Source organism: Phlebotomus papatasi, chromosome 2 (genome assembly GCF_024763615.1).
Source record: "Phlebotomus papatasi isolate M1 chromosome 2, Ppap_2.1, whole genome shotgun sequence".
Classification (NCBI taxonomy): Eukaryota; Metazoa; Arthropoda; class Insecta; order Diptera; family Psychodidae; genus Phlebotomus; species Phlebotomus papatasi.
In genome coordinates, this window is record NC_077223.1 from 26698254 (window position 1) to 26770342 (window position 72089).

Here is a 72089-nt window from a genome sequence, read left to right on the forward strand (position 1 = left end):
CTCACACAAATTACACCAAAAATTTCTCTTAAAAAATCATTATTTTCCCCGCAGAGGAAATTAAATAATAAAAAAACACAAAATAAATTGCGAATTTTCAATGCCAAACGCAGTTTCTCCCTGAACTCGTGAGCAGTGAGACAAATTAAAGCAAAGAAAAAAAAGAAGCTTTCCGAGATCAATCAACAGAGCGCATCAAAGAGCATAAAAGTATTAACTTATTTTTTTTTCATTTCACATGAAATATCATCTTACCAATTGTGGGAATCGTTGTAACAATTTCACCTAATTTAAGTTTGTACAGAATTGTGGTTTTACCAGCTGCATCCAATCCTACCATCAATATCCGCATCTCCTTTTTCCCAAATAACCCCTTGAATAGATTCGCAAAGACATTGCCCATTTTGGAAGCCGATCAAATTGAACTTCACTGAACCGTCAACAATCTGCAAAATAGAAAACACAACCACATATCTAAATCCTCTTTTAGAATAACTCTCAATTTCAATTGAATATTTGATATAGGTTAGAAATTTCAGTCCCGTCTTGAAACAATTTGTTCACCATCAGCTTTTGTATCTGGGAACAGTTTGGTATCATCATGATTGGATTAAATTATTTTATGGGAAATATGGTGAGATTTGTGGGCTGCAGAGCTGAAAGAGGAGGCTGAAGGAGCTGAAATTTCAGCTAGTCTGTTGAATTTCACCTCACATTCACGATTTCAGCAAAGATTAGTCAAATATTCTCTGATATTTTACGTATCAATAATGAAAAGAGTTTTCCCAGAAAAACACTTTCTATTCGACTCAATATTCTCCAAAACCGTTCGCAAAAACTTAAAAGCTTTTGATTAAATATAAGGTGATCAAAAAAGGATTTAACAACGCGTTGACAAATGTTTCCTTTAAGGAGTGAAAGTGCTCTTGGGAATACACTTAAATCTCCGTTCATATCCTAGATCAATTTTGAATAGTCACGAAAAAAAAATGTAGAGGAAAACATGACTTGCACATCCTTTAGGTGTCACAGTAAAATCCCACCCGTGTCGTGAAAACTCTTCTGACAATTTCCTTCACTGAGAGAAATCCGAAAAAGTTAAAATAACATTCCGGAAATGTTAAATTTACCCTTAAAAAGGTGTAAAATTAACATTAAAATATATTTTTACACCTAAAAAGTGTTAAAGTTCTGAGGAAAAAAAGTTAATCGCACCCTCTTTTTTTTCTCAGTTTTAAAAAATTTTGTGTTTGGACTTGATTTGGAATCAGTTAGGAAAACGTCCTTGGTATCCGTGGAGAAATCCATGTCGATTTACTGACAAGGACGCATATTTTAATGGGATGTAACGAGGGATTTTTGACGTATTTGAAGTTTGCAACTATGATCCGGGATCAGCAGATCAGAGGCCCAATTTTTGAAACTCTCACTCGCACCCGCGAGCTCTTTAGTGGCCGAGAGAAATCCACTCGTACACCCCGTAGATTTAAATCCTTCTGTAACGACTTCTTCATAACATAAAGTACTCGTTGCACGTACTCAAGAATTTCCGGGGTGTGCGAGTCAAATTCTCTCGGCCACTAAAGAGCTCGCGGGTGCGAGTGAGAGTTTCAAAAATTAGCCCTCAGGATCGAATATCGGAGCTATGTGTAACAGATCATTAATAGCTCATGAATCAGAACTTATCACCATATATTAAATTATGGATAAAAGAACCCCCGAACGCTGTTACACAGATTGATATTTATTAAACAAATTCCTTGTACACTACGGTGGTGAAAAGTAAGTGATTACAGATAATTTCCGGTAGTTCACTCACCAGAAACCAAGTGAAAATTGTAAGCAATTTCACTACGATATCTTCCGTTATGCCTTGTAGTAAAAAATTATTGAATCCTCTAAAATTAAGCTTCTTATCTAGGAAAACGTGACAGATACGTGATTATGACTACAGTAGACTCTCGCTTATCCGTGGACTCTTTTTCCGGGTGACATAAAAAAATCCGTGAGACAGTTGAATTTTAAAAATTTTGTTGACATATTTTCCCCGTTTTGGGTTTTTTTGTTAAAGCAAATGTGCTTTATCTACTGTTAATTCTTTCTCATTTTAACTTTTTTGAACAGTACGCATGTTTAGAGAGAATGTCGATTCAGTCAGATCAGAATTCACTCCATAAATTTGCAATGTAAACAAAAAAATCGTTAGATTTCAAACAATTTGATGTGTATCACTCTCAAAATCCGTGTGACATTTCGGTCCCGTTCCACGGATAAGCGAGAGTCTACTGTATAATGTAATACCTTTGATACCGTGAGTACTTTCCGGTAAGATCATCGATATCCCCGAAAGATTTAGTTTTTTGGTAATGCTATGACTTTAATTTTTTGTTTAAATCTGAAATCAAGTAATTTTATCGATAATTATAAATGACACGAATGAAAACTCTGGGTTATTTGGCGTCTTTAAAACACAACCTCCGAATCCGAAGGCACTTATAAGTTCATAAGGTAAAGTTCCTTGACAGACTTATGACTTAAGCCGAGAGACGACTTAGTGGAAAATGATGGGAATGTAGTTTAACCATTATTTTGAATATAATTACACTAAGACCGTCTTCAGACTAGAGGTTTACCCCAGTTCCTTATGGTCTCAAAACCTTAAAAAGCAAACGATTTTATTAATTTTTCAAAATGTAATAGATCATTTGCCCTTAATAATTCAATCCTAATGGCGCTGGCACATCTTTTCAATTGAGTAAAATTCAATCGATTGAAATTTTACCTCTTACTCTTTCAAACTGAAATCAGTCTGGAATACAACCATACATATCGTAACAGATAATTTGTTGAAAGCAATGAATAATTTTCAAAATATCATTTTATTTTGAGGTGACGATCCGACCTTCATGGTCGATACATCATTCTCTTACTTTATCTATGTTTCTGAGGTATCTAAAGATGAAGAAGCTTTCCTTCTTACACTTTTTTTCTTCTATTTAGTGGTCTTCTTTGTTGTCTTCATCTATCGTAAACAGTGAGTAAATTTGAAATGTCCCAAATTACCCCAATTTACTTTATCTTTATATAAGTACATTGTAGAATGTTAATACCAAAAAATGATTCGTATAGGACCGAAGGAATATTTTCCTAGAGTAAATTTTGCATTAATACCTTCCGTTTTTTGGATTTTCTGGCATGCTAGAAAATGTCTATTCATAAAAATTTCCGCTGGAGTTAGCAAGAGTCAAGAACTTTTTCTAGATTTAAACTACCAGATTTCCTTAAAATGACCTAAATAAATCAATATAGTTTATGTTAAAAACAGTGAAATGCTGATCATATCAATTTGCTAACAATTAGCCGTATTTTTAGGAGGAATCTATGTATAAATGTGAATAATTTTATTCAATCATCATCTAGGGTAAGTGTGCCAAATTTCGGCATAGTTGCATGCAAGCGCCAAAGTCTCAAGTTTGAAATGTAATATCTTTAACCCATTCAGCCAATGTACCATAGAAATACTTGAAATAGAATGTTCATATTTTCGGATTAGTTTTCCACAGATTAATAGATGAATTTTTTGAATAGAAAAAAATTTTACCTCATATGGGGGCACGGGGAGCCCCTATCAAACACACGTCTTCACTGAGAGAAATCCGAAAAAGTTAAAATAACATTCCGGAAATGTTAATTTTACCCTGAATTATTGATCCAAAATCGGTGTAAATATTACCCTTTTTAGGTGTATTAGGGGTTAAAGTTACCCTTTTTCATGTTAATTTTACCCTTAGAAAGGTTAACATTGAAAAATGTTGATATATTTTTACACCCAAAAAATGTTAAAGTTATGAGGAAAAAATGTTAATCGCATCCTCTTTTTTTCTCAGTGTTAACGGTCACTGAATTTAAAGTCTGTGCATTAATTGATTACAAACTCTATTGATTTATTTAGAGTAACTGTTCAAGAAAACAATTAGGCAACTAGAATTCAAATCAGGAAAGAGGCCAAATTTAACAAATTCGACGGGATGTCGTTTGAGCAAAAATTTTGCACGAACTTCCGCGGAGCGAGAAAAGAACAACAAAATGTATTTCCATCTCTGTCGGACTATTTTTTCCAAGTAACTAAAGAACTAAAGTTACTAAAAATACATTCCCGACTTCAATTTGGATAAAAATTGCCCAGGAATACATCATCTAAAATCACTCAATTTGCGTATGATGTATAATACCATGGTAAGGAATGGGTTAATAGAAATTGATTTTTTCATTCCTTCTACTTAAGGAGTGTTGCTTAGAACCTTGTAGACAGTTTATCGTCTTTATTTACTTTAAAATTATTCTTAATACATTTTAAAATGAATAAAAATATAGACATGGATTTTGGTGCCCTATTTCGGCCACCTTTATTCTCATAGTTCCTTGTGCTTCGTGAATTCTTCCAATGTTTCACGTTATCTCATTTGTCGAAGCTACATTTTTTGTTATTCTTTTGCTTTGTATAATCTCTACAGCTTGTAAGAACTAAAAATTCATGGAAATTCGAGGAACAAAAAAGGTGGCCGAAATTGCAAGCTGGCCGGAATTTGGCACACTTACCCTATGGGTTATCTTTATACTTAGTTTCAACATTCAGCTGTAAAACGCTAAAAAAAAGTTGATTAGGATAATCTTATAACTTCGCATGGATTGCGTCCCTTTACATATTAGGGTAAATGTCCTAATTCAAAACCATTTCCAAATGCTTTAACTTTGACAGTAGATTCAACATAAGCTCATATTTTTTCTGAAGAGAATTACATAAATTTGCTCCTTGACTCTTCTAGAATGTTACAGTTTAGTGAAAATTCTTTAAATATAATTTGTAAACTTCTTAAATACAAGAAAAATACGCGAGCGTAAAATGCTTCTATTGGAAACATATTAATCCAAATGGAGACAAGGGAAAGTTTCTAATTGGAGACAAACAGTGTAAGTGAAACCGCGACGAAAGGCTTCCAAAACCCTGTTGAGTTGTTCTTGAGTGCAGGATTTGTTCTTATTCCTGGTCTTTTCTCCTTTCCCATCTAAAACAATGAGAAAATCTCTCCAAAAAAATCATATTTCCGGGGTTTCCTATTGAAGCATTTGCAGACACTGCAGAAAACCCCTTTTTGTTCACGAAATAGGTAATTATTTCATTTGAAAACTTCACGTACCGTTAACAATAAAGATTAGCACTTAATTTGACTAAAATTAGCCAAAAATATGACATAAATCTTAAACAAAACGAATAAACAATAATCAATTTATTGTGTTTTTCATTGGAAAACATGGTCGATCGATGAAAAATTCGATGGTAAAAAGCTACACTAGCAAAAAAGGAGTAGCAAAAAATTTCCATTTGGAGCAGGTTCTGAATTAGCTTAATTTACCCTATTGAGATGTTCGCCGTAATTTCTAATGAACGATACTATTGTACTATGAATTTATTATCGTCTCAATTAACAATTGCGAGTATTCAACATGTAAAAAACGAGAGACCTATCAAGGTCCTAAATGAGACCTTAGCAAGGTTGTTTGGCTTTTCTTTTATATAAATGAAAAATATGTAGGTCCTGCTTTCCTCTCTGAATTATTATTATATTTGATCATAAAGCATTAGGAAAAACTCAATTTTACATGAATTCATCTGCTGAATAAAAGTGTGACGCGAAAGAGTTAAGAAATCGCAGTGTTTTCAACTACCCAATGTTTACTACTGCCTCATGTTCCCCTATATTTTAAGATCATAATAATAAACCTTATTTTGGTGGCTAATTAGCCCCGGTCTGCCCTATAACTCACTCACATAGATCGAAACAATGAAAACAAGGTTCTATGCAAGGTATTTTCTTGGCGAATTCTGCTTGCATAAGCATTCTTAGAAGAAATTATTCATTACATTTGCTTTCACTTTGTGCCATAGTGAAAGAAAATTCCTCGGTAGTATAGTGATTGGTATCCCTATTGCCTGACCAAATGTTTTTTTTTGTATTTCTCCGAAAAATTTCTAATGCAAATTTTAAACTTCACGCTTAATTGATGTTTTCTGCTTGAAGCTTTTAAGTTATTAGAGGTGGATTTCATCGAAATTCGCAACTTCTAATTGATTTTGAATTCTGTAGCATCAAAAATTTACTTTTTAGCACATGATTTACTGAAGAGTTGAAAAGAAATTGAACTTCGTCAGAAGCAGCGTAGTTTTGGGGTAATTGTTGGGGAAAAGATTAAAAAACGAATGTTTCATCGTCAAAATTTCTATGCCTGCTATGAAAGTCGGTCAGTGAGTGATCACTTTTGTTTAGTCTTGGCCTTCTTCGATCACCCATGCAAAAATTCACCAAGTGATTCACAAATCCACGTCGTCAGATTCCGGGTATATTCCTCCATTGAATAGATTACTTTTTTTCCTACGCCCTCCCCCAGGTCGCAATGGTAACTCAAACCTTTTAAATCCTGACATTTGACATTTCCAGCGTGTGCTGATGAAATTTCCACGGAAATGGGGGTGGGAATGGAGGGTGTAAAGTTGCAAAATAATCCCTTAGAAGCTGAGAAAATCTACCAAAAGGTCATATGAAAAGATCCCTCCATTCATAAAAGCAAAAAATATGATACAATTATGAAACACGGTGAGTCACAATATGGAATTGTCCATGATGTGTCCGGAAGACACTTTCCGGGGACATGTGGCTCACTGAGATTTGCTAAATTGCTGACGGATGGACTATTTGTTGGGATGAAAAATAGCAAATGTCCCATGGAACCCCTCACGGACCCTCAGAATAGTATTTTTGCAGAGATCTCGTTGAAAAAGCGGAATTTTTTTCAACAGGGGAGACATCAAAAAGCCTCCAACACGCACTGTATGACTCGTCGAAAGAGGCGCTGCTCCCTCGCCCATTTTTCCTCGTCATTTTCCACAATATCTACACCATTTTCCGCTTAAAAAACATCACCAAGCCTCTCATAGGCGTATGGGGTACACTTTTCCGTGAAACTTACGTTGGTGGACAAATGAAAAACTGCCTCAAATTGTCTCCGAATGAAACTCACTTCTTGGATCGCTTTTGACTGTATGAAAACTGAGGAAATGGCGGACGTACGTGTGAATACCGTAATTGTATGCGTGAATTATAAATTTGACCTCTCCCTCACACTCTCCCATACCACCCCATATGCAAAAACGAGATAGCTATAGAGAAAATTTGGAGAATTCTTACACACACATTCACATGCGGCGGCCATTGAGCCGCCACGTAATACAGCGCCAGACTCGTCGAAAAAAACGTTCCATGGTGGCGCTCCTATCGCCATTCTTTCAGAATTTCCAATTTTTCCGTGATTTTTCACATTTTCCCCATTTTTTGGAAACAAAATACACAATCACTTTTCTCTAGCAGCCCACGAAATCGTCATGAAAGCAGGGGAATTGATGAAACTCCTAGTTGAACATACCTGATGCTCTGTGCTGGATGAGAAAAGCCGGATTGGTGGAAAAATGCACAATAAAGGGAATACAACCAGCTTGGAAATGCACTCGTGAGCAAATGTGTTGATGGCCAGGTGTCACGCACCACTTTTATCACACAAAATTGACCCTACAGCAACTTTTTGAGTGATCTTTTTCGTGAAAAATCAACTTCTGCGACGTGATTTCTGACAGCTTGGAAGATAATTTTTCTACGAGTGGCAGCACTGCTTCATCGACACTTTCGACCAGATGACCCAGTAAAATTGCTTTCTTATTTTACGCGAGTAATAAATATGTAAAATAATTTTGTAAAATATATTTAAAATGTAGAGAAACCGATTTTAATTACTTTAATTGTATTCTCGGTCTTTTCTGGATAATTTTGAGTCAAGAAACACGGTATAGACCTTTTTAAAAACTTCTCCATTTCCTCCTGCTACGACGTTTCGGAGATTGGTTGTCTACTTCCTCAGGTATGGGTAGGTATGGGAAAGCTCTTATCAGGGGTGGAACGATAACTCTGTCTAATTGTCCCATCGCTAATGTCGAGTGTCGATTATGTGCGATCGAGATGATAACTTGCATTATTTGTCGCTAGTGTCGATAATTATCGCCACTAATTTATCGACAGCTCTGAAGCTGTCGATTTGTACCCTCAAAGTGAAATTTATTGAAAGTTTAAGGTTTTTTTTTCAGCAGTAAAAATCTTTTTTTACACTCTTTTAATTTATCTTTATTAAATTTTGTTAATAATAATATAAAATATAAATAGTATTTATTCTGTGCCCATCGTAAAACACGGTGTAACATGGAAATAATACTGGCCAAATCGGATGCGAAATATTTTATTCTATTAATTATATTCAATTACAAAGATATCTTTACACTACACTGACCGGGAAATGCTTATGAGTGGAAGCAGTTACTAAGTGATTGAAGTTGCATCGTTTGACACTGTCCAGAAAGTAGATTAGGAGTTTTTTCATGGATTCCTTGTGGTGAATTTGAACGCCACAAACAGGAGCTCAAAAGCTGAAAAGTTGTCGAAGGTGACCACAGTTTTGTCTGCTTCCTTCGATTCTTCTGCTCCTCTTTGTGAACTGTAAAACACCAGAGGCTAACAGGAATTTAGTAGTCCTCGTCCAAAATGAAAGTTGTAGTCCTTCAGTCATCTTTTTTAATTAAAATCACTTAAATCATTGGAAAAACTTTGTTTGCAAATCAAAATAAGCAACTAGTGAGGTTATGTTGCACTGTCCCAAAGTATCACAATAACGAGTCGACAATGCGAGAAGAACCGACACTCATTTCATCTCATCATTTGGATTTAACGATACTAGAGATTCGATAGTATCGAGTCGATACTAGCGAGAGTCAAAGTTATCATTCCACCCCAGGTTTCTGGGGAATCACTTGAACAACCGTCCAAATGTTGACATCGTCTGCGTCAAACCGTCCAAATGGTGACATCGTCCCAGAAAGTGTTTTATGAAGTCCAAGTGTATGTAATTGTTCAAGTGATTCCCCAGAAACCTGATAAGAGCTTTCCCATACCTACCCATACCTGAGGAAGGAGACAACCAATCTCCGAAACGTCGTAGCAGAAGGAAATGGAGAAGTTTTTAAAAAGATCTATACCGTGTTTCTTGACTCAAGATTTTAATTACTTACTAATCGGTTCAGTGTGTGCATTTCCCTATTAACATTAAGAACTTTGAGGTAAAAATTGTTTCACAATGTTTTGTTTTACCAAATTACTTTAAATAAAAGGTTAATCTTAAAAAAAAAACAAATATATTTTTTTAAAAAGATTTTTATTTTTCGCTATAAGGAAAAGTGGGGTATCTTTAAAATTGGGCATTTTTTCCTGTCATAATTTAGTTACACAAATTGTGAAACTAAATGAAATGAAAATGGGCCACAATTCGTTTTTAAAATAGAAGAAAAAAGCCCAATTTAAAAGATACCCAAAGTCAAATTTATAATTAAGTAGGGGAATGTAGGCAGCCTTCGCACATTTTTTCGTGCTTCATATTTAAGAGTTTTTTCTGACTGAACTGTGAAATGGGCAGTGTGCACTACACCAAAAAGTTCTCTGATCTTTTAGGTTTCTATGCATGCCTAGTTCACTATCACAAAATTCTTGGTTTTTCCTGGGCAGGAAAATGAAAAAAAAAATATGACGATTTGTGCGATTCTTGCCCCCGGAGGCAGCGTTCACACGATGGGGGGTTCGGGTTCGTCATTGCTTTTTTTCTCGAAATAAATTTTATCCACAATTAAAAATTATTTTCCAATTGTTATACTGTATCCCCGTGAACCCGTGGAAACTATCACTGTACTAAAAGAAGATCTTTGAAACACATTTTTTTTTACATTTTCTGGAGCACTGTTTTTTCTTCCAAATAAATATCGAAAAATCGACTAAACTGTCAAAATTTCAAATGTGGCAACCCTAAAAAATTCTCCTGGAATCGTGGGAACATTGTACAGGTTATGATATAATATTGTTTTTTGTTTTGTTTTCCTAAAGGTTGCATAAATTATATCAAAAAAGGTGATAAGTTTCAGTGTTTTTCAGAGTGTTCGATTAACACACCCTTTGTGAGTAAGATGTTTGGTTTTCCTAATTGTAATTACAAATGTTTTTCAAGTGATTCATAATTTTTTCGATATCTTTTAGTGTAGTAGCACTGTGGGTGACATAGACTCCTGGGCTATTGATGAGCATGTTCAATAACCGTCGTCTCATGGAAATGGGAAGGAGACTACACGCCTGTCCAAGAGGAGATGACCACGAATGTCTCACTGTGGCTTATGAAAGCTATTCATTATCTGAGGTTCCCAATTTTTGAAGTTGTAAAGGTCGCTCGATGGAAAATAATATGATCTTGCCGTCTGGATAAAATCACTTACAGCGAGCTCAAGATGTACCTGGCATCTTCTCAAAAGGTTGCACAGTCTGCTTCTCAGGAGTACCGCAATTGCAGACAGCCCCTTAGAAGAAGCGGATAGACATTCCCTGACAAGAATCCTTATTTGAATCTGTCATCCCAAACAGCATTCTTGTAGTTGAAGATAGAGACTTTATCAGTGTGAAAATTATATTAATGTCTTTTCAGCTAAATCCACTTTTGTATCATCAATGTATGATGTCCACCTGAGTCGAATTTGCGGTAGCGATAAATTCATAAAATAAACATATCCAGCCAATATAAAAAAGAGAAGTAAAGACATTTAAAGAAAAAATTTTATTTACTGATTAATTAATTTTTTGGGTGACCCCTTCTTTTCTCAATCTTTTTCTTTTCTTTGAGCCTTTTTTCAACCCCTCTATCAATTGTATTTGCTTCCAAGAGCCTTTTCTTCATCTCCCTCTTCCTCCTTTTTTCGTCTTTGAGATGTTTTGCCTTCTTCAGCTCCTGCTTTCGCCTCAGTTTTGGAGACCTAGTGACTTGTTGAAACCATATCTTCCGATTTTTACTCGTCTGTTTAGTATTGTGACTTATGGGTGTGGGAAGTGGCTTAATTAATTCTAAACCACCAAAGCGAAGTTTAGAGGCAGGTATGCAGAACGACCGAGTCCGTTTTCCATTTTTCGAGCTTTAGTAAGGTTATGATTTCAAGCTGGAGTTGTCTGATGGACGGCCGAATACTGACACAATTCAGTGTTTGAAACCATACACAGTGTAGTACTTGCGAATTTTCCGCCACCGTGAAAATAATTTCCCTCCGATGCAAAAAGTTATTACGTAAATATCATATCAAGTATACTCATCATCCACTGTGTAAGTGATTTTTTTTTTTAGAAATGAGTTTAACTATGAGAAATCAAATGAAATATGCGCCATCAAAATTACCCATTTTGGGCCAATTTTCTATTTGTGATCCTAGCACCTAGGAAAGAAGGGCTTGGCTGCCTATTTTTACAATGAAGATAAGGTTCATAAATACTTAACTTATGGCTAAGAAATGCGGAACTAACTCTTTGCAAACAAAGAGAAAATTCGTATCATTCGAAAGCACACACGTGCGAATCCTGCCTACATTCCCCTATATCTCATATACACTGTAAACCGAATTAAAAATGTAAACTAAACAATATATCGACGGTTCCATTCCATACTATGCTATCTCAGAATGACAACTTTTCATGAGAGCCATTTGAAGTTGGCGATTTCCTATGTTTCCCGTGTAAATTTTTTTCGAAAGTCTCAAATACATCGTTACCCTAACATCGGATGACTACAAAATTTTCACCAGTTGTAGATCTCGGTCTCAGGAACAACATATCTCTCGGAGTAATGTAAAGCTAAGTCAACTTAGCGTAGTATGGAGGAATGGAGCCGTCGATATAAAATGGCAAAAAAGCCCGGTACATCGAAATAAATAAAAATAATTTTGTGTAATAAATTTGTAATAAAAATAACAGGATTTTAATGAAATCCACAGAATAAAGAGATTTTACGAGAAATATATTTTGTTACACACTGCACTGTAATAAAATTGACCTTTATTTTATGACGTGTAAAAAATAAAGGTAACTTTTACGACATCTTTATATTACTTTAAGTTACGCCCACCATAGCCACTTTACATTTTAGACGAGTTAAAAAGGGGGCAACTCTATGGAAAACTCCACGGATTCACCAGACACTTCCAAGATTTGTCGGTTTGAAAATTTAAATAAAACGCACTCACTGCAAAGAGAAAGTAATCTCTATTTATTTATTTTTCATGTCTCTATTCTATGAAGTATTCCATTTTTAATAAGATAGCTTGGGCGCTGAAATGTAGGGGCACTTATTGCCCCCAAGACTTGCTAAATCTAAGCTTATCTTTTCTGGGGAGAAGATTTTAGTGTCAGGGAGGATGATTTTTTTGTAGGCATTAAATAGGGCTAAAGATTTATGTTGGGTGCTCTCTGTTCGCATTAGAATTTCACCTCCGTCATCATAAAATTACCATCGGGCAGCATCAGGACCACACGTCGCGTACCACCGGGTGATGGCATGTCCGCCTGTACAAGTTCTGCTGTAATATTCCCATCCTGGGAATCACTATCGGTGGAGATCATAAGTTGCTGTGTGGCATCTGTTCCCCCACTGCCTTCCTCCTTCAACACAATCTGCCCACTCGCGTCACCCTGAATATCCACCCACATCCGGAAAACACTTACAATTAGATATACTTTGCCGTGAAGCTTTCTCCATCATGCGCAAATCTCACCTGAACAGCATCTTCCGTTAGTGCCAGAAGACCCTCATCTCCCTCCTCAGCTGCCACATACACACACTGCTGCTCCCCATCAGCCCCCTGGGCTATCAGTAGCGTCTGACCCTCGGCATTCTTCCCGGCCACCTGATAAATTGTCCCATCTTCTCCAGTCACCAGCACCGGGCTCCCATCTTCATTCGTGAGAATCTGCTGTATTTGCCCATCTTCAGTCTGAATGGCCGTCACAGTTTCCTCATCTTTCTTCTCTTCCTCCTCTTCCTTCTTCACACTCAACATTTCCTTCTTCTCATCCTGCCCCCCTCCCGGCTTCTTCAACTCTCCCGTCTTCGGGCACAGAGTGTACGTTGGCTCCGGACTCGTGGTCGATCCTTGGCTCGATGTCCCCCCATATCCCTCCAGATCCTCCCCCGACAGATCATCATCTTTCCCCTTACCCTTGCGCACCACTTTGAGCTCTCCCTGGCGCGTCATGGACATCACCTTGGCCTCAGAAGCTGAGACCTTTGGACTGGGCGTATTCTTCACCACGCGAGTGATCATCGTGCGACCTTGCTGAGTTGTTGTTGTTGTTGGTGGGGTAGGAACGCTCCTGTAAGAGAGAAATGCAACTTATACGGGCTTCAGACCTAAGGCTTAGCCATCTGGCTTAACTCCTCTAATTCCCAGGGGTAACTCATTCCCATTTTTTTGACAATGGTTTCTGGTTTCTCGGATTTCGCGATGCAATTCTTGGGTTTCTCGAGTTTCGCGATTCAAAAAGTGGGTTTCTCGGGTTTCTCAATATGAGTTACTCCTTGTCTAATTCTTTATCAGACACATTTTTTTTTAGGAAATTGTTGTTTACGGTGCTATCACACTAGGATTTTTCACAATTTAATTTTAAATTGAATTCAGCAAATTGAGCATTTGCTAGAACCACTTGAAAGTTTTCATAGCCAGGACACATTTTTGCGAGAAATTTTGCTAAATTCAAAAAAGCCATGCAGATTGCCAGTTGTTTTACTTTGTCATTTGTGATTTTGTTACATTATTAGAAAAATGAGTGAGTCCAGTGATGAGGAAGAAATTTTTCTACTTTATGTAGGATACATGTTCAATAAAAATGTGTCTCAAAGTAAAATGAAGAAATTGTGGGCCAGAAAATGGATCCAAGAGAGATTTGCCCAAGGATTCATTGAAAAAATGTATGATGTTATCGCAACTGGTGATTTTTTTTGGACAAAATAATTTTCTTCGTATGGCTATTGAGGAATTTGAGAAACTACTTCACATTGTTGGACCTCATTTGCAGAAAGAAACAACTAAAATGAAGTCCAATAAAGTTGGACCTCATTTTATTGGACTAAGTCCAATAAAATTGGAATAATTGAGCATTTTTAACATTTTTATTTGCTGAGTTGAAATAAATTTGAGCAATCACATTTATGCTATTTTAGCATATTTAAAACATGTTCTGGTGGGTCAAGTATTAGTTTATATCAATAAATAAGCGAAAATCTATTAACCCTCTAACGGGTAAGACCGCCTCCAGGCGGTCTTCACAAAAATCACATTTACAGCGACAATAAAGGTTTCATTTATTTAAAAGTGCTATAGTGTCCTCGGTAATTGAATTCAGCAAATTGAGCATTAAAATTGCTAGAACCACTTGAAATTTTTCATAGCTAGGACCGATTTTACCGAATTTTACACTACAGAGAGGGTCGTTCAGCCACCTCTAAACAGCGTCTGATCATATGGTCGAAGAAGAAAAACTTTCTTGTCTCATCAAATACAGCACCGTGAGAATAGTGCCAAAAAAAATTTTTCCTAGTTGAAACGCCCTAATAGTCATTCGAGGAGACATGGAATACCTTTTTCATATTGCGGATACGTTTTGAATGCGATACAAAGACGAATCTCACTAGTTTATCATTTGAAGACTCTAAATTTAACCCGATAGAAAGCAAAATTTCTAGTCTTATGTTTACGTAAACAGTATATTGTGTTATGGATTACTGATTTTCGCAATTTACTGTGGTTACCTATGACATTCACGATCATTCTATGCTTTCGTAGCCTCAAAAATCTAATAGAGCCTCTAACGAGAAAGTTCTACATTTTCTCCAATTTCTCATAGTTTTCTTTATCCAAACTTGGAAAATTAATTGTCAAGACACTAAAGAATTACTGACATTACACTAAAATTGTTATTTTTGAAATACTCGAAATGAATTTCAGTTTATAAAAATATATGAAAGTGATTCTATTTTTTTGTTCGAGCAGGACATCCCTTTTGACGCATTCTGTGTAAAAATACAGATCTTTTGCAGCCAGTACTGTATTTTTTCGACGAAAGGCAATTACTTTAACATTTCTAAAGTAAATTTTTTAATTATACTTGAGAAAAGTTAACAAAAGTTAAAAAACTCAAGTTTTCAGGAGTGTTTCTATTTTTATGGCCGCCACTGTATATATTATTTCGACTCCTTATCCCCCGAGGGGTCATATATTTTTATAGAATTTTGGAAATCTGAAGTTTCGGTTTTTTTAGTGTCACGTTGTTTGTCTGTCTGTCCGTCCGGCTGTCGCCAGCTCTACAGGCCAAACGGTTAGAGATAGTGACTTGGGACCTTCGGGGGACCCCCCATAAGTCGACCCAAGAATCGTTAACATGCCCCTCATTTTTCCCCCGCCCCTCCCCTTCCCCTCCAAACCCATGTGTTGGAGTAAAATTAGCATGTAAAATTAGCAATTCCGGAATGTTATTTTAACTTCGGATTTCTCTCAGTGTAGGAACTTACCTGCGAATGATGGTCTGATTGCGTACAACGGCCGGCTGTTGCGGTGACACCTGCCTGACCACTTGCTGTCGCTGAGTCGCAGTTGGCCCCACAGAGGCCCGGCTCACTGTCACACCCGAACGCTGGGGCAGTCCTGGACGTGCCTGTTGCGCTACTCTTGGAACGAGTTTTGGCATCACTTTGGCACTCTGCTGATTGGAATTTCCAGGAGAAATTCTCACGATGCCACTTGATAGTGCTTCCCCGCGACTCACAACGTGCACCTGTGCCTCCTTCTTCGTGGGCAGAGCTGCTGGAGTCACTCCGGGCTTACGCATGACCCCAGTTGGCTTATCCCGGACATTGGTGATGACCACTTCGGCCGAATTCTTCTCCGGCGGCTTCGGTGCTGAACCATTTACTGTGGCCTTTTGCGGTGTATTACTCCTGTTGACCGGCACAATCCTCACTGTTCCTGACTGTCCGGCACGCATCAGAGCTTGATTGACAGCTTCATTCTTGGGCATCTTCTTGGCCGGTTGATCATCTGACGGTTCCTCCTCCATTTCCACATCGTAGTCACTGTCGTCACTCTTGCGCTTCGGTGCTCCAGCTACTGGTTCCTCATCTGCACACCATTGCTTCACCTGACTCACGGCCTTGGCCTTTGAATTTCGCACAGGACGCGACGGACTATCCCCATCGGACGATTTGGCCTCTTCGGCCGCCTTAGCGGCTCGCTGTTCCTTCTGAAATGCCAATTGACTCTCAAAGGCCTGCAGCAGCACCGGACACTTCTCCAGATGCTGCTGTGGCTCCCATGTGTTCTGTTCATGCGTGAAATTGGTCCATTTGATGAGATACTCAAAACTCCGACGACGCGGATTGAACTTCTTGGCCAGAATTTTATCCACAGAATGCTCCTCCGTATCCCCAGACGGTGTCATTGTCCTTGTAGCCAGACGGGGTACATTCTTATTGAGCAGAGCTCCCGGTGGTCGGGTAACATTCAATTTAGTCACAGGTTTTCTCACCACCTGCCGCATTGTCGCCACTGGAAGACGCTGTGGCGAAAAATCATCATCTGTTGTTGCCGTATCGCCATCTTGTTCACTCTCTGACTTCTTTCCCGGCATCACTGGACGCTTCACGGGAATCTTATTTGCTGCATTGCTTTCTGCTGCTGCTGCAGCTTTTGGCTGATCTACAATCTGCTTAATTACTTTCACGGGCATCTCCTGCAATTGCCCCTGACCCATTCGGGCAAATGACTGAATGGTCTTACCAGCCAATACCCACGTCTCCCTCACACTCTCATCCAACTTCACCCATGTTTGATACAATTTCCACGAATTTGCCGTGATATCCTCCTCAGTTTTCATCTGACATGCCTTCCACAGCAAAAATGCCCACACTTTGGGTTTTGTCTCGCGCTGGAAAAAAAAACAGCCAAAAGAGACATTTTTCAGGATGACATTTCTCCTGTATCTAGGCAGTCCCATTTTTGCTATTTTTTGGTACTCAAATGATTCTAGTTCAAATTCTACTTATCCGATTTCATTCTTCACTGAGAGAAAATTAAAGGCCTTTAAATAACTCTCAAAAATCTAGAACTAAAAAAGCTTGTATAGCCATACTTTGTGTAAAACTGCCCCCACAATGATCGCAGAAAATATCCAGTGAAGTAACGCTAAAAAAAATTGTTATTCAACTTTCCTTAAACCTCCAAGGATAAAACCTATCTAAAAACTAGTTTATTAAAATTGAGATTTTATTTTCAGTTGAATTAAAATGCAATTACGATTTGCAAAAAAGCAAGAAATAATAATCCAGCTTTTGAAAAGAAAATTCACATTAGATTGTAGTCGTTTCTTTTAAATTCAAATGTCGGAAGCGCTTGAAAGTGCAGGAAGTGCTTAAAATCACCTATGATACTTCCAAAAGTGTGGAAGTCTTTTATTTTTTATATACAATTCTAAGAAGTGCTGGAAGTGCGGTGTACTTTTTTGTTGTTCGAAATCAAACAGAGACCAGTCATATGATCAGTTTTTATTTTTATGGAGGATCACAGTGGCGCAATAGGCAAGAGCGTTGACTCTTGGGCGGATAGATCCACGGATTGATTCACAGTGTTGTGAGTTCGCCTAAAATATGTCTGATTTAGGCAATTTTCACATGTAATAATGACGTAACACAATGCACCGCCTTCGCCCAACAACTCCGGGAGCAAAGAAGAAGAATTCACATCGCGGGGAAGGAGCTGCTCCCTCTTCTATCGCTCTAAAACTATATTTTTTGGTTAATTTCGAAAACGGCACCTAAAGCTCTTTTCATTTTCGAATATGTTATGGAGATAGCCGAGATAGCCAAGGTGAATATTTCGAAAATAACCGAAAAACATTTTGATATCGAATTTTTGAAGTCGTCAAAGTTAAACCACATTGTATGGCCTATTTCACAACCGATTCATATTAATTTTCTTTCGAAATTTTTCACCTGGAAGCATCGATTTCAATCGACATCGACAATGAATCGGTAAATTACCTATAATCTTCATTAAGGTTTTCAAGAATATTTGTTTTCGTTTAATTTTTATTTAATAGGATGAATATTTTTATTTAATAGGATGAATTGGGTTAGCAACATATTACTCTTTACTTTTTTTCTTTCATTTTTGTTCTCTTTTGTTTCCGTTTTTGTTTTTCTATCCTTTTTTTTCTTTACTTGCCACAAATTTGTAAGAGGGAATCACCCTATTTCTTGTGGGTTTTAAATAAATTGAATTGAATTGAATTGAAAAAAAGAAGATAGCAAAGCGTTCCAACGGTCCTACGTCACGAAATAGAACTATATGTGAATTAGTTTTTCGCATGATTTTTTGGTTCTTACTGGTTTATTAGAGATCAAATTGATTAATAAATCACAAACGCATTTCAAAATCAAAAATTGGTTAAGAAATGGTCATTTTAGAATGTTGTGTTGATATTTCTTACCGTTTAATCTCTAGGACGGTGACGAGTTAAAAAAAAGTCGATTATATAACTGCTCTTTCTTTGAGTTTGAGCAGTAAAAAAATGGACACATTCTGTTATTCATAAAACCCAAGCTTTATGCTCAGCACAAAAAAAATCTTGTTTGTAAACATATTTTCAAAATTTCCTATGAGAGAGAGAGCGAGATGACTAGATCTAGATCTCAATCTCTCATAAAAAATGTCAAAAACATGTTTACTAAACAAAAGTTATTGTGCGTTGGGCATTATGCTCAACGCACAATAACTTTTGTTTAGTAAACATGTTTTTGACATTTCAATGAGAGTGACTCAGATCTAGATCTAGTTATCTCGCTCATTCTCATAGGAAATTTTTAAAACATGTTTACAAACAAAAGTTATTGTGCGCTGGTCATTATGAGCAGCGCACAATAACTTTTGTTTGTAAACATGTTTTGAAAATTGTCTATAAAAGTGAACGAGAAGACTAGATATACGTTTCATTCGTTCTCACTGAAAAGTCTAAAACATGTTTACAAAAAAAAATTTATTGTGTGCTGGGCATTTCATTTAAAATAATAGTTATTTTTTTCAATAATAAATATGAATTGCTTTTTTCTTTCCCATTCTTTCTTTTTCTTTTCTCATGATTTTTTTTTGTGGATCGATTTGATTTATTGTAGGTTCATATCTAACCTACAATAAATCAAATCGATCCACAACACGATACACACGAAAAAAGTCAGACTAATTTCGAAATTTCAATACAAGATTATATTTTTATTTTGTAATTAAACCCGAAATAATCATTACAAATGTTTTTATTTATGCGAAACAATAAAATTTACTGTAACTTTTGAAAGACAAAATGTTTTCCAAAAATCAAATTTCTTGAATATTTTAAAATCATTTAAATAAATCTTGAAAATGTTTTTAATTTATTAGAGAAAAAAAATCATTTTTCCATTTTTGTTGAAGAAAATATAATCGGAAAGGAATACAGTGTAATTATAGGTACACTGTGCTCTCCGTTATTCAGGTGACAGATGTCAAACATACGAGAATGTCACCTCTCTTCGATCACAATCGCCAAGATTATCAGAGAGCTATTTGTATTGTAATCCTATAAAATTTTTAGTTCTATCGCGTTCTCTGATTCACTAAAATTTTCAATGCCTGCAAAGTCTAGCCAATTAGAAAACAAGATGGGACCGCACTGTACATTGGACTTTCGTTTAACCGTTTACTCTTCATCCGGGTGAAATAAAATAATCCAGGCGCTATTAAAGTTATTTTATTTACTGAGTTTAATTTTAAAAATATTGTTGACATTATTTTTCACTTTTTTGGAGCTTTTATTAAAGTAAATGTGCCCTTTATCTACAGTGGAACCTCTGTCATTGGGACTTTTTTTTTATCTATTTATCGTATTTATTTGTAATGAAAGCGCGCTAGATTCGGACGATTTAAGCTTCGATCAACGTATTTTTTTTCAATATATTTTCTATGAATTTAATCCATTATAAAATAAGATTTTATTAGCTAGTCTAATGTCTTAAATTGGCTGAAAAGAGCCATGAGAAAAATTCATTAAAAACGACATAGTCAAAATTGAATTGTCCGAAGCTTACGTCGTCCCAATGTAGCACGGATACCCCTATTTCTTTTTTAATTCTCCATTTTGACGAAAATTTCTAATAATGTCTAGAGGCCTTAAAGAAATATTTTCCATAGACTGTAAAAATAAATGCCTATCAGGGAGTCTTATTTCTCATTTGGTCTAGTTAAAATTTGATTTTTGAAGCAAATTTCTTTTCTCAAATTTTTAATTATTTTATTATTTTCAATGATAATTTTCCGAAAAGGATTCTAATGGTTTTTTTTTATCAAAGGAAGCTACGAAAAACTTAGAAACAGCCAAGATATATTATTATCCGGATAAAATGTACATATTCCTAATTTATTTAAAATTTGAACTTTATTGTTCAAATTACCCGAAAAACAATACAATTTGACTTTTTCAAATTCAAAAAATTGTCATTACCCAGCGAGCACCAAATGCTAACCGATTGCAATTCAGCTTAAAACATATGTATTTTCAGCTGAATTCTGCTAACCTTGAAACAAAATTGGCGATTCAGTGCCATTTCCATATATTTGGTTAGCTCTTTTTGTTCGACAACTGCTGATCAGTCAGCAAATTTTTGCTAGTCGATTCAGCAAAAATATGCTGAAAACGCTACTTTTTTCAGCTAAGTGTGCTCGCTGGGTATGTACACCACTTCTGACCAATTATTTGCCCCTTGATCAAATTCATTCAACCAGAGAATCCTTTGATTTAAAAAGCTCTGATACTACCGGAAAAGAAGAAAGTTTATTCTAATATCATTCTACTTCCTACTGGGGAGTTATTCAAGCCCGGAATAGAATATAGCCATGAATAGAATCACACCAGAACCCCCAAATATCCCTTTCAACTTACGCATTCCTTTAAACTCGACTCTCCTGTGCATTTGTTAGCCTTATGCTCGGTGAATTCTTCAATATAGTGAAAAGCTGTGTGGCAGCTACCACAAACCAGCACATCCAGACTGCTGACATCCGCAAGAGCCTCTGCAAGCAGCCAGAGAGTCAAATACTACCCCCCTTGAAATGCTTCAGAAACACCCCAAAAATCCCCTTTACTCACTTTTAATCACATCCGGATGCTTTGCAATATCCGTCGGGTCAATCTCTGACACTTCCTTCGTCATCTCTACGACCTAATTGTGTCCCCGGAAGCTGGAAAGACACAGAGACAGCGTGAAAAAAGGAATCTTGGCAACTTTTTAAAACTGCCGCCATTTTTTCACAAAAACGCTATCAATCAAACGTCAAGCCATCCCCCTGAATAAATTCAAACAATCACCAATTTCTTCCAATCCACCCTAAGAATTTGCATTCCTTGAGATGTTTCTGTGTCCCCGGGCATCCCATTAGGCGACGTAGTGGAGGCAAGAGGTACGGAAAGGAGCAAATAGCCCACAATCCGGGAGTTTTTGAACGCTCTGCTGGAGTTGTCAGAGACCCCGCCAAAAACTTGTGTGAAATATTTTTTTCTTCCCATTGGTCAACTTACCACACGCACACGTTGTACAATGCACGGAAAACAACTAATGGGGCCACAAATGGCAGAAAATTGGGCAAATTTGCGGAAAAACGGACTGAAAAACGCGTCGCCTTGGCTTGTTCACAACAAAACTAAAGATGGCGCCTATGATGGAGATGGGAGTCATGGCGGCGGCGACGCTAGCGCCAAAATTTGGGTGGGATTGGGCAAATATCACCCAAAAATTGTTTTGTTGTGAGAATTTCGCATTGTGAAGAAAAGGGTTATTTTTTTCAGGAAAATCAGGAGGAAATTGTTGGGAGAAGTTGTGGAGTAACTGCTGAAGGATGGCTGATGAGGAGGATCCGAAGGAATACCGCTGGGAGACGGGTTATGAGAAGACATGGTGAGACATAACCTCAAAGTTTGTTTACCTTTTTACCGGGGTTTTTTCTCATGGTCCTTTTTCTGGCCACAGGGAAGCCATTAAGGAGGATGAACGTGGGCTGCTGCAGAGCTCCGTGGCGGAGATCATTCAGAAGGCGAAGCGGAAGCGTCAGGCTGAGAAGAAGGGTCTCAGCCGGCTGGGAATGATGAGGCATTTGTACGTGATTGTGGACTGCACAGAGAACATGACCATGCAAGATCTGAAGCCCACTCGGCTAGTATGCACGACGAAATTGCTTGAGGTGTTTGTGGAGGAGTTCTTCGATCAGAATCCCATCAGCCAGATGGGCTTTATAGCACTGAAGAGCAAGAGGGCAGAAAAGGTCTCAGATTTAACCGGAAGCAGCCGGAAACACATTAAAGCCATCCGGGGATTGGCCAATCTCACCTTGTCTGGCGAGCCATCCCTGCAAAACGGCTTGGATTTTGCCCTGAAAACCCTCAAGTTGATTCCTGCTCATGCCAGTCGGGAGATTCTCGTGATTATGGGCAGTTTAACAACTTGTGATCCCACAGACATCCATGCTACGATTGATGTGAGTTACAAATTGAGATATTCCTCCCCCAGAAACTTCCAATAATCTCTTATTTAGGCCCTGAAACTCGAAGGGATTCGCTGTTCTGTGATCAGTTTGTCAGCAGAGGTCAGAATTTGCAAATTCATGACCAGGGAGACGTCTGGCCTGTACAGTGTCATCCTCGATGATGCCCATTTCCGGGATCAACTGCTGCAGCACGTGGAACCTCCGCCGGCAGCTAAAACTCAAGAGAACTCCCTGATAAAGATGGGATTCCCGCATGGACAGGCAGAGGAGGGCAAGGACCCAGCTCTGACGCTGTGCATGTGCCACCTGGACAGCACAGATGAGCCAAGTCATCTCTCAGTCGGCGGCTATCAGTGTCCACAGTGCCTCAGCAAATACTGCGAACTGCCCATTGAATGTGTCACTTGCGGTCTCACTCTCGTGTCTGCTCCCCATCTGGCCAGATCCTACCATCATCTCTTCCCAGTTGCACGCTTCCTGGAATTGGAGTTTCATCAGCAAGCTGAAATATGCTACGCCTGCCAGAAGACCTTCTCCGAGACTCTGGACAAGATGATTTATCAGTGCGAGACCTGCAAGATGTTCTTCTGCACAGACTGCGACATCTTCATCCACGATGACTTGCACACGTGCGTGGGATGCAGCACAATTCCAGCCACAGTGGCCAGTTTGCAGAATTCGGCATTTGGGAGAGCTCTACATTAGCGCAAACAAAAAATATCAGCGCGTAGCATACTAAGTCAATAAAAGATTTAAAAATTTAAAAGATTGTATTAAAAGAATTTTTATTTAACGCCATCGAGCGGATTTTCCTCTAAGCACTACTTCAATCAGTGTCTCGACTAAATATTCTCAAACGGATATTTTTCGTTCAGTTCGAATCTTGGAAATTACTTGAAAGTTTTATCTATCAAGGACACCTTATGTAAAACGACATCTAATAGATTTTTTCAAAAGTAATGGTTTAGTTTGAGTCTCGGAACCTTTTAAAACTTAACCCATCAACCTAGAGTGTTCGAGTTTAACTCTTTCGCGTCACACTTTTATTCAGCAGATGAATTCATGCAAAATTGAGTTTTTCCTAATGTTTTATGATCAAATATAATAGTTCAGAGAGGAAAAAATTTTCCATTGCATGAAAACTCGGAAAAACCCCGGGTCATATATGACCCTATTGTCCTCAAGGGAAGTGTACACACCATTTTCAAAATCTATATCACGGGCTTTTTAAGAGTTTTTTTTGCTTGGAGTTACTAATTTGGCCAAAACCATGGCAAACTGGATTGTCTTGATGAACACTGTACTCCTGGTGTTCAAGAAATCTTCTTGGTAATCCCTTGAACAGTCACTGTCACAATATTTCGAGTGGTATTTGGCAAAAATAAACTTATCTACATATTTATTCACACACAATACAATTGCACAATATGAGACGCTTGCAGAATACTCTAAAATATTGCAAAATATGTTATAATTCATCAGATATAAGATGAAATGTCCAGGAGCAAGATGTCCCACCTGCATTTCACAAAGAAAAACAATGTCCCAACTACATTTCGCTATAGGTTTGAGACGAAAACACTGTTACCCTTGCCGACAATAGGGTCATATATGACCCGGAAAATTCTACACGCTTTTCTGGAAAATTGAGAGTAGTTTATTATATCAAAATATGCAATATAAAACCTTTGGATATTCTATTTTGTGTTTCTAAAGAACGTTTTGCTGGAAAAAAATAAATTAATATAAAAAAATTTGAAAAAGAAAAGTCATTTCACAAAGTTCGAAATTAGTGATTTTTGATCTCAAATATTTTCTTTTCCTGAATATCTGGAGTCTTGAGAAAATTAGCCAAGAATCTTACATCCTTCTATTATGATATCGTGTACAAACCGATAGATTTCAATTAATGTAAATAGTCAAAAAATGTTTTTTTCCCCGGGTCATATATGGCCCTAATGACGCGAAAGAGTTAAACTCAAAATTAAAATTATTATTAATTTCGGAGGAAAAAAACTAAGTGCAAATACAGTGTCCGCTTCGTAATCCGGATGGATTTTTTGAATTTGTTCAATGTCTCGAAAATATAATATAAGTTTTTTTGTAGAATTAAAGTAAAGGTTTAAAAGAAGATTAAAAAGATATAATTAGAGAATTCCATGCTATTATACTTCATTTATTAAATAATAACATCACAGGACAATTCATTTTCATTGCTAAACACACATGCATACATAACCTCAAAATTATTTTAAATGTAACCGTCGATAACTCGTCCCGATTACGGCGATCCGGATTAGAAAGCGGGCACTGTATTATTAATTTTGGAGAGAAAGAAACTAAATACAAATATATAAGATCAATTTAGCCATTGTTTTTAATTAATGGAGTCCAAATAAGCTTAGTAAAATTAATTTTAATAAAGATTAGTAGATTTTGGTAAAAAATGATCAGTAAAAACAAAATTTTGTCAGTATAAAATAAAACGAAACCAATATGATATCTTAACTAGCCACTAAAAGTGGCGAGTAAAATAATATTATTATTTTGTGTATTTGGTGAGATTCTTAACAATCACACCAAACCTATTATAATCATCACAAAATCTCAAGTGCTCCGGTTTTTGACAAAGGTTTTATATCTGGTATAAAATTCAACTTGGTGTATTAACACCCCCCACCACTACCCGTTCTTATACTATTTAAAATTTAGTTCCCGAATGCGGACCCAAAATTTTGGAACTCAAAAATAGAGTGATCAAATATTTGATCCTTAAAATTTGGAACTAAAAATTTTGTAATGATTTGGTTATCAAAATTTTTATCATTAAATATTTCGTAATCACACTTCCGGAACTCACAAATGTTGTAATGAATGATCAAAATTTTGGTACTTCAAATTTCGTAACGAAAATTTTGGGATTAAAGTTTTCAATAATCAAAAAATTGATCAACATTTTGAGACTCAAAAATAATAGTGATAAATTTGAATATCAAAATCAATCAAAATTTTAGGAATTAAAGTTAAGTTTAAAATTTAGTCTTCAAAAATATTTGGTTCTCAAAATTTTAGTTTATTTGAAATTTTATTTGATTTGAATTTGATTTGATTTGAAAGTTATTTCAAAATTTGTAATGTAACATTAGATAATCAAATTTTTTTAAATTAAAAATATAGCCATTAAATATTTGGATGGAATATCTGCGGAATTTTTGCAGAATTTCTGCGGAATTTCCGCAAAATTTCTGCGGAATTTCTTCGGAAGTTCCCTCACCTTCTAATCACCTTTATTGGTTTTTTAGTAGACAATTCAAGATAAGAAGAATTTATTGAAGGTGAAAGGACGACCACACTGAGGACGGAGGACCTTTCTAACGGATATCATCAAATTTGGGGTTTTTGAAGGATCATTTACCCAGCAAAACTTCGATCTGCAATTCTGCACTTTTGAAATTTTAACGTTTCTTGTCATTCAATCGGATACTTCGTGTGGCTTCGGGATAGTCGTGCGACTTCGTGAGCATCGCGAATTTCTTTCGTGTTTTTTAACCATTTTCTTCCCCTTCGTATTTTCTATTATGGCTGATTTAATAATATTGTATTATAACATTATAATAATATTGTAAAAAAAGAGAGTACACTCAGAGAAAAACGTGATTCTATTAATCAAAAATTGATAAATGCTAACACGCCGGTCGTGTTAAAACAGCCAATCAACAACCGTGGTTGTTTTTTAACAAAAATGTTAAATATAATCACGTTTCGGAAAAGCCAGATTTTATCACAAACGTGCTATATTGCAACACGCGTGATAACAAACGTGATATTTAGGAAAGAAAAATCAAGCACGGCCGTGATTATCGATGTGATATTTTGTTAGTATTTATCACGACCACCCATTTGCCCCAAAATGTTAATCACGGACGTGTTAATTAGAAACACGCCGTGTTCCTATTTAACAAATCCTCAAATTGCCCCAAAATGTTAATCACGGACGTGTTAAATGGTATCACGCCGTGTTACTATTTAGCAAATCTTTGTATTGCCCCAAAATGTTAATCACGGACGTGTTACATAGGAACACGCCGTGTTCCTATTTAACAAATCTTTATATTGCCCCAAAATGTTAATCACGGACGTGTTAAATGGTATCACGTCGTGTTACTATTTAACAAATCCTTGTATTGCCCCAAAATGTTAACCATGGACGTGTTAAATAGGAACACTCCGTGTTCCCAATACTAAATCTACCCAATACTAAATCTACTGGCTCGCATTGAGCCCTTCAGCCGCCGTAAAGCAGCACAATCAAAAGGGTGAAGGTGGATGTTCCACCTTATTCGAATGAAAATTCTGCGAAAATGTCTTTCACACGCGAATGTGTCGCTCGCATGAATTATAAGTGACACTGTAACTTATAATTCATGCGAGCGACACATATGCATTTGAAGGAAGCTGCGGCATATAGTATGCATCAATTTTTGACATTTTTACCAAAATTGCAGAGCAAAAACCATTAAGAAAGCTCAATAAATTCCCACATAATAATAATCACGGACATTCTAAATGATAACAGGCCGTGATACTATTCACACAATTTTTATTTTGCTCTGTTCCAACTTAACAAATCCCTACCGCGAAGTGTTAATCACGGACGAGTTGAATAATAACACGCCGTGATACCATTTAACAAATTCTTATATTACCCCAAAATGTTAATCACGGACGCGTTAAATGGTATCATGCCGTGTTACTATTTATCAAATGTCTATTTTACCGCAAAATGTTAATCACGGACATGTTAAATGGTATCATGCCGTGTTAGTATTTATCAAATCGCTATTATGTCTGAAAATGTTAATCATGGACGTGCTTAATGGTATCACGCCGTTTTTACTATTTACCAAATATCTATTTTACCCCAAAATGTTAATCATGGACGTGTTAAATGGTATAATGACGTGTTACTATTTACCAAATATCTATTTTGATCTAAAATGTTAATCACGGATGTGCTAAATAGTATCACGCCATGTTACTATTTATCAAATGTCTATTTTATCGCAAAATGTTAATCACGGACGAGTTAAATGGTATCATACCGTGTTACTATTTATCAAATCGCTTTTATGCCTCAAAATGTTAATCACGGACGTGCTTAATGGTATCACGCCATGTTACTATTTACCAAATATCTATTTTGATCTAAAATGTTAATCACGGATGTGCTAAATAATATCACGCCGTGTTACTATTTATCAAATGTCTATTTTATCGCAAAATGTTAATCACGGACGAGTTAAATGGTATCATACCGTGTTACTATTTATCAAATCGCTTTTATGCCTCAAAATGTTAATCACGGACGTGCTTAATGGTATCACGCCATGTTACTATTTATCAAATGTCTATTTTGCCCCAAAATGTTAATCACGGACGAGTTAAATGGTATCATACCGTGTTACTATTTATCAAATCGCTTTAATGCCTCAAAATGTTAATCACGGACGTGCTTAATGGTATCACGCCATGTTACTATTTATCAAAAATCAATTTTGTCCCAAAATGTTAATCACGGACGTGCTTAATGGTACCATGCCATGTTACTATTTATCAAATGTCTATTTTACCCCAAAATGTTAATCACGGACGTGTTAAATGGTATCATGCCGTGTTACTATTTATCAAATCGCTATTATGCCTCAAAATGTTAATCATAGACGTGCTAAATGGTATCATGCCGTGTTACTATTTATCAAATAGCTATTTTACCCCAAAATTTTAATCACGGATGTGCTAAATGGTATCATGCCGTGTTATTATTTATCAAATCGCTATGTTGCCCCAAAATGTGAATCACGGATGTGCTAAACAGTATCAATCAGTACTACCATTTGGTACATGTATTATTTTCATTATTAGGCAAATTAGAAATTTAATAAATGGTGACATGGTGTGAAACTATTTTGCACGTCCGCGATTTACATTTTGTGGAAAAATTGCGATTTAATAAATAGTAACACGGCATGATACCATTTAGCACATGCGTGATTAAAATTTTGAGGTGAAATAGAGATTTGATAACTAGTAACACGGCGTAATATTAACACGTCCATGTTTAACATCTCGCTGCAATTTAGGGTTTTGTTAAATAGTAACACAGCGTGATACCATTTAACACGTCTGTGATCAACATTTTGGGGCAATATAAAGATTTGTTAAATAGTAACACGGCGTGATACTATTTAACACGTCCGTGATTAATATTTTGGGGCAATTTAAGGTTTTATTAAATAGTAACATGGCGTGATATCATTAAACACGTCCGTGATTAACATCTCGCTGCAATTTAGGGTTTTGTTAAATAGTAACACAGCGTGATACCATTTAACACGTCCGTGATCAACATTTTGGGGCAATATAAAGATTTGTTAAATAGTAACACGGCGTGATACCATTTAACACGTCCGTGATCAACATTTTGGGGCAATATAAAGATTTGTTAAATAGTAACACGGCGTGATACCATTTAACACGTCCGTGATTAACATTTTACGGCAATTTGAGGATTTGTTAAATATTAACACGGCATGATATCATTTAACGCGTCCCTGATTAACATTTTGAGGTAATTTAAGATTTAGTTAAATAGGAGCACGGCGTGATTCTATTTAACACGTCGGTGATTAACATATTGGTTCAATATAAGGATTTGTTAAATATTAACACGGCGTGATGTCATTGAAGACGTCCATGATTAACATTTTGAGGCAATTTAAGAATTTGTTAAATAGGAACACGGCGTGATACCATTTAATACGTCCGTGATTAACATTTTGGGGCAATATAAGGATTTGTTAAATATGAACACGGCATGTTCCTATTTAACACGTCCGTGATTAACATTTTGGGTCAATTTGAGGTTTTATTAAATAGGAACACGGCGTGTTCCTATTTAGCACGTCCGTGATTAACATTTTGAGGCAATATAAGGATTTGTTAAATATTAACAGGGCGTGTTTCTATTTAACACGTCGGTAATTAACATTTCGCGGAAATTTGAGGATTTGTTAATAGGACACGGTGTGATACCATTTAGCACGTCCATGATTAATATTTTGGGGCAATTTGTATATTTATTAAAAAGGAACACGGCGTGTTTCTATTTAACACGCCCGTGTTCGAATCTTGTAGTCAATATATTTCATTTTTTGATAAATAGCATCATCCTGTGTTTCTATTTATCACTGACGTGATTTCTTTTATTTGTATCACGGACGTGTTAATATTTATTACAAATATGTTCATATTTATCACTTTTTAAAATATCACGAAATCACGCCTGTTGGTTGATTTCAATCACGCGTGCTTTTCTCTGAGTGTATTCACGTAAAATTGTTGAATAAAAATTGAATTTTAAATAAATTGAAATACATATTTTTATGTAGTTAAAATAATGTTTAGAAACATTAGAAAGGGTAGAAGAAATGTAGAAATCATCTAAATACTCTAAAGAAATTCTACCGATAATTTTAAAATTTTCTATAGAAATTCTGCAGAAAATTCTGCAGAATTTTCATACAACGATCGGATCCACCTTAGAACAAAATTCTGCAGAAATTCTGCTGATTTTTCGGCAGTTAGTAATTCAAATCTGACGAATTTCAGCAGAATTTGCCGGATGGGTAATTCTGAACCAGACTGCGTCGGTCACAATCGGTGATGAATCGGTAAAGTAACGGTAAATTAACAATAATATCTCCATTTTTAAAATACTGTTTTTGGCATTTTTCAGTCTTTTGACCCCTTTGACCCATATAAAATTTCAAACGGTAAGAGATATCGACTTACAGATTTCGATGACCTTTCTGAAATGACACAATCTCGAAGTTAATCTCTTTCTTTTCCCCCTCTCCTTTAAAATACGTAAAAAATAGGTGTTTCTAAATTTGCACAAAATAGGCCCAAACGATTTCACACAGTCCGGTCAATTTTGGTATAGTAAGCATCTGGGTACAGTGAGGTGAAATGAGGAGGGTGCCGACTTATCGTTGAGAGGCAGACATCTACTAAAATTTCTTCGAAGTTGGTTTGAGCTTCTTCTAGCTGTCTGCCGATACATCGTCAGGTCATAGACAGTTATCGTATTTGTATTTTCTTTTGCGTTAGCATGTCACGCATATGAGGCGACATCTGTGTCTTAACTGCACCAAATGCAGATGCGACCGACGATATAACTTTTGTTGAAAACCGTTTGTCGACATCTTTTCATTTTTTCACCAAAAGCATTTGTATAACTACGGAAGGGGGAATAGGACGGAACGGATTGGACAAGACGATTTTTCTCAAAAAATCGATTTTCAATGGGTATCAGCGGTATCAGCATATCAGTGAACTATGAGTATCAAAATCTGTATATAGTTTGGGTCAGGTCTAACAAGGTCAGATTTCACTTACAACCAGAGGAGCTGAGATTGTAAAGAATCTCAGCTTAAAAGTACTTCAGTTTGAATCATTAATGAATTAATGATTAAAGGCCCAAATAGACCCAGGCTGATCCTCGAGAGTTTAGCTTTTAAAATTCGATAATAAAGGATTAGGTAAAGAAAATTTACGCAAAGGATCTCTAACTGATAATCCTAGGACCTAAGTAAATGACAGCTTGGGATAAATCTTTATTGCTGAATTTTACAGTCTAAATATTCTCGAGGATCAGCCTGAGTCTATTTGGGTCCTGGCTTAGAACAAAATACTAGCTAAATTCATGCCAAAAAGAGAAGTAGTTTGGAAAAACAATTAATTTAAGAAACCGAATGAATTTGAAATGTCTCAAGATAGCAATCTTCTTCATTTTCAGAGCTATCAAGCTTTAATATCGCGCCTGGAATTCTGCATATTTTATCATTGAATAGCTTAAAAAAAGTGATAAATTACCAAATATCGTGTGAAATTTATATAGCAACAAAAAACTCTATTAGTACGTCTATTTGCTGCCAATTAGCTTATGAATTTCGCAAGCAAAAATAAAAAGATCACTTCTCAGTGAATATATTTATTAAACTCAAATGATTAGAAGGCAATGCAAAAAGATTTTATTGAAAAGCTCAGAAAGCTCAGAATTTTTTTGTGAGAATCGTGATAATTTTGCAGTAAATTATTTAGTGAAAAACTCATAAAAATATAATTTAACAAAAAGTAAGTACATAATTAGAATAGAGAAAACAGATGAAATGTGAGAGAATGATTTAATGTTGAAAAACCAGTAAAACCAGCAGGGAAAGAATTAGGTGTAAGACAAGTTGAAAGTCTTAAAGGAGATTGTTTTGTTTTATTTGAAAATATCTATTAAATTATTACTATTCATAATATAATTGCTTTCAAATTCCCTGGTTTTCTCAAATAAGATTAAAACTAAAGTTGTCGAAGAAAAGACAAAATTAAATCAAAGATTCTGCCGCTTTAAAAAGAAAATCGTTTAACTTTTCTACGTCCAATAACATTGATCACACTTCATTTTTGAAGATTTGTTCTTTTTTATCTCATCTTCGTTATTTAAAAAAAAAACTTTATTATTATTTCATTTAAATTCCAAGCTGTGATTTAGCATTTTTATTTTTTTTACTATGTTTTGTTTGGGGGCCATGGAGAGCTTTTTTTTTATATATATTTATTATGTGATCGTGTGCGTTGCCCCCGCTACTAATTTTGCAATGGTAAAGAAAAAAGATCATTCAATCAGGTGGATTGTATGCTATTTGCTATACAAACAGTTGTGATCGGCCGCTCAGACCGGACGAATCAAAGTTTTCGACCCGGAAAGAAGTACACTTACAATTCCTCAGATTCCCGCCAAACTCCCACAGTAAATAGTTTTGTAGTACAATTAAGTGAGAGAGTGTTGTAGATCAATTAGTGAAGGTTTCTCGTGATAAATTGTTGTTGTACCAGTCCAAGTTCACCTGAAAAATTCTAGTGTTTTAAAAACCATATTTGGTAAATCATATTTGTTTCATTGGCATTAAATTAAGTGGAAAATTAGTGTTGGAAGAATATTTCACTTACCGCAAAAACGTGTAATTTCGCCTGGCTTATCACAAAAAAAAAGTCATGTAGCATTATTATACTCACTATTTGTGCAATATTTCTGAATAAGGGGTGGATAAGTTCTATGGACAGAGAACTTTTAGGAAACAATTCGCCATAAAAGACAATAAATTCGGGATTTTACTGTATTTCTTAGGGAAGAATTCATGGAAATTTTGAATATTATTGGTAGGGGAAGGTTTTCAGGCTTCGCACAAACTTCATACTTTTCCATATTCGTTTTTCTATGTTTCCCATATGTTTCTAGCGTGCCAAAAATACTTTGGAGTTTATTAGCTGTTTTCTGTCATTATGGAATGAATTAGCAAAAAAATATAAATACAAAATGAAAGCTAACTTAATACTGAATAGGCAACCAAAAACCCCAAATTGTCAATCTACGTAGTTTTGGAGATATCTCGTGAAATGTGTACGAAAACAGGTAAAAATTTACATTAAAACTGGTCGCATTTTTCAGAGCTAATGTCACCCCCCCTGCCTATGGCAATATATTTATTTAACTACAGTAGACTCTCTCAAATTTGGGCATTTGGGACCGAAATGTCAACCGAATTAGAGAGAAATTCGGGCGACAAACTTTTTGAAACGCAACGATTTTTTATTCATCTGCATACACATATTGAGTTTACATACTCATATATATATTGCAAATTTTGTAAAAATCCCTTAAAAAGCGCCTGGCAAATTCGCCTTTTTATATGGAGCTATTTGAAGCCAATTCCTAAATTGATCTCGGACTCAGCTCACAGTGCTCCAAGGAAAAAATTTATTTAAACAAAAATTTAGTATATATATCCCTCCATACGGAAAGGTATCTTATAATACGGAAAAACTTCTCACTTTTTAAATATTTAGCATATAGATCACGAGTGCAGAAAAATTCCCACACGCATTTGTATGTGAAAGTAAGAAATTGGCTTCAACATTGAAGGCCACTCGCCGGGGACTAGTCCCTTAATAATGCAAAATCACATGAAAACTTAAGACAAACCGTGGGAAATTTGAGCATATTTGCTTTATTTGATAATTATAATCAAACTTGAAAAATTACAACAAACTTTTTTTTAAAAGTAACTGCTGCTCGAATTAAAAACCCACCCGGCAAATTCTGCAGAATTCTGCAGAAATTCGTCAGATTTGAATTACTAACTGCCGAAAAATCAGCAGAATTTCTGCAGAATTTTGGTCTAAGGTGGATCCGATCGTTGTATGAAAATTCTGCAGAATTTTCTGCAGAATTTCTATAGAAAATTTTAAAATTATCGGCAGAATTTCTTTAGAGTATTTAGATGATTTCTACATTTCTTCTACCCTTTCTAATGTTTCTAAACATTATTTTAACTATACATAAAAATATGTATTTCAATTTATTTAAAATTCAATATTTATTCAACAATTTTACGTGAATACTCTCTTTTTTTACAATATTATTATAATGTTATAATACAATATTATTAAATCACCCATAATAGAAAATACGAAGGGGAAGGAAATGGTTAGAAAACACGAAAGAAATTCGCGATGCTCACGAAGTCGCACGACTATCCCGAAGCCACACGAAGTATCCGATTGAATGACAAGAAACGTTAAAATTTCAAAAGTGCAGAATTGCAGATCGAAGTTTTGCTGGGAAGTAGCCCGAGAGTCTACTGTAGTATTAAGTCACACATTTCCTGAAAAAAATAAATCAGATTCATTAAAGGAATATGGGAAAATATGAAGTGTTCTAAGCCAGTGCATGTGCGATGCCCAAAAGTCTTCCTCTAGAACTGTAATTAAAAGAAAATAAATTAGTTTTAAAGTTTTAATTCGTATAGAATAAATAAAACAGAGTCATTTTAGAGTTCTCTAAAAACACTACTGTTCATTATTACACAATTGCATTGTCTAAGTCACACAACTTAACAAAAAAAAATACTTGTTAAATTAAATTGAATCATTAAGAATTCATGGGAATTTCCAAATAGCATCAAAAAAACAGGAATGTCTCTAAAATAATTTCTTGATCTTTCGGACAATCAATAGGGAAAAGTGCGGCAGCTTCATAATTGGGCTTTTTGTCCTATTTTTAAATGAAATTGGTTCTTAGTGTTGTAATATTACTATTTAGCTCCATTAGTCAATTGTGCAGTTAAAATACATCATGATAAGAACCAATTACATTTAAAAATAGAAGAAAAAAGCTCAATTTCAAAGCTGTGCCAATTCAAAGATATCCCAATTCAAAGATGTCCCACTTTCTCCTAATAGAAATTATTTAATACATTTAATTCGCATTGTTTAGAAAAAATACATTTTTTGTATTTATCTTACAAATAATAATTTAAGAAAACTTTGCATTTGCATTCCTATCCCGTCTGTCGTTCACTCAAATTTTGAAGGAAAACACCAGAAAAGCTTCTTAGTAGTTTTTATTATTTTTTTTTAATTTATGTTAGACAAAAGACAGAGAAAAATATTGAATTTAATTGAATTGAATTTATTTCATCTCATTCTTGATCTTTCCCGCCCCCATACGTCCACCGCCGTCTTGGCGCTGATTCCAACCTCCCAGAACCAAACGGTGGAAATGCCCTTTCTCTGGTTGTATGTTTTGGTTTTACTAATCAGCTGTATGGCAATTTTATTTTAACCTAATTTCATAACTTCTCATAAGCACCAATAGATACAAGGGATCCCTGGATTATGTACATTTTCAGGACCGAAGAAAATCGCCCGAAATAGCTATATGCATACAGAAAAGTTGCATATCCCAGGAGATTTCTTTAGAATAAGTTACGAAAACGCCGTAAAATATGCAAAAATATTTGGTGTCGATTTCTTAGGCTATTTTCAGCGCCAACGGTTCATAAAGCTGATTTTAAATTTACCGATTCAAAAATGTTAATACATTTATGGGTATTCCTAAAATGATTTCTCAAATTAGCTCCTAGTGGAAGGTAAATATTTATAGGTATGTTTGAATAATCCCATTCATGCATAATTCCTATATGCATCCCCTGCTGTATAATAAAATATTTACACTGTACGGCTGGAGTTCAATTTAGGGTAAGTGTGCCAAATTCCGGCCAGCTTGCAATTTCGGCCACCTTTTTTGTTCTTCGAATTTCCATGAACTTTTAGATTTTACGTATTCTAGAGATTATACAATGCAAAAGAATAACAAAAAATGTATCTTTGACAAACGAGATGACGAGATATTGGGAGAATTTTCGAAGGGCAAGGAATTATGAGAATGAACGTGGCCGAAATAAGGTACCAAAGCTATGTTTATATTCTTATTCATTTTAAAATGTATTAAGAATGATTTTAGAGTAAATAAAGACAGTAAACTCTTTACAAGGTTCCAAGCAACACTCTTTCAGAAGAAACAATAAAAAAATCAATTTGTATTTAAAATATTACATTTCAAACTTGAAACTTTGACGCTTGTATGCAACTATGCCGAAATTTGGCACACTTACCCTATATAGAGATTACGGTAACCGAATGGCGCTTTGTGACAGGATTTGACACTTCCACAAAAAAAATTGGATAATTGCATAAGTTTGTGGGACTTTTTCACTTTTATAAATTTTCGTTGTATTTTAAAAAGCATTAAAGTATCAAAAAATAAAATAAAAACTGCTTGAAACATTAGGTCAATACTTTAAATATAATCCTTTTCCCTTATAAGGTTTTCTGGATGATATTTTGAACTGAAATTAAAAAATACTAAAATACACATTAATATTTGAAAACATCTATCACTTCTTTTGCAGGATAGAATAATCTTTCTATTCTAAACAAAAAGTCTAAAGGAATTAATAAGCTTTTTGAGATCGAACATAAAATAAGAGTATTTATCCACCTCTCACGTAACACAGAGGCGCCTTTTTCCTTGATCTTCTCGTAAAATCACAGTTTCTTTTCTTTCACCGATCAGCTTGGACGTATTTTTTCTTCCACCTGAAATAGTTTTATTAGTGCACTGAAAAAGGAATAAAATAGCCAATTTGTATGAGTTGATGTATCGAGTGACGAAAAAAAAGAGTTACAATATTGGACCTTGATATTCAGATAATCAGATTATAAAACAGCGGTGATTTAAACGATATTGTGAATGTGAGAGAAGCATATTATTAGGGTGATTCTTTTTCGAAATTATCAATTTGTATTTGGTCATTGTAATCTGCAAATTTGAGATTCTTGTTTTGGCATAGTGGCATGCCCTAGAGGCCTAGAGAGAAATTTCACTCCCTTGCGGAATTTGGTGCCAGAGGCCAAAATTTACGGAGTTTCCAATAAGAAACCGATTTATAATTGGATTTTTTTCCAATGTGACTATTTCGCAAAAAGTCAATTGAGGAATTTTTATTGTAGCCGAAAGTCATAACAGAAAATTGAAAAATCGTCCCACTCACATTTCTCCATTAGATAAAATTTACAGTCAGTGGATTTTTTTGCGTATCCTAGGGTACAGGATGATAGGGAGAAATGGATACCTTTGAAATGGGGTATCTTTGAAATTGGGCTTTTTTCTCCTATTTTTAAATAAAACTGAACCTTATTTAATGGATCCGCAAACCAATTGTGAAGATAAATTACATTATGTCATAAGCTTTAGGGTAAGTGTGCCAAATTTCGGCATAGTTGCATGCAAGTGCTAAAGTCTTGAATTTATTAAAATGTAATATTTTTAATACAAATAGATTTTTTTTATTACTTCTTTTTAAGGAGTGTTTCTTGGAACCTTGTGGATAGTTTATTGTCTTTATTTTCTCTAAAATTATTATTTATGCATTTGAAAATGAAAAAATATAGACAAAGCATTGGTGGCCTATTGCGGCCACCTTCATTCTTGTAGTTCCTTGCCCTTCCGGAATTCTTCCAATGTATTTTTTAGATCATCTTGCTCGTCGAAGCGATATTTTTTTGTTATTTTTTGCATTGTATAATCTCTAGAGTATGCAAAAACTAAAAATTAATTGAAATTTGAGGAACAAAAAATAGTGGTCGGAATTAAAAGCTGGCCGAAATTTCGTACACTTACCCTAATTCCTTTAAAATATTAGAGAAAAAGTCCAATTTCAAAGGTACCCCAATCCAAAGGTATCCCATTTCCCCCTATGTGTACAATTCAAATTAAAGATAAAAAAAACTGTCAAAGTTATTTGTGAGGAATCTTAAAAAATCAATATAAATTTTTTGTTTTCCTGCAGTTCAGAGTAACACTTTTGAACTTTTTAATGATTTTGTATTTCATTAGGTCCTTTTTTTTAATAGTTCATTAATATAAAGTTTTTATAAGGAGCAAATTAAAAATTTAAATAGATCACACAGTAGTATACATTCTTACCTCTCTAATAGCTTTTAACATGTAAGCGAAATTATTTTTAAAAAAAATTGAAGTATGCTGCGAAAAAAAAGTCTCATACAGAAAGAAAATATTTCATAAAATTGTTCGTAAATGTTTATGAACTCCCTCTGAAGACTTACGAAACTTTTGCATATATTCTTTTCAGAAACATTGTTCATAACACGATCACCTGACGAGCATTTTTTGTTTTTTTTACAAACACTAGATTTTTGATTGTCTGACAAAATCTTTCGAACAAATGAAAAAAAAATTACGAGCTTTTTTCTGAGTGTTTAAGAACAAAAATGTTCATGTTATCATGTTATGAACAGTATTTGTGAAAAATTGCAAATTTTTACGAACTTTTTAGTGAGCACTCAAACTTTTTACGAGCAATCCAAAAGTCCCCAGTGGGAATTCACAAACATTTACAAACAATTTTACGATTTTTTTCTGTGTAAGTCTATTTGATAAAAGTTTGTCAAAAGGTGTGGATATTTTTGTCAATTTGACAAATTATTTTTCATATTCTGATATGAGAGAGCATTCTTTTGACAATTTTTTTTAACAAAAGATCATAAACATTTTCTTTAAGATTATTTTGTCGAATAAGAAAAATAGTGTCAAATTTTGCAAAAACGTATTGGAAAAAAGTCCAACTTTAGATATAAAATAGGAAATAACAAAAATCCTTGATGAAAGGATGTTAGGGGAGACCAAGGCAGAATTAGCCACGTATAGTATGAGATAGTGGTATCTTATAGTTGGTCTTCGAAGGAATATTGTGGTATTATCAGCCTCATACAAACATTTTTTGCACAAATTATGCGCAATGAAAAATTTCATTTGTTGACTAATTCTACCCCGGTCTCCCCTATTTGTTTGTTTGTCTGCTAAAGAAACTTTTAACGAACATTTAGAAACAAATAAAAAATAGTGTCAATTTTTGTTAATTTCACATATTTTTGACAAATATTTAACAAAAATCTTTTATAATTTGGAACAGAAAAGTTTATAAGCAGAACTATTAAAAAATATAAATAAAAATGTCATTTTGTTGCATTGTTCAAACTTTTGCGACCTTGTAGACTGCTGTGTTATACGGTGAAAAATAATAGATAAATTAATGTGGCAATCAGATTGATAGCGAAGGTGTGTGTTTAACTAAATTACAGTGAAAATTTTGGGATACAAGAAGTAGTAAATATTTCTTCAAGGTAAGTGAGAAAAAACCCTGCCAAATATCCTTACGAACTTCTAGATTTTTTTATCCCTTTAAGGACGAGACACTTTTTTCTGACCGAAAATCAACAATAAAAATTAAATTGATAATCATAATCAATGAAACGTCTTAAATCTACCCTTGGAAAATCTAATAGAATCTGATTCGATGTATTTTTTACCTCTACGGATGACTGAATTTAATTAATTTTTCTGACAATGACAATATCAATGAATCATAATTTTCACTATAATGAGAAATATTATGTATAGTTATCACTAGTAAAAATAAAACGATGAAATGACAAAAATTTCAGTGTTTCAAAAGATGATATATACTCCATCATTTTGAAACAATGATTTTCATCTTTTGTCAATAGATGACTAACCATCTTTTTTCAAACACTGAAAATCATCTTTTGGAAATAATGGAATATATAACATCTTTTGAAACACTGATTTTCAGCGTTTGGGAACAATGCTTTTCGATGTTTCATAGGATCAAAATTTTGCATTTCATTGATCGAAACACTGTTTTTCAGCGTATGCCAAAAGGGATATCCTTAAAAAATGGGAACATAAAAAATAATAACAATTATTCATGAATGCGCTAATTTGAAAATTCGTCACTTTTTACCTTAAATTATTTAACTATACAGAAATTTGAGATTTGCAAAAACTATTCTTAGATTTCTACAATATTCTACTTTATGATTACGTAAAGAACATAATAATTTTCATTAAGTATGTTCAAATTCCTCGTAGTTTTGCGAAAGTTTCCAAACCAGGAACCCTGCGGAACTTAAACGATCTCAGACTAGAGGTTTACGATTTAGCTCGGTTCTAAAAAATCTGGATTTTCTGAAATAACAAGCACTTTTAGTGATCTTTCTTAATTTGTGGAATCAATTGAATCTATACTTTCTAGTCTATACTTTCGTTATAATATCGATTATTTAGAAATTATAACGATTATAACACTTAAGCCATATAAATAAGCATTATATTTGAAGTCTGTATTAGGGTGGAATGCACAAATACCAGATGAATTTATTATTTAACAAGTTAATAAGAAAACCTACGTGCAGAAAGCATAGTTTCTGTTTCGATTTTGAAGAGGTTATTCTGTAGTTCTGTATTAAAGATGTTTTATATGAAATAAATATTAGTTATCGTAAACTCGTTGTTATAAATCTTGTATATGTGTACGAACGTTATTATTTACATTATTTTCTAAATATCATACATTATTTTATGAAAATCTGTATCATAAAAGTTTAACGAATTGTCAATCATATAAGAAAATGATAAAATTTGAATCTAACAGTGAATATAAAATAATATTTTATAAGAGCAAATGAAAACGTGCAATTTAAATTGACGACATGAATTATACCTAAACTCAGAAAATGTTAAAAATATTTGGTTTTTTAACGGATAATTCTTTTTAAATAATTGTTATTTTTATAATAGGCATTATACTTTCTAAAAAATTAGGCAGTAATAGATATAAACATTGATCATGTATTTTAAAACATCAAAATACGAAAATCAATGTAAAATTCTTCATACTGCCCTTTGTAAGTGAACACGGAAATCATCGATAATCAGTAGCTAACAAAGCCTTCAAGCTATTTTTTTCTGCTTTATGCATAAATTTTTCGATCAATATTTAGAGTGAAAGGATCATCTATTCCTATAAACACCCTACTCTGTGTCATTTGAAATTTTAACATCTCTCTTTATAGAAAAAGGCATATTACAGAAAACGTCATAATTACGTTATCTCAGATACAAAATTATTATTAGATTACCTAAGTAAATTTCAACATTTTGACAAAAGTATCAATAGGGGTTTCCTGTCAAAAAGATGTTTCTTCGACCCTAACAAAATAATAAATTCTTAGTGTTCGTGTTGTAGTATTCTTAGTTTGGAAAATTTTTAAAAATACTGAATCTTTATACGGGTTTCAGACTAAAAATTTCACCTTGTTCTTAAAATTCTTCATTTTCTACACAGCGTGCAAGAAGAAATAATGGTCTTTGTTTTATGTTTTATAAATCAAAATTTCTTCAATTCTGTTTTTAAAAATTACTAAAAAGTAATTAAATCACGAACTTTGTGTCTTAAGAAATCCTTATAATCTATTTCTAAAAATCTTTATATTTTAGACCTTCTACGATTTTGATCTTAATTTACGAAAGACACATGTTAAACAAAAAATTAAGAATTTCGTAAATATTACAAATTCTTTGATAATTTTCTTTTTTTTCCAAATCTTTGTCAAAAGTAAAGTTATTTGCAAAAATAGTAAGAACAAATCATTTGTAGTTTTTCATATCTTTTGTTTTGACAAATTTTGACTAGATTTCTTTATTAAAAACAAATGAATAGAGAATAAAATTTAGTCAGGAAAAAATTTAATTCGATCAATAAAATTTAGACATTGCAAGACACTGTCGGGTTTATTATAGAAATATTGCTAACTCTAATTGTTTTTTTTTCTAATTTTTATTTTTATCAAAAAATGTAAAAGGGTCGGACATTATTATGTTTGAAATAAATATTACTATTAAAACATAAACTTTTATTCAGTAGAAAAATAAAATCTCTACCAAAATTGGTGTCATTCTACATGATAATTTTAATGCTCTATACTGATTGAAATTGATTTCTTCCGATCGAATTTATTTTTTACTGCTCATTTGTACCGTGACGATTTTTTCAAAGTAGAAATAGAAGGTAATAATAGCAGTACTATAGTCTATACTAATTTAAAATGTATACCTGTCATGAGATTGTCTGTGTTTCCCATTAAAAAGGCAATAAATATAATTACTTCCCATTTGCCGACTATTAATATGGTATATTAATGACAATTTGTGTTGCAAAATTAAAATAAAATATAATACGAATATTAAAGAAGTATAAAAAAAAATCGGAATAGCCAGAGACATTAAATAAAATCAGTCAAAGATTAGCCAACAAATGGTATTGTAAAATGAAAATCTTAAGTATATGAAGGGCTATACGTACTTGGAGTATAAGTGCTACATTAACTTAAAAGTTGAACTTTCCGTAACTTTGAATTTTATTATCTCTCCTGCCTTGATCACCTAATAAAATTCGTTAACTTCTTCATCAAAGTGTATTAAATATGACCTCTCGATTTTTTAAAATTACTTTTCATGATTATTGCAAATTCATCTAAAAATTCTTAGTTAAAATGGCTCAAGTCCTTTTACAATCTTCCGTCAGTCGAGTGTGAGAAATAATAATAAAAAAATATATAAAAAAATCAGTTATTCAAGTTCTGATCGTTATGATCTAACAATCTTGTATAGGCATAGTTACCAAGATAAAAAAAATTCAGGGAAATAGCAATGAATCAAGTTATACAGGTATACTTACCGTCTAGTTTACAAAAGATTAGCCAAAAAATTCTTCAAACAGGTTTCAATATAATTGTGCCATAGACTATATGTTATTTATTGTGAAAAAAAGATCGAAGAATCTCGCAAAAGAACATCAATCGATAGTCACTTGTAATAAAAAGAAAAGATCTTGGCTAGTGCGCTGTATATTTAATTACAGTCAAATATTCAAGGTTTAAGTGAAAATATTGAGAAAAGTTTGAGTTAATCCATGGGAAAGGCACTGAAAACTCACTTCATGGAGATTAAATAATTTTCCACAAAGCAAAGAAATTTCCACGCAAGAATTAAAAATGCAACTGACTGTCGGTGCATTTATTGATAAATTGCCATTGACCCCAAAATGTTATAGAAAAAAGACAACAACAAATAAACTATAAATTGAGGGTTTTGTTGAATTTTTCACGGTTTGTGCGGTTGATTTTTTTTTTTGTAACCAGTTTTATTTTGCTCTTTCAAAGGGTTTTATTGTTATATAAATAAAGTTTATTTGGACAGCTTTTTTTGACTAAATTATTTCGCTGATTAAAAAATAGTATTCCGTATTTTTTGAGAAAAAATACATGTCAATGTCGTGACTTTTCTCATGCCAATGCCATCAACCAGCATGGAATTGGAGAGGCTACAGCAAGCGAGAGAAAAGCTAAGGGGCTCATCAATTTTAAGTCAATGTACAATCGATACTAAAAATCAGATTTTGTTACAAAATTTAAATTTTGATTTTAATTTTTATTGATTACAGCCCAAATCCCGAATGGGCAAAATCCTGAAAGGGTCGAAATTATACAGAGGATACTGTGTGGAATAATTTTATTTTAAATATTTATTTGCTCAAATATGCTATTATAAGTAAAAATATTAGTTTTTTTCTTATTTCGTTTGTTAGATTGTGTCACCTAATGATAGCGCTGCTATATTTTTAGTAATGGTTTTAATAAAGAAAGCGCCCCATAGTTATGAATTCAAAAGGTATTAAAATTTTGAATTTGAAGCTCCTGTATGCAAGCAATCACATGACTTAGGTCAGATTGTAAATATGTTCTGAAAAGGTCTTGGCATCAGCTACAACATACTAAAATTTCAGTTCAATTGGTTGAGTTTTAGATTTTGACAGTTATTCAAAATGGCGGATAGAAATGTCAAATAAAGGTGATGGTGAATACGCCATTTTGTATACCTGGAGCATCTTATCTAAAATTCTCATAAATTTGGACAATTTTTATCTAATTGTTTTTCTAATAAAGCTGGAGAAAAGACATCATATGCCATTATATGACATATAAATCATTCGTTTCTAAAAGGAAAAAGTAAAAAAAAAATATTATAATGAAAAATTAACAAAATCAAAGTAGATTATTCTAGTCAAATAAATTTAGAATAGATTTAGGTGATTTACTAGGGTAAATGTCCTAATTCAAAACCATTTCCAGGCGCTTTAACTTTGACAGAATATTTAACACATTAAGTTCACTTTTTTCTTAAGAAAATTACATAAATTTGCTCCTTTACTCTTCTAGAATGTTACAGTTTAGTGAAAATTCTTTAAATATAATTTGAAAACTTCTTAAATACAAGAAAAATACGCGAGCGTAAAATGCTTCTATTGGAAACACATTAATCCAAATGGAGACAAGGGAAAGTTTCTAATTGGAGACAAACAGTGTGAGTGAAACCGCGGCGAAAGGCTTCCAAAACCTTGTTGAGTTCCTCCTGAGTGCAGGATTTATTTTTATTCCTGGTCTTTTCACCTTTCCCATCTAAAACAATAAAAAAATCTCTGCAAAAAAAATCATAACTCCGGTGTTTCCTATTGAAGCATTTGCAAACACTTCAGAAAAACCCTTTTTGTTCACGAGATAGGTAATTTGAAAACTTCACGTACCGTTAACAATAAAGATTAGCACAATACGAATAAACAACAGTCACCTCATTGTGTTTTTTCATTGGAAAACATGATCGATCGATGAAAAATTCAATGGTGGAAAGGTACACTTTTAATTTTTCTGAGAAATTAACAAATTAAAATTTGTGAATATGAATGGATTTTTGCTTTATTTGGAGCAAATATAACTAAATAATGAAACTGTGGTATAGAAAATATATAAATATAATAATTTAGTACTGTATTTCTCATGAAAACAATGACATTTCCATTTGGAGTAGCGAAAAATTTCCATTTGGAGCAGGTTTTGAATTAGCTTAATTTAACCTACAATGAATGCTTTTTTTGGAATTAGATTTTCAGATAACTTTTTAGCGGAGTAATTTTTGACAAAATACCAATATTTGTATTGACTAATACTGAAACTGTAAATATTTACAGTTTCAGTATTAGTTAGTATATCTAGTATAGTATAGTTATCTTGTATAGTATAGTTAGTATATCTAGTTAAAAATACACAGAACCTGATTTTGTTGTATGGTAAAAGGATAGATATAAGACATTTTATTGATTTTGTAGGGTTGAAGGAACACCTGTTCAGCAGGGAATACCTATTGACAATTTCGTCAAAATATTGAAATTTCATTAATGTACATATCTATTATAATGCATGTAATATGACTTTATTTTTTTCTTTATTTATGGATAGATGTTAGAATTTCATATCACAAATGATGTAAAACGATAAGATTTCTTGAAGTGCCGATAGGTGTTATTTCGGCCCCACATCGGTTTTATTTTTATTGTTGATTTTCGGTTAGTGAAAAATGTCTCGTCTTTAATGGCCTCTACCCACTAGAGAAATTTATGTTCATATTGAAGAGTTTTTCCTACACAAGCGAGGAAATTTGCTTCAATATGGATATAAATTTCTCTAGTGTGTAGAAACCATACAATGTTAATAATGTCAGTAATAAACTGTTAAATATTCGTAAATTATTTTACGATCACAATTAATAAAATCTGGCACTAGAATTTTGTAATTTTCATTTTTTTTAAATTATTTTTTTTTTGTAAACAGACAGAGTAATTCCCTAGACAGACTTACAGCTTAAGCTGAGAGATGGTTTAGTGGAAAACTTTATGGGAGTATAGTTTAATCATTATTGTGATTATAATTACGTTTAGCCATCTCTTGGCTTAAGCTGTATGTGTGGATAAACGCTAAAGAACAAACAAGATTTCTATTATTTAACAAGTAAAATATTTATTATAAAAATCTAGAAAAATTCAAAAATTCAAGTGACACTTCAAAATTTAATGGAGCCTCTGAGAATAACTCATGAGGACATGAGGTCAAGAGAATTGGAACCAAATTTAAAGTTCTTTTTATTTAAAATCTAAATCAAACGTCCAGTCAATATGAATCTGAAATTAAATTTTGAAAAAATATTGTAAAAATATTGGAAAAATATTTTTTTATGGTGTTAAAAAATATTTAAAGCCCCAGCTAACACTGCCTAATTATTCCAATACCTGAATTTTATGTCGTTGTAGAACAACTACTTTTACTAAATGTATGAAAATTAGACAAATTCAGTAACATTTTACATTGTGTTACCTGAGATATTCTAAATGGTATGCCCCTTATGAAAAAGTGTTCTTGAAGACATATTGTAAGAAATTATAGATGTTTTTTTTTCTCTTTTTGTCCTCTACAAGTAGTGACTGAGCTGAACACCTTCCGAGATGTTTCTTCCTACCTCTAGCTTCTTAGCACAACTCTATAAGGCGCTTTCGCGGCGGAAACGCCAGGAAGATGATGGAGGAGAAACTAAATTGGCACGAGTACTGTCGCTCTTTGACCTCACAGCACTTGGAGTGGGTAGCACCCTTGGTCTTGGTGTCTACGTGCTCGCAGGAGCAGTGGCTAAAGAGTTGGCTGGTCCTGCTGTGGTCATTTCCTTCCTGATTGCTGCTATTGCATCTGGCTTCTCAGGACTTTGTTATGCCGAGTTCGCGGCACGAGTCCCAAAAGCTGGATCAGCCTATATCTACAGCTATGTGAGCATAGGCGAATTCGTAGCCTTTACCATTGGATGGAATCTTATCCTAGAACATGTGATAGGTATTTCTTCTTTCAAGATGTAAAAATTAATATAATTTCTAAAATTATTTTTCAGGAACTGCTAGTGTTGCACGTGGTATGAGTGGATACCTCGATTCACTCTTTGACAAGAAAATGTCAAAGACTTTGAGAGAAATGTTTCCAATTAATGTGGCTTTTTTGGCTGAATATCCTGACTTTTTCACCCTTATCGTAGTGACTCTTTTATCTGTTCTTCTTGCGATAGGGGTTAAAGAATCCACTATGATCAATAATATCTTTACAGCAGTTAATATGTCCACTATTTTTATCATAATTATTGCCGGATTGACTAAAGGTAAGAAATTTAACATTACAAGGATGCTTTTTTTTAGGTATTTTTCTTTGTGATGTAAAATTTCATTATATAAGTATTTATCTAGATATTATTCATTATTTTATTCAGTAAATATGAAAAACTGGGCCATTGATCCTACATCTCTAGATGATTGTAAAATAGAAAATTGTGGATCAGGAGGATTTATGCCATTTGGAGTTGCAGGAGTAATAGCAGGTGCAGCCAAGTGTTTTTACGGTTTTGTTGGATTCGACATTGTAGCAACTACTGGAGAAGAGGCCAAAAATCCCAAGCGAAACATTCCTCTGTCAATTTTTTTATCCCTCATTATCATATTTCTTGCATACTTCGGCATTTCTACAGTTTTGACCATGATGGTGCCAAGCTATAAGCTAGATTTAAATGCACCTTTTCCATATGTTTTTGATGCAATTGGTTATGTGGAGATCAAATGGGTGGTAACAATTGGGGCCAATTTTGCTCTTAGTACTGCACTTCTCGGAGCAATGTTTCCTCTGCCAAGAATTCTCTATTCAATGGCAAGTGACGGAATCCTCTACAAATTCCTGCAGCATGTATATCCAAGGACTAAAACACCTGTGAAAGCAACAATGGTTTCAGGAATCTTAGCCGCTATTTTGGGGGCCATCTTCAATCTTCATCAATTGATTGATATGATGTCAATTGGGACACTTCTAGCCTATACCATCGTGGCCATATGCGTTTTGGTACTACGCTACCAGGACGAGAATATGTGTGAGAACTCTATCGATCAACATTCTAATCTCATTTCTAGAACCTTCAACACGAAAGGTGTAAAGAAGCCTAATCCAAGTACCAGCTCAATCAGCAAAAATGGCATCATATTGTTTAGTGTGTTGTCGATTATCTTTTGTGCATTAACTACTTTTGCAGATATCATTGGATCCTTCAGTGCTCAATTCGGTTTTGCAATCGTTGTAGTTGCCATGATTGCCTGCATGTTAGCTATAGGACGCCAGCCTGTTTCTCAAATTGAGCTGACTTTCAAAGTCCCTTTAGTACCTACCCTTCCTTGCCTTTCAGTCCTCATAAACTTGTACCTCATGTTCCAACTTGACATTTACACGTGGATCCGTTTCGTTGTGTGGTTGATCATTGGCTATGTCATGTATTTTAGCTATGGTATTAAGTATTCCGTAGAAGGAATTCTACTCAAAGATAAAGAACGCAACGAAGATATGACGGAATCTGGCAAAACCGATTGTACAAATAATCAAATAAGCGGCACCTACAACATTACACTTAAAGAATAAGGCATCATCAATTGCGTCATTAGATGTTTAAGTCATAAAAGAATTCTTAAAGTAAAGCATTTTATTGTGATAGATATAAGTAATTAAGGCAAATATGTGAAATTTTGAGACATCAATGTTCAATACTTACCATATGAATAAATAAATATATATAATTACTTCTTAATATTTCATCTGTATACGCAGTGTTATATTAATTTATTCAAAAATAAAGATGTGGCTCAGTGAAAATACCTTCGCGGAATGTTCAAATTCAAATACTCGAAAATTGTTTTCGGTTTATTTGGTTTAGTAAAATTGTGTAGCGATTCAAAACACGTCTGTGAGCATTTTAAAAGTTTATTTTAATTTCCTCTTCCTTTATTGCTTACGATTTCACATCGCACTTTAAGCGATTTACAAAACAACTGAATACTTTCCTGAAATAATCAGGTACCATTGGTAGCAACGGAATAGTAACACAGGAAAACTATTGACAGAATTAAACTTTGCGAAATACTCCAACTTGCAGCATTGTGCTTTTCCATATATGTAGAAACTCTGAAGAGCTCTACAGAATTTATCCAAAAATTATTTATGAGGTAGCATCTAAGTCACGAGTTTGAACATTTTGCAAAGCTGGGAGGACTTTACACCCTTTTTATAATTTTGTTCCTAATTTTATTGTAGTGTTATTCGTTGATGTTATTCGTAGTGTTATTCGTCCCAATATGATAGTACCGACATTTGATCAATACTAACTTGTATACTGTCAATTGAAGTTCCTAAAACTTAAGAAACACCTGTAACCGCAACATCTACAACTTCAAGAATTACTAGCGTGTTCCTATCAGTATGAATGATAGCATTTATGGAATGGGTAACTTCGGGTACAATTTTGGAGTGTTTTTAGTTCTAAGTTAGTAAAAGACAATCGGCAAAACGGTCCAATCTTTCGCCACGAATGAGACCTATACCATCGAATAGGTATTGGCAAAGATAACAACTTTTGTTCCGGGACCAACCCCAAAAGTATGTAGAAAAAACATTAAAGCATAAAACATAGGTATAAGAATTGTAATGATTTTTTTTGCAAAATTCCTTTTATACAATAACGGTTAATTGTATATTGGTTCCTTTTAAGAATAATTTACAAATAAGGACTCAAACAAAACTTTCCTAAAACAAACCATATCTTTATCTCTTCATTTTCCCTGCAATTTTCGAGATCTTCCTTATTAATCTTTTACCGTCCTTCAAATTCATAAAAAAAAAGATTGTATCTATATAGAGAAATGTCTCTTATTCAGTGATAATATGCTTGAAAAAAGAGTTAAAACATCTAAACATCGCAGGGTCCTAAAAGATACCATTATTTAATTACTATGAGTAATAAATTCAGAGAAAAAATGTTTTAATTAATTATATTCAGAACCTTTTGTTAAAATTCTGTAGTAACGGTACCTTTACAAACCTATGAACTTTTGCAACCCTAGCTCCTTTTTGAAGGAGAATATTTCTCTAAAGACGACAAAAGGATGCAATCGAGGCCATACTTGTAACGGCATTAAAGAATATTTGAGGATATTTGAGGAAAATATGTATAGTATACAAGAGAAATGGAGGGATCGGGATTCGGTTTCTTTTAGGAAAATGTGCCTTGAGTTCAGTTTTTTTTTAGAACACGTTCTTTGGCGCCAACAACTTACGATATGCCGTTATTAAAAAAAGCAAGTTTTTCATAAAAATAGTTCTACTCATTTCTTAAGAACCCTTACTTTAAGATATCTGAAAATGTGATGGACTATAAGTTTCTTCGGGTGGTTCAAGATACACCAAGGACTCCGAAAATACCTGTGATTTGCCATTAAACAAAATAAGTTTTCGTTTTGTTGCCCTGCAATGTGCGATGGCTTTAAAACATGGCAAGTTTGTATGGGAGCTACCAGATGGAGCAGTCAGAGGGAAAGTCTGAAAATATTTATTTAAACCTTAATTCATATATCGACTTTAACCCGAATTTTATTAAGATCGGTTAAGCCGTTTTCGAGTAATAAATTGTCGAAGTTGCGAATTTTCAGAAGGATATCGTTAATTTCCCAAGGATTGACAGTCCTTTTTGACTTGGGTCTCGGTTATTTTTAAGTCATACACCAATACCTACAAAATGGGCCTAGTCCTATCTCTGGCGAAGGGTTGGACCAGCTCCCATACATTTCTGTCCATTGTCCTTTTTTTGAATTTGTTCAACGTCTCGGTCTCTCTCATGGGGAAAACCAGGTCTTTAAACCAGAAAATCAGATGTCTAGAGGTAGAGGTAGAGGTAGGTGGCTGAATAGGTTTCCTAATGGCATTCCTTTGATTACGAGTGGTTTCCTTTAGCTAGTTTCTTACGAATGTTGCTTCTTCAAGTACAGTAGAGAAATACTGTACCAGTATGACAATGTCATACGAAAAATTTAATTGTTTTTTATGTGGCAAATTTGGAAGAACTAATCAAAAATCCGATTCATATCATTTACTAAATCAATGCTTTATAGTGCTTCTCACAATGGCCATTCGATTTTCACTGGGCTTGAATGTCATTCTGTTCTTAAGTTTACCACGAATATTTGTCATATGACATTGTCATAGTATTACAGAATACCTCTACAGAACAATTTGTTTATCTACGTTGTAAGTTTTCGAAACGGATGCAAGTGATTGTCCAGCAGCTTGAATCTTTTGTGGAATTTCAGTCATAGTTTCGTTTCATTTTGTTTCACAATAAAGAATATTCATTCAAATAAAATAACATTTTATATTGCACACTGAATTAAATGTTTACAAAAAAATCAAAATTGTTTTAAATGACACCGTCAAAATGTCATCCAAATAAGAGAACGGCCACTGTATTCCTACTACTTTTAAAAATATATAATTAGTAGTGAGACCAGAAGTATACTACTTATAACAAGAAGTACTTCAGAATTGCACTCTTCCTCTGCAATACCCTGAAGATCACTATTTACTTCTTCCGTAACATTCGTCAGAAAATCTGCATTATCTGTGATAAATCCGTAGTAGTCGAACGGATTTTTCAGGTGATAGTAACTAACACTCACCTGGGGAAGAATATTAGACTTTATTATACAGACTTGCTTTTGATATGTTGATTCTCCGACAGTTTAGCTACAAGTGACCTTCTCACTGTCTCACTCTACACCCGTTCCCTATGTACAATATTCAGAAAATTAGTAGATATTTTAGTAGTATAATAGCAGTTACCGTACTTTGCAAATTTCAATACACAATAGTACTGCGGTTCTATATTGCCTAATTTTCCAGCGGTATCAGAAAATTCACCATTAGGTTCAATAACAGAATCATCTTGACTGAACTTTTTGCTAAGGACTGATATGACTTTGTTTTGATACAAATATAAATTTCTTCATCAAACTACTGTGGTAGCAATTGATAACTTTGGAATTATTAAATACTACCTGGATAGATATTTTCATAGCATTTTTTGTCATTTGTGATTTACTTGTAAGATTTCGTATCTGTAATGGTCTGTGTTCCTGCTTAGTCATTCCTAAAATAATGTTTCTCTAATGAACATTATGCCATCATATATTAATAAAGAAAGGCGCTCCATGAGTACACGACCCGCAAATATCCAGTTCTTTTCTTGGTTGCTTTCAAATTTGTAACCTCGATATAGTCAATATGGATCAAGGGTCAAACACCTTTCCTTGATCACGAAAAGCTTACTTTTGATCCCAATTAAGTCTTCAAACAGGGGATTTTGTTACAGATTCACTGCCGTTTCTTTGCTTTCGTAATCTAAAGTCTTGACCTCCTTGACCTCTATGTTACAACTCTTCCTTAGATTTTTAGCATTCTTAACTATCTTCTGCACAAATTATTCTACAAGTCCGTCACACTTTGCAAAGTATTCAAAATATAGACTTGAAATAATAGTCTTAAAGCTCCATTTTTTCTAAAATAAACCGGAACTTTATATTAGGAAATTGTAGAAGATCACTATAGAGTGCACTTTCCCTGGAGCACTATCATATGCAAATTTTATTATGCAATATTTTATCAATGTCCCAGAAAAAGCTATGTTCAAAGGCACAAAATCAAAATTTCCGTTGGATGTGTCAAACATATTGGAACTTATTCCTTGTAGTGAAACAAATGAAATAGCTACTATTTGGAATAGCAGTCGTAGCACTGGCTTAATCAACACGATTTTCTCAAGCTTTTGATTTCTTATTTGTTGATTATTCTACATTGTTGTTATCAATGATTATTCTCGTCTAGTTAGTATCCTAAACCACACTTTCCTTATTTTTTTCTTTGTTTCAAATAGTATGTACTGACCGTAAAGGGTACTACTCGAGCGCTATACATATGCTACTTAACTTTAGAGGAATATTATACTCAAAAATTAGATATTTCTTCATGATTTGCATTTATAACATCTTTACAGAAACTATGTGGTCTTTGATTTTTTTCTTAAGTAAGACTTTTGTGCTTTTGCTTTTTTAACCCTTTAACGACGAGACACTTTTTACGTACTGAAAATCAGAAATAAAAATTAAACTGAGAAACATAATCAATGATAAGTCTTACATATAATCTTGGAAATTCCAACAGAGTCTGATTCGGTGTATTTTGTGCTTCTATGAACGATAGGGACAAAAATAACCCAAAAATTTAAGTAATTTTTCTGACGATACCAATGAATAATATTTTTCGCTTTAATGAAAAATATTACGTATGAGTATTATAGTTTTCATTGCCAAAAGGATTTTGCTTAAAAAAATTGGAAGTATAAAAAATAAATAAAATCAATTACGAATTTGAGAATTTTAAAATTCGCCATTTTTGAGCTTAAATATTTACTACATAGCAAATAGCTAGAGACTTGCAAAAAATATTCTAGAGTCCTTCAACCTTCTACTTTACAATTATGTACAGACATAAGAAAAAAATAACTTTAGGTAGTCAGGAAAAATTATTTTCTTTATGGGACACCGGTGTTCCAATCGTCCTTAAAGGGTTAAAATTGTGTTTTTTGCTATGACTTAAATGGTCAGTAAACCAGTTGGGGAGACCGGCGTTGAAGTCGGCGGCATACGTAGCTTAGTTATTTTCTTACGAACAAATCAACAAACAGTGTTTTTAATGTTTTTTATTGACTGACTCTTTAGAAAAATTCTCTATATTAATTGAACTCAAATTAACCGCATGCAAGCCGTCATTCTTAAAAAGAATTTGCAAGATGTTAAATTTTTGTTTTTCTTTTCTTCTCCTGCAGAAGTCTTGACCAAGGTGAACATCTATCGAGATGTTTCTTCCTATCTCTACTTTCTTGGGAAAAATCTATCAGGCGCTTTCGCGGCGGAAACGTCAGGAAGATAATGCAGCAGAATCTAAATTGGCACGAGTACTGTCGCTCTTTGACCTCACAGCACTTGGAGTGGGCAGCACCCTTGGTCTTGGTGTCTACGTGCTCGCAGGCTCAGTAGCCAGGGAGTTGGCTGGTCCTGCAGTGACCATATCCTTCCTGATTGCTGCGATTGCATCTGCTGCCTCAGGACTATGCTATGCCGAGTTCGCGGCACGTGTCCCAAAAGCTGGATCAGCCTATGTGTACAGCTATGTGAGCATAGGCGAATTTGTAGCCTTCACCATTGGATGGAATCTCATCCTTGAATATGTGATAGGTATATTATTGTAGATTCAAAATAAGGTTATAATCAAATATTGTTATAATCAAATAAAATTGTTTGTAGGAACAGCAAGCGTTGCTCGAGGTTTGAGTGGATATCTCGATTCACTCATTGATGAGAAAATGTCGCAAGCTCTGAGAAATCTTTTTCCAATCAATGTGGACTTTCTGGCTGAATATCCTGACTTCTTCACCTTCATCGTAGTGATTCTTCTGGCTGTTCTTCTTGCGATTGGAGTCAAAGAATCTACTCTATTTAACAATGTCTTTACAGCAGTTAATATGGCTACCATTTTGATCATAATTATTGCTGGAAGTATTAAAGGTAAGAAAATTTTAATTAGGAGAACAAAAATTTAATTAATCTTACGAACTCATTGATGTTCAATATTATTTTGATTAGGGGAGACATGGGGCAAAAAGTCACAAAACGGATATTTTATTTTTTTTACAAGCTACTCGAACGCCCCAGAAATTTCTAATTAGCGCAGTTTTCTAGGAAATTTACCGCTCTACAACTTTGTGAAAGTAATTTTCCTCTATTTTGTAAGGAAATATGTTTATCGAGCCGTTTTCTAAAACGTAATTTTTTGACCATTATCAAAAATTCTGGGGCAAATAGTATCAGGCATGGGATATTATCATATTTTGATTCGCTTTGTTACGAGATTCCATAAATTAAAACAAAGACCTAGATAACATATTTTCATAGTAAATTTATTCCTTTACACCTTTGTAAAACACCAGTTTTTCTAACTGAACGATAAAAACGATTTTCGAGCTATTTAAAAAAAACACACACACAAAAGACTGCAAATCGTTTGACCAATGCAAACAGCAAGCGGCGACACATGACATTGACGTTTTTTTTGCCGTGAGACATCATAAATTGTTTCTGTTTTTCTTACTTTTTGCTCCATACCTTTTGTTACTTTTTACCCCAAGTGGTCGTTTTTAATAAAAAGATTTCTTGAGAGAAGAATCTTTGTAAAATTCTAAAATAGATAACGGCTTCGTATTCAAAGAATCCAAGTAATTTAGGAAATAATCATCAGCGCATAAATTTTGAATAACAAGTAGGTAATAATTGATATATTCTTTAAGGAAAATATTTTAAAAATAGGGCTAAAAATTTTGATATTTTTTTTATTTTCTAAAATCCTAGTTCGAATTCGAAGAAACATACAATAATAGTAACTCTAATAGCAATATAAGAAATTGATCAATTTTGTACATCTTAACTTTATCCAGCAAATCCGGACAATTGGAACATTCAAACTGAGACTGTAGATACTTGTGCAACTGTCAACTGTGGATCAGGAGGATTCATGCCATTTGGAATTGCAGGAATAATGGCAGGTGCAGCCAAGTGTTTTTACGGTTTTGTTGGATTCGACGTTGTAGCAACTACTGGAGAAGAGGCCAAGAATCCCAAGCGAAACATCCCTCTGTCAATCGTTTTATCCCTCATCATAATATTTCTCGCATATTTCATCATCTCCACAATTTTGACCATGATGGCGCCATACTATGAGTTAGATGCCAATGCACCTTTTCCGCATGTTTTTGATGCAGTTGGTTATGTGGAGGTCAAATGGGTGGTAACAATTGGGGCCAATTTTGCTCTCTGCACTTCACTTTTGGGTGCAATGTTTCCTCTGCCGAGGGTTTTATATGCAATGGCAAGTGACGGGATCCTCTACAAATTCCTGCAGAATGTATCTCCAAGGACTAAAACACCTGTGACAGCAACATTGATTTCAGGAGTCTTAGCGGCCATTATGGGGGCCATCTTCAATCTTCATCAATTGATTGATATGATGTCAATTGGGACACTTCTAGCCTATACCATCGTGGCTATATGCGTTTTGGTGCTACGTTACCAGGACGAGAATATGTGTGAGAACTCAATCGATCAACAATCTAATCTGATTTTAAGGATGTTTAACACGAAAGGCGTAAAGAATCCTAATCCAAGTACCAGCTCAATCAGCAAAAATGGCATCATATTGTTTAGTGTGTTGTCGATTATCTTTTGTGCATTAACTACTTTTGCAGATATCATTGGATCCTTCAGTGCTCAATTCGGTTTTGCAATCGTTGTAGTTGCCATGATTGCCTGCATTCTATCTATTGGACGTCAACCTGTTTCTCGAACTGAGCTTACTTTCAAAGTTCCTTTGGTACCTACTCTTCCTTGCCTATCAGTCCTCATAAACTTGTACCTCATGTTCCAACTCGATGTTTACACATGGATCCGTTTCGTCGTGTGGGTGATCATTGGCTATATCATATATTTTAGTTACGGCATTGAGCATTCTGTAGAAGGAAATCAACGTAAAGGTGAAGAACTCAACAGAGAAATGATAGGAGCTAGCAAAAACAACTGTACAAATAATGAAATTTGCGGCACATATAAGGTTACTCTTAAAGAGTAAGACGCCATAAATTGCGCCATTAGTTATAAAAAGTTTTAAATATATAAAGCATTTTATTTGTGATAGATATAAACAGTCAGGGCAAATATTATATGAAATTTTGAGACGTCAATGTTCAATAATTACCAATTGAATAAATATAACTAAAAATTATTTTGATAATTATTATTTTTATATTTGAAGACAAGCAATTAGTATTGCATAAAAATTACTTTTTGGACATACATACTTTTCTCCTTCACCCAACGGCGAAATAAATAGTTTTGGAAGAAAACTATACAGCAATTCAATACGATCATGCGTGCGAGCTTTTCGTTAATTTTTTTCTCACCCCTTCATCCCTTATTTGTTATAATGCTCAACGCACAATAACTTTTGTTTATGTTTTTGACATTTCGATAAGATAGAGTGAGATCTAGATCTAGTCATCTCGCTCATTCTCATGGGAAATATTGAAAACACGTTTACAAACAAAAGTTATTGTGCGCTGGTCATAAAGAATAAAGTACAAGATGTGTTCAAAAAGTAAGACGACTTTTTATCGGGAGAAAGAAATTCATCGTCATCGAGAAGGCAGAAACACTGGCAAGACTTTTAGTCGCAACTCTTCCCACTATAAGAAAGTACTGGAGGTCAACAATCCAGATGTGGCAAAGACTGGAACTGCAGGGAGTGAAAACGACAATGATTTAAATCTGCACCTGGATGAGGCAGAAGACAATCCCCAACTTCCAATTTGTGGTTCATCCTTATTTGAATTTCCCTGTAGTTTCCTAATGGAAAGGCCCGTGGATTCGTCTCTCAAAGATCGGCCGCTTTCTCTCGTCTATGCGGGTCAACGGCACTGTTTCCAGACCACACGTTATGACTGGCTTCAGTATGGTTCTGTATTAGGTGAGATTCTTAACAATCTCACCTACTATAATCCTAACAAAATTTCATGTCGTCCGATCGACCTCAAATTTGGCCAAAATGTGTTTCAGCACTTCCTGATCACGAATATATATGTGGCTAATTTACGTTCCCGGCCGGCCGGCCGCTCTTTGGAGCTTAATAGCTCCTAAACTAAAAAAGATATCGACTTGCGGTTTTCGGCAAAGGTTATATATCGGGTGAAAATTGCAACTTGGTGCATAGACCCCCCACCCCCCACCCCTCCTTCCGCCATTTTGAAGACCCACCTTTTTTTGTTTTCTCAATAGCTCCGCCCCTATGGCATTCAGCGGACTCAAATTTTATTATGTTATAGCTGGGCCTTAGAGCCTTCCATCAATACCAAACTTAAGGTCCCCCGACCCCCTGACCCGAGCTATAAGGGTCCAAAAAAATTTCTTAAAATGGCCATAACTCCGGTTCTAATTGTCAGAATTTAAAAAGTGAGGGCTTTTTGGAAAGCTCTCGTGAAATGCCACTTCTCCTTCTAACATCGCAAGTTCATAAAACCACCTCTAGGGGCGCTTTTTTTAAAAAGAAAATTTTTAAATCTTAAAAGTTAAATAACTCAAAAATTCCATTGTGCATCGGGCTGAAAATTTAGTATATTGTAGCCGTTGATTATACCTATCAAACAAAAAAAACCTTAAGTCGATCCATAACCCCTGACCCGAGCTATAAGGGGTCAAAGTTCGAACATTGACCGGCCTCTATCTCCGGTTCTAATTAACATAGCGACCTAAATTTTACCTTTTTGGTTTCGTCTCGATGAGCACTATCAGATGGAAGTTCAAAAAGTCACCACAGGTGGCGCTGTGATAGCGTCAAAATTCATCGAAATTCAAAGTCATTTTTCTCAAAAATTCCTTTGTGCAAGTTAATGAAATTTTAGAGTGTTGTAGTCCAGTCTAGGACGTTTCCAAAATGGTGCAAATGTGCGGTGTGGTTAAAACAGAACCGGAGATATGAGGGGTTAAAGTTCACAAAATTCAAAAAATCATATCTCCGGTTCTATGTGACCGATTTTGATGAATGAGGGCCTAAACGAAAGATCTCACCAAATGCTACAACTTTATAGAATATTTGAACTTCGTGGGACCAACACCAGGGGCGCCACAGTCGAAAAACCATTTTCAATATCACATAACCTCAATTATCTCGACTGTCGCTGAACCGATTTTGATGATTACTTCAACATAATTGTAGAGGACATTTGTCTCTACATTCAGTTCATACATCATTTTCCGCTCAGACTACGCTATCACTCCGATTTTGCCGTTTAAGTGTGAAAAAAATGATTTTTCCCATAATAACGCTTTGAAATCACTCAGATGCCAATTTGACTGCCTCTACTCCACCAAGACCCTTAAAATATGGTTTTAAATGGAAAGTCCCACAAAATACAACAATTTTTTGATATAGTTGAAGTTCAACAAATGACTACTTGGGACACTCTGGATGAAAAAATGAGTTCAGAAACAACCTCGAATATCTTGTTTTCAGAGTAATCAATGAGATCTATTTTATGGAAAGATTATAGAGAACATTCTGGTCTACATTTCACCCATATATCACTTTTGTGCCAGTTCTTCCAAATCCTTGATATTTTGGTTTAAATACAAAATTTGTATAATTTCACGAATTTGATTCAAGATAACTGAATGGCGTCCCCCAACTTCAGCTCTAAATCGAATTTGCATGCATTCGGAGTTAGCTCACGTTAAGAATCTCACCCACATAAACCGGTTAGGATTATCTGTCCCTTTTGATCTTTGTTGACCGCGAGACGTTCTTTGATCGAAATATCGATGAGAGTGCAAAGAAACTTCTATTCCCCGCCGCGAGTCTCTTGTTAACCTCTATTCCGACTTCATTACCCTCGTAATTACCGGTCGTCAGCACCGATCCGAGGTATTTGAAGTCCTTAGCAACCTCAAAATTCCACTCGTCCAAATTGACATTTTGACGGGATCTGGTTGCTGTATAGCCAGTGACCTTCTTAATCGCGGGTGTGAAGCGGCCCATGATATTGATGTCGTCCGCATAGGCCAACATCTGTGAGGACTTATAGTAAATGCATGACTTCTCAATCTCGCATGAGATTGAAGAAGGTAGGGGAGAGAGCATCAGCTTACCTGTAGCCCAAATCCACTTTGAAGCTCCCCGACTTCTCTCCTACTACTGCCTTCACTTAGCACATTGAATTAGAGATGGTCATCTTCGCTAAGCTTATCAACTTTGGATAGGACAGCCCAACACCCGCATGGCATTTCACAGAGCCTCTCCATCGATCGTGTCATAGGTCTGACGGAAATCCACGAAAAGCTGATGTACTGAGATGTTGTGCTCCCAGCATTTTCCAGTGTTTGATGAATACTGAAGAGCTGATCAGTCGTGGATCTTCCTGGCCGAAAGCCAGGGAGGATTAAACCACATATTTAACTCTTTCGTCTCCTTTGGGACACTGGGTACCCATGAAAAAAAAATTTTGTTTGGACTATTTAGAATCGATAAAAATCCGATTCTTGTGAATGATTAGAAACTATAATCATCCCAATTAACTCTTGAGCTAAGATATTTTTGGTCAAAAATCGTGAATTTTCGATTTTCTGCTTTCTTGTAGATATTGTGAATTTTTTGATATTTCTAGACCAGAATAAGGAAAAACCTCTCGGGGTCAATAAGTATGATAACTAACAATTACAGATTGCATAAATTCGAAAAATATTTTTTTCTTAAATTTTCAAAAAACTTGTTCAAACTTTATGGGTACTCTCGTCCCCAAAAATCTACAGGGCAAATGTAAGGTTATCCCGCCAATACCCGCCATTTGCTTTTTGACACCAACCTTGTACAGTAGAATCTCGTTATAGTCCATATTTGGTTTCAGATTTGACACTTGTGTCGCACTATAGTCCATGTAATTTTTTAAAATTATCAACGACTTTTAGTATTGAAATTGCTCGACGGCTTCGACTTTCTTTGCGATTGTGGTACTTGTCCTTGCTCTCTTCATTGTGGATCACAATTATCACAACTACTTAATAAAGTTTGCCAAAAATATTAAAATAATTATGCATGTCGCATACTAAAAAACATAACCTAACTTAAAATCAGTGTTTTGAAATTAACGGTCGATAAATTGTGGACTATAGAGCGATGGCCTATAGCGAGACTCTACTGTAACAAAATTCCAAGCGGGAGCGACATTTTTGCCAATATGGCCGATAATTTTGACATTTGGCACCGCGGGAGATTGCTTTCAGGGAAGTTTTTCTTATTCTTCCAGATTTTGGTGAATTCTGATTGTCCAGGAAGTGTTTTTTTTGGCTCTTGAGAAAGCTTAATGTGTCTACAATAACATCGTGTTGAAAGAAATGTGTTTTAAAGTGTTATTATGTGATATATTTTGAGGTATATGTTGGCAAGCAGGAATTTGGTGTCTTCTTGACCACTTCCTGGACATCCCACAAGATACTGGTCAATAATTCTTCTTGTTTTAGTGATCAACATTGTAAAGGAGTCATTTAACACGCAAAAATCATTCACAAATTTGATATTATTGGCTTTTGGAAAATTGAAGTTTGTCTCCTTTTCGTTCTTTTGGGGACGAAAGTACCCATGAGTTTTCCAATTTCCCAGAGGCGGAGAAAATTCTTTCTCTACAAAAGTATCATATTTGACCACTAAGACTTACAATAAAGTGAGTTTTACTGAAATTCGTTCGCTGGATATGTTGTGGTCCGGAAAGAGTTAATCCAAGAACGTCATTTTAAGTCTCTCCAAAGAGCTTATTGTACACTGAGGAAAAAACGGGGTGCGATTAACTTTTTTTCCTCATAACTTTAACACTTTTTAGGTGTAAAAATATTTCAACATTTTTTAATATTAATTTTACACCTTTTTAAGGGTAACTTTAACCCTTAATACACCTAAAAAGCATAATATTTACGCCGATTGAGGATCAATAATGTAGCGTAAAATTAACATTTCCGGAATGTTATTTTAACTTTTTCGGATTTCTCTCAATGTATATTAAATGTACAGAGTGCTTGTGATAAAATTAGCCAAAAAAATCCTTTTACAATAATTCTTTCCCCAATATAAATGTACATTTGTACACCTCATAAGAACCTTGCAAATGTTGTATAGGGCCTCATTCTCTAATTCTGCAAGAGAAGTGAGGTTCTGTTTACACCAACTTGCAAGATAACCTGCAAGTTTTTTGGGATATTTTGTGTGGTGTAAACTGGTAATTTTGTCGTCCGGATGCAAGTTTTATTGCAAATTAAAGTATTTGGTAGTGAAGTAAAGTGAAATTAGTAAGTTTTGCTGGTAAATAATGAGTTTTGTGTGACCCCAAAATTTACTGTAAAGATAACCTCTTTGGGTCTACCAGTTAGAATTATTTTTTTAAAATACAATAAATTCAGCAATTTGGGGCACTACAAATCTTAGAAAACGTACTTTTATGCATCTGTAGGTGTTTTTCTTGATGTTTTGTGGCGATTTATCAATATTTTTTACCCAAAACCTCACAAATTTCCATTGCTCGTTTCACCTAAATTCCTGGGTTTTTCTCGTCCGGGACACTAGTAGACACTAAATGGGGCCACCACAATGACTATTGGCTCTTAAAAATGCTTTCCGGAAAGCTTTCTTGCACATAAATTACAAAATTTGAATTGGTAAATATAACCTCACAATTCACTAAAAACACTGAGAAAAATCTGCATGAAAAATTGTTCCGACGGCGTCCGTGGACTAATGCGGAGAAAAATTGGACAATTGCAGAGTGTGTCGCTATGTTATCTATAGACACTAAATAAAACCATAAATTATTTTTAAACCATGTCACATTTTATTAACATTTTAAATTCTAATTTTTAAAATAATTTTTTGTCTAATTATTTTTTAATTATTCAATTCAATTCAATATATTTCTCCTCTTATAATGCTTGGTTGCGGCTGTCGCCGACATACTACGACTGATCTCATCAGGTAAACGGCAGAAACCCTGAATCACAGATCGTTTTATTTATTTATTTATTTTTTAATTTATAATAATTAATTATTTATTTATAATAAATAATTATTTAATTAATTACATTTCAAAACACAATAAAAAAAATATTTAATTAAAAGATGTGTAACTATTGTATTTATTTCAATAATTTTCAACATGCAGATGACGGACATTTTAAGACAATCATTGGATGATTTACACTGAGGGTTTATAAGAGCCAGCATACAGTTGTGAAAGCTTAACTAGAGATAGCAACTCTGAATCTCTTACATGCGATGAAAATTATATTTGTTATATATGTAGATATATTTTTATCCTTTTAACAAAAGTTGAAGACACTAATGGCCTGTGTATATACTAGAGAAATTTAAGGTAAAAATTAGTTTCGAGAAATCTTTGTAAAATTGCCTACACGCATTGGTGAGGATTTTTGACAAAAATGTGTATTTTTGAAGAAAAATAATCTAATATGTAGGCAGTTTCTTCAGAAACAGTATGCAATACGAAGTATTTTGCATCAAAAAGAGGTGGCAAAGCATTTCCAGCTTTGTGAAATGCTTGATCTTACAAATTAGAACTATTAGATGAGCACATATATTCTGTCAGTAGAAGAGGTTGAAAGTTTGGAGTAGTATATATCAGCTCCTGATGAGCATAATTGGATGAGTGAACTATTGTTGGAAAGCTTGGTTCATTGGCTTTCAGAATCTGGTATATGTAATCTGCTATGAATAAACCATGGTCATCCAGAACCATTTATGTCGAAGAAGACACTTTTTGTAACGTCTTTTTTTGGCCATCTACTGCTGGGACCAGGAGTGACCCACAATTCTCGCACAAAGACTGTTTGTTAGAGGAACTCAAAGGGTATAATATATGGAAGAAACTTTTTTTTTTAGACATCTTACTTTTTTATTTATCGACTTATGCAAGAATTTTGAAGTGTTAAACGCAAGGAAAAAATGACAGAAATCCTAAAAGAGTGGTTTCTGGAAGTGAAGGTTAGACGTGGGGATGAAATTGATGTAATATTTGGATTCCTTGGATCAACTTATGGGGGAGTACTTAGAACATTTCAAGTCGATATCTTCATCATTTTGTCCAGAAAATGGGATAGAAGGATTTCCGTCATTTTTTTTTCCATGCGTGTAAAATGTTAAAATTCTTGCAAAAGTGGATGAATAAAAAAAAGTATTATGTCCAAAAAAAGTTTCTTCCACAAATTATACCTTTTGAGTTCCTCTAACAAACAGTCCTTGTGCAAGAATCGTGGGTCACTCCTGGTCCCAGCAGTAGATGGCCAAAAAAGACGTTACAAAAAGTGTCTTCTTCGACATAAATGGTTCTGGATGACCATGGTTTATTCATAGCAGATTACATATACCAGATTCTGAAAGCCAATGAACCAAGCTTTCCAACAATAGTTCACTCATCCAATTATGCTCATCAGGAGCTGATATATACTAGTCCAAACTTTCAACCTCTTCTACTGACAGAATATATGTGCTCATCTAATAGTTCTAATTTGTAAGATCAAGCATTTCACAAAGCTGGAAATGCTTTGCCACCTCTTTTTGATGCAAAATACTTCGTATTGCATACTGTTTCTGAAGAAACTGCCTACATATTAGATTATTTTTCTTCAAAAATACACATTTTTGTCAAAAATCCTCACCAATGCGTGTAGGCAATTTTACAAAGATTTCTCGAAACTAATTTTTGCCTTAAATTTCTCTAGTATATACACAGGCCATTAGTGTCTTCAACTTTTGTTAAAAGGATAAAAATATATCTACATATATAACAAATATAATTTTCATCGCATGTAAGAAATTCAGAGTTGCTATCTCTAGTTAAGCTTTCACAACTGTATGCTGGCTCTTATAAACCCTCAGTGTAAATCATCCAATGATTGTCTTAAAATGTCCGTCATCTGCATGTTGAAAATTATTGAAATAGATACAATAGTTACACATCTTTTAATTAAATATTTTTTTTATTGTGTTTTGAAATGTAATTAATTAGATAATTATTTATTATAAATAAATAATTAATTATTATAAATTAAAAAATAAATAAATAAATAAAACGATCTGTGATTCAGGGTTTCTGCCGTTTACCTGATGAGATCAGTCGTAGTATGTCGGCGACAGCCGCAACCAAGCATTATAAGAGGAGAAATATATTAAATTGAATTGAATAATTAAAAAATAATTAGACAAAAAATTATTTTAAAAATTAGAATTTAAAATGTTAATAAAATGTGACATGGTTTAAAAATAATTTATGGTTTTATTTAGTGTCTATAGATAACATAGCGACACACTCTGCAATTGTCCAATTTTTCTCCGCATTAGTCCACGGACGCCGTCGGAACAATTTTTCATGCAGATTTTTCTCAGTGTTTTTAGTGAATTGTGAGGTTATATTTACCAATTCAAATTTTGTAATTTATGTGCAAGAAAGCTTTCCGGAAAGCATTTTTAAGAGCCAATAGTCATTGTGGTGGCCCCATTTAGTGTCTTCTAGTGTCCCGGACGAGAAAAACCCAGGAATTTAGGTGAAACGAGCAATGGAAATTTGTGAGGTTTTGGGTAAAAAATATTGATAAATCGCCACAAAACATCAAGAAAAACACCTACAGATGCATAAAAGTACGTTTTCTAAGATTTGTAGTGCCCCAAATTGCTGAATTTATTGTATTTTAAAAAAAATAATTCTAACTGGTAGACCCAAAGAGGTTATCTTTACAGTAAATTTTGGGGTCACACAAAACTCATTATTTACCAGCAAAACTTACTAATTTCACTTTACTTCACTACCAAATACTTTAATTTGCAATAAAACTTGCATCCGGACGACAAAATTACCAGTTTACACCACACAAAATATCCCAAAAAACTTGCAGGTTATCTTGCAAGTTGGTGTAAACAGAACCTCACTTCTCTTGCAGAATTAGAGAATGAGGCCCATAACATCATAATAATATTGTAAAAAAGAGAGTATTCACGTAAAATTGTTGAATAAAAATTGAATTTTAAATAAATTGAAATACATATTTTTATGTAGTTAAAATAATGTTTAGAAACATTAGAAAGGGTAGAAGAAATGTAGAAATCATCTAAATACTCTAAAGAAATTCTGCCGATAATTTTAAAATTTTCTATAGAAATTCTGCAGAAAATTCTGCAGAATTTTCATACAACGATCGGATCCACCTTAGAACAAAATTCTGCAGAAATTCTGCTGATTTTTCGGCAATTAGTAATTCAAATCTGACGAATTTCTGCAGAATTCTGCAGAATTTGCCGGGTGGGTAGTCTGAACATGTCGACGTCGACACTAATCGCCACAAAAATTGCCATCTTGAATAATTCAAGAAAATTATTTCTTAATCTCGGATTATCTCGAATTATTTCCTTAATCTCGAAAATTATTTCTTGTCTTTTAGGTGAGCACGCAAAATGGTTTGAGAGAAAATCTGTAGAAAAAAACTAAATTTTAGTGATTGAAAAAGAAATTTTATATCACAAAAAATTAGTTTTTCCCATAAACTTTCCCTTACACCGTCAAAAAAAAAAATCATATTTTTTTTTCAATCCCAGAAACTTAGTTCTGCCGGAAATATTTATTTTTTTTAAATTGTTTCTTATGGTTACAGAGGCTTAACGGTGAGAGATATCTACTTCCTGTCTTTAGTTGCATTTTTCCCATATTTCAGTACTTGTTAAATAAATATTGTCCGAATTTGTTGCAGCCTTTCAATAGCCCCACTAGCTCTATACCTATGTTATGTTTTTTCTATTTTTTTTTTTAAGAATTTATTCAGCGAAGATTTTTAGAAGTGTCGATAGATATTTCGAGAAATCAGAAAATATTATTGCAGAGAAATAATGAAATATTGTCGTTAAAGGAAATATAAGCACAAGGGTATGTAAATCAATGTAGTTTTATAAAAAAAAAACGACTTCTTTTCAACGTCAGGTATTTTACTTAACGAAATAAAATATTTCATTGATTAATTAATATGGTGCGTTTTTATTGATAAATATGATGTGTTTTCTAGCTGCAATATTGGTTTATCTCCTGAGAGAGTGGTTAATTTTTTTTATTTTGCTGAGAGTAAAACATTTCTTACGATAAAAATTACTATTTTCTTTTAATTCTCATACGGAAAAAGAATCAAATGAAATCCGCATAGGAAGGTGAATGTTACATCTTCGCATAGAAAAATCAATAATCTCATGAGACACTAAATGAGTGAGAAACAATGAAATCCTTCTCACAGAAAATATTTTATTCATACATTCACACGCTTCCTCTCGCCTGATCGCTACGCTCAGTGCGAGGTGGCTTAGTGTGCGCATTGTGTGCATGTGAGGTGTGTGTATTGCCGTCGGCAGTGCACGCAGCAATATCCACCCATTCCATGCAACTGCCGAGAGGCAACTAAGGAAAAAGTAGGAAGAATGACTCTCGGCGGGAAAAATAATTTGACAAACGTTGAGACACTAGCGACTCCATAGTGCCACGTCTCAAAGCACATTTGTAAACAAAACCGCCGTAATATTACTACCTAGATTATTATACAATGACCGAATTTCCCACTTTGACTTTAGCTTGTATACATCTACGGTCGAAATATAGCACCAGTTCAATTCATTATCAAAATTATATCCTCATTATACAAAAAAGTCTACTGAATTGGATCTCAAGAATCTAGTACAAAAAAAAAAAACGATTATATTTTCGATTATAAGAAACACGACATAAATGGTAATGAATTTTCGTTGAAAAAGTAGTAAATAAAAGAAAGGTTGTGAAATTTAGAAAAAAATTAAATGTGATATGAATATGTATTTCATCCAAGTTTTTGTAAAAATAAAAAGATGCTGTAAAACATAACAAAATGATTTTCTCAATGACGTAATAATGTTAAATTGGATTTATCTGAAAATCCGAAAATCCCGAATGCTGATACTACCCCAAAAATACCAAAATAAGGACTTATCTGAAAATTTAGAAAAAAGTTGTCATTACCCTGAAATAGAAGTAATTTTAACATTGTAATCATATTACCCCGAAATAGAAGTAATATTAATCCGAAAAAAAAATGTTAAGTCAAAATCACCCCTAGGAAAAGTTACTGATATGACGAAAAAATGTCAAATTTACACTCTTTTTTTCTCAGTGTAATACAAAATGTACCACAAATATTCATTCTGTCAAGATAAAGTGTATTGCAACTATCTCAAATAAATACTCTGTATTATCCGAATGTTAAGAATGATACTTTCATTTTCAAGTTTCTAATTACTTTAATTTTTATCGAACTCAATTTAAAGGCTTAAGCTAGGGATAATCTCTTGTGGATTACATTAAGGATTGCACTACCAGAATCACCAACTAATCGATAGAGTGGCCCCTCTAATCGAGCTCATAAACACAACACTTTAAGTAATGGCACTTCTGCGCCCTATGCAAAAGCCTACACATTCTCGGTTTCTTCATTTTGAGCTTACATATGTATATACACATATACTGTCTATCCCCTTTCCATTGTTTCTTTCCATTTCCGCATATGAAGCAAAATAAAATTAGGACAGAAACGATAGAGCTACACGAATATCTAAAATAAAAAATCCATATGTGTACATGACGTGTTGCCTGTTTTGAGACTATTTTTAAGACAGAAAAGACTAACAAAAATAAATTGCATATGTGAAAATGCAAGATTTATAAATTTATTCTGTCAAAAATTCCATTTCATTGCTGTCAAAGGTTTTTTTCCATTTCAAATTTTATTTCATGTACGCTATATTTGATAAAATTTCAACACAATTGTTGGCATTGTGCTGTTTTGTTTTTTTGGAAGGGTTTTATTAACATAAAGCTAAGATTATGCCAGAAGTCTGTCGAGTCAACAAGATATTTTTCTTCATTTGCAACCATTTGGTAAGTAGGCAAATTACGATGGGGCTATATATGTGCTGTGTCATAAAAGAAACTTGGAAGTCAATTCATTGATTAGAAAGATGAAGTTTCTGCAGCTGAATTTTATATCCTTCAGCACTTACATCAAATTACCATGCTTTGAGGGAAGGCGGGGGGTGTATATCATATTGTGGTAGCTGAAAAAAAAATTATAGTATACAAGGGACACAACACTGATCCTTAGCATTACATACGAATATCATAAAGATATATTAAGGCATTTTTGATGGTATAACTCACTAACATAAACCATCACCATGTTTCACCTGGCCTTAAGGCCTCCTCGAGAGTTTCCCTCGCAATATAATAATATTTTTATGACACTAATATAACAGGATAATAAATTCCGCACAATTGTAATAAGACGAAAAGGTTAATTTGCCGTTTATTTTACCTTACACCGGCTACCCTAATATTACATTTTGGCACTATGCAGAAGATGATACGATGCTGGGTAACTTAGGTAACGCACATATTTTTAGACTTTGTAACTAAGTACAAAAGCATATTCTAAAGAAGCAAACATCAGTGTATATTTTCATTTTACCAACCCTATGTTTGCCCGTAATCCTGCCTTCTTGATACTGATCCTTCTTCAATGTTGCCATTCGTATTAACTAAACGTTAAGAATTTCATTTGTCGCAGAAAAAATTCCTAAGAAAACATTTTATTTCCAACAAAAAAAAATAAATAAATAAATGCAACCCTTTGGCAAGTGAAAACCTTCTTATATAACAATCATTATACAGAAAACAAGAAGGGAAACTTTATGACCTCACATGTGTCCTTTTGTAAAACCACTGAGTTAGAAATAGTGATTTTTATTTTTACAAGAGAAGAAAAAAAAACTTTTCTCATCGTGTTCATAAAAAGAAAACAAACTGAATTGGAAGTTTCTTGGACTTAGAATGAGAAATGTAATCCGTATGCCTTGTTTTATTTTCTATTTTGTGGTTTGTCTACCCGGTTGTCATCAAACGCATGTCCATCCATTACTATTAGAGTGAAAAGTATAAGCTCAGGCTTGACAGTTCACCATGCCTTGCGAATGCTATTGGAATATGAATGACTGTATTGATTTCATTATTCTAGTCGTGCTACTGTTTTATAAGTCATTGATCGAAATTTTCTTTAATACGTATTACATATTATGCTTTAAGTAGAGGCCAGGCCTGGGTTATCTTTCGACTCTTGATACGGATCTTCCGCAGTGCAGTGGGTCAATATTGGAAACTTTTCAAGATTTGAAAACTTCTTTCGTCGATCGCTTTGTCTACAATGAGCCAAATCCAAGATGGCAAAAAGAAAAAAGAAAAGATAAAAAATAACAGCATTTATATTCTCAAGAAATTGTAGTGTTTATGGTGGTATATACAGTTATATTTAGACAAAATACGTTTTTTCAAATACTTAAATTAAAATCCAATTGACCCACTGAGTACAACCCGTACAAAATGTCGAAAGCTCTGGAGAAAATTCGAACTATTATACACCGACCATAGTGTCTCATATAAGATTAATATTAAGATAAATACTTTCTGAATTCCGAGAACGGTTGGTATTTTATCGTGCCTCCCTTTCGAACTTGCCTACAGCGTTCAAAGTTGGCAGTCATGAAATCGCTCGAAAACTAGCACAGTTGGCACTCATGGAAAATTGCTCGAATTTCCTTACAGATGATTCAGAAAGTTTAGAAAACTATCAAAACGAACAGTGCGAACAGTAATATCTTACTGATCGCACTACTTCACTAGAATGCACTTTTGCATATTATACATATACACCTCTTTTTCTGTCTCTTCTTACTCTTAAGATTAATCCTTATTTAACATCGCCATGATGAAAAAAGGTGTCTTTGACAAATACCGGAAGATGTGAAATTTTTAGTGACCCAAAAGGGACACGAATCCAGAACACTTAAACAACAGAGCGAGAGTTTTCCCATTTAACCCATTGCATTCTTTTTTTTATATATATATTCCTCCAAGTAAATATTAATACCGCCAGGTTTACATCCATTAATACCTTCTATACTAATAATATTTTCCTAATCACATTGCAATAATTTCATTACTGATTTAATTATATGAGATTTTTTTCTTTCCAAAAATACACGAATATAATCAATAGCTTAGAAGTATACGCACAGATCCAAAAAATTGGACAAGAATAAAATTGACGATATAATCTCATGTTATAACCCTATAAAGAACACTTAGAGTCAAAGACATAGTAAAGTGTTTCAGCTTTTCGGAGTGCTCGAACTCAAGAGAAGGATCTCTCCGTGAATTACCTCTTCGTATAGTTTCTAAATGTAGGGTAGAGTCAGCCCTATTGGCCATGTAAGCACTTTTGGCCACCTAAAGTAAAATCACATTGTAAGGCAATTATGAGTTTATTTAGAACAGGAAAATGGGTCTTATTTCGTGACCTCTAGGGTAAATTGGTACAAGTTGGAAAATGGCAAAAGTTGGAAAATTTCGCTGGGACAAGTTGGACAGGCAATTTTTTCTTGATAAATACAGTACGAAATTTTAATTAGTATATTTTTCCATGTTATAGTTTAATTATTTGGTTCCTTGTGCTGCAAATAAAGTGAAAATCCATTCATATGAATAAGATTTAACGTATAAAATTCTCACCTCAATTGACAGTGTAACTTTTCAGCGTCGAAAAAATACATCGATCGGCCATTTTTTCCTAATAAAAACACAAGAAGAGTGACTTTGTTTTTTCGGTTCTGTTGACATTTCTCAATATTTCTGGCAAATTTTAGTGGAATAAAGTGTTTAATCTCGATAGTTAACGGTACGTAATGGTTTTATTTGATATAATTACTAACTGTATGAAGAAATATTGCTTTTGTGAAGCGTGAGCAAAAGTGACAAGTTGGACATCCGGAGATACGATTGTATTGCAGGGGTTTTCTTTTTATTTCAGATGGGTAAAAAGGCAAATAAATTGAAAAAGTACAAATCCTATACTCAAGACCAAGTGAACAAAGCACTGGAAGCTTTTCGTCAAGGAATAAAGTCACTAAGTCAGGTGTCAGTATTATTTGGGGTGCCAAGAACAACACTTTTTAATAAGCTGACCGGGAAATGTCCGGAAGAATGCTCTGGGGGAAGGCCTCCTACGCTGCCAAAAGATATAGAAGATGAGCTCGTTGAATGGATTTTAGGATGCAGTGACAAGTGGCATCCTATAACAAAAGATCAAGTCCTCAACACTGTGCAAATTATTTGTAAGAAGTTCAAGATTGTCAACGAGTTCACCGATGGAAGGCCAGGATACTCTTGGTTCAAGAGCTTTTAGAACAGATACCCAGAATTGAGACTTCGTACACCAGAAGCATACACAACCCAAAGAGCTGGTATTACCACTGAGTGGTTTGAGAAAACTCATGAATATTTAAAATCCAAAGATCTTCTGGAACTTCCTCCTGATCGCGTCTTTAATCTTGACGAAACGGGTGTAATGCTTTCGCCCAAAGGTGGACAGGTATCTATTATTATTCTATGGAGTTTTTAAATTCATGTTTGAAGTTCTTTGTGACAATTCGTATGATTAAAGAAAACTAAAAGAAGAGCCTATGCAAGAAAAAAAAAGAATTAGACTTCAGAAACAGGAAGAAAGGTTCAAAATAAAAGAAGAAAAGGAGCAAAGCAAGAAAATTAAAATATCCAAGAAAAAGATTTAATAAATAATAT

General features: G+C 34.2%; 5 protein-coding genes across 11 annotated transcripts in view; 3 read left to right on the forward strand and 2 right to left on the reverse strand.

Moving 5' to 3' along the window:
* Positions 1-7737, reverse strand: part of LOC129803275 (ADP-ribosylation factor 1) — a 9600-nt gene extending 1863 nt beyond the window's left edge. Inside the window, exons 1-2 of one of the 2 annotated variants that reach the window (XM_055849726.1) lie at positions 7480-7737; positions 256-446 (exon numbers count right to left, since the gene is read on the reverse strand). In XM_055849726.1, the coding sequence (XP_055705701.1) occupies positions 256-403 (148 nt within the window). In that variant the 5' untranslated portion in view covers positions 404-446; positions 7480-7737. Of the gene's footprint in view, positions 1-255; positions 447-7026; positions 7146-7479 lie in introns of those variants that run through there. The other variant, XM_055849725.1, reaches the window with a different exon arrangement.
* Positions 7738-12196: 4459 nt separating this feature from the next.
* Positions 12197-21766, reverse strand: LOC129803198 (uncharacterized). Of its 3 annotated transcripts, none has more exons than XM_055849606.1 (6): positions 21606-21766; positions 21177-21268; positions 20970-21100; positions 15517-16928; positions 12725-13322; positions 12197-12641 (listed from the first exon to the last, which is right to left on the reverse strand). In XM_055849606.1, the coding sequence occupies exons 2-6, from the start codon at positions 21238-21240 to the stop codon at positions 12429-12431; spliced, it is 2418 nt and encodes an 805-aa protein (XP_055705581.1). In that variant the 5' UTR covers positions 21241-21268; positions 21606-21766; the 3' UTR covers positions 12197-12428. The 3 variants fall into 3 exon arrangements, with proteins under 3 accessions (XP_055705581.1, XP_055705584.1, XP_055705582.1); XM_055849609.1 differs by having other exon boundaries at positions 12197-12669; positions 21606-21763; XM_055849607.1 differs by lacking the exon at positions 21606-21766 and adding an exon at positions 21396-21572.
* A 1-nt stretch (position 21767) lies between these two features.
* LOC129803235 (general transcription factor IIH subunit 2) lies at positions 21768-23331 on the forward strand. Its single transcript, XM_055849684.1, has 3 exons — positions 21768-21981; positions 22054-22558; positions 22616-23331. The coding sequence occupies exons 1-3, from the start codon at positions 21923-21925 to the stop codon at positions 23270-23272; spliced, it is 1221 nt and encodes a 406-aa protein (XP_055705659.1). The 5' UTR covers positions 21768-21922; the 3' UTR covers positions 23273-23331.
* Positions 23332-32305: 8974 nt separating this feature from the next.
* LOC129803211 (high affinity cationic amino acid transporter 1-like) lies at positions 32306-56578 on the forward strand. Of its 3 annotated transcripts, none has more exons than XM_055849635.1 (4): positions 32306-32560; positions 53574-53982; positions 54052-54312; positions 55239-56578. In XM_055849635.1, the coding sequence occupies exons 2-4, from the start codon at positions 53604-53606 to the stop codon at positions 56423-56425; spliced, it is 1827 nt and encodes a 608-aa protein (XP_055705610.1). In that variant the 5' UTR covers positions 32306-32560; positions 53574-53603; the 3' UTR covers positions 56426-56578. The 3 variants fall into 3 exon arrangements, with proteins under 3 accessions (XP_055705610.1, XP_055705611.1, XP_055705612.1); XM_055849636.1 differs by lacking the exon at positions 32306-32560 and adding an exon at positions 36569-36797; XM_055849637.1 differs by lacking the exon at positions 32306-32560 and adding an exon at positions 36569-36775.
* Positions 39030-48519, forward strand: LOC129803212 (high affinity cationic amino acid transporter 1-like). 2 transcript variants are annotated; one of them, XM_055849640.1, is made up of 4 exons: positions 39030-39226; positions 46273-46675; positions 46731-46991; positions 47100-48519. In XM_055849640.1, the coding sequence occupies exons 2-4, from the start codon at positions 46297-46299 to the stop codon at positions 48284-48286; spliced, it is 1827 nt and encodes a 608-aa protein (XP_055705615.1). In that variant the 5' UTR covers positions 39030-39226; positions 46273-46296; the 3' UTR covers positions 48287-48519. The 2 variants fall into 2 exon arrangements, with proteins under 2 accessions (XP_055705615.1, XP_055705614.1); XM_055849639.1 differs by lacking the exon at positions 39030-39226 and having other exon boundaries at positions 46066-46675.
* Positions 56579-72089: the final 15511 nt, after the last annotated feature.

What these genes read in the sequence shown, in the direction of transcription:
- LOC129803235 (XM_055849684.1), top strand. Translation starts at nt 21,923, where the DNA reads ATGGCTGATGAGGAGGATCCGAAGGAATACCGCTGGGAGACGGGTTAT. An exon ending in ACGGGTTATGAGAAGACATG is followed by an intron (nt 21,982 to 22,053) that starts GTGAGACATAAC and finishes TTCTGGCCACAG; the next exon opens with GGAAGCCATTAAGGAGGATG. An exon ending in ACATCCATGCTACGATTGAT is followed by an intron (nt 22,559 to 22,615) that starts GTGAGTTACAAA and finishes TCTCTTATTTAG; the next exon opens with GCCCTGAAACTCGAAGGGAT.
- LOC129803212 (XM_055849640.1), top strand. Translation starts at nt 46,297, where the DNA reads ATGTTTCTTCCTACCTCTAGCTTCTTAGCACAACTCTATAAGGCGCTT. An exon ending in TATCCTAGAACATGTGATAG is followed by an intron (nt 46,676 to 46,730) that starts GTATTTCTTCTT and finishes ATTATTTTTCAG; the next exon opens with GAACTGCTAGTGTTGCACGT. An exon ending in TATTGCCGGATTGACTAAAG is followed by an intron (nt 46,992 to 47,099) that starts GTAAGAAATTTA and finishes TATTTTATTCAG; the next exon opens with TAAATATGAAAAACTGGGCC.
- LOC129803211 (XM_055849635.1), top strand. Translation starts at nt 53,604, where the DNA reads ATGTTTCTTCCTATCTCTACTTTCTTGGGAAAAATCTATCAGGCGCTT. An exon ending in CATCCTTGAATATGTGATAG is followed by an intron (nt 53,983 to 54,051) that starts GTATATTATTGT and finishes AATTGTTTGTAG; the next exon opens with GAACAGCAAGCGTTGCTCGA. An exon ending in TATTGCTGGAAGTATTAAAG is followed by an intron (nt 54,313 to 55,238) that starts GTAAGAAAATTT and finishes AACTTTATCCAG; the next exon opens with CAAATCCGGACAATTGGAAC.
- LOC129803198 (XM_055849606.1), bottom strand. Translation starts at nt 21,240, where the DNA reads ATGACGAAGGAAGTGTCAGAGATTGACCCGACGGATATTGCAAAGCAT. An exon ending in AGTCGAGTTTAAAGGAATGC is followed by an intron (nt 16,929 to 20,969) that starts GTAAGTTGAAAG and finishes TTTTTTTTCCAG; the next exon opens with CGCGAGACAAAACCCAAAGT. An exon ending in TAACGGAAGATGCTGTTCAG is followed by an intron (nt 12,642 to 12,724) that starts GTGAGATTTGCG and finishes GTGGATATTCAG; the next exon opens with GGTGACGCGAGTGGGCAGAT.